We start from the raw sequence: 67,297 nt of genomic DNA, 5'->3' as shown, positions 1-67,297 counted from the left end.
CAAAATTAGAAAAGCCAAGCTGCGAAGTGTGGTACAAACCGAAAAGACCACAAGGAGGAAAAAGAAAACATCTGTATATACATTACTACTATGTGGAAAATCTGGTGGACAGCTGATTCAGTACTAAGTGGGAGGAAACTGTAGTCATAGATGTCACCAGAAGGGCAAGAATTGTCTTGTGTTGTTCCGTTTCATTGAAGCTCTAGCTGCAGAAAATTGCTAATGTGCAGCACTGGTTTAATGATACTTAGGGCTCATAACACTGAACTCAGATGAGCGTGGTAGGAACAGTGTAAAACAATCCCTTTGCTTGTCAGTCCCATCCTCTGTTCCAGGTCACTGTCCTTGCAGCAGGAACAGTAGAACAAGGAAAAAGCAGTTCCAGCTGCTTCAGTTAATGGTTTGACATCTTAATGCAAGTGTATCTTCACATGAAAATAACTGAGGCAGTTGGGGTGTGGAGGTAGAGTAAATATTGGAATAGCTCTGAGTTCTTACAACTCAGTGTTAATTCTTTTGAAGAGACTGAACATAATCTTATGAACCATCTTGGAAAATCGAGTTGTTTTTTGTTCTCTTTGGGAGTTCAGGGAGAATAAGAACTCAAAATACTAGAAAGGGTAAATATAACACCTAGTTTAATAAATAGAAAGGCAATGGCGGAGTATAGGGAAAGAAAGAGACAGAGAAAGAGAAAGAAAAAGAGACTTACAGACCAACCAGCTCAACTTAAGTTCCTGGAAAAACACTGGGACAAAACAAATTGTCTGTAAGCACCTTGAAGATAATAAGGGACATGAACAATAGCCACCAGGGATTTGTAAAGTACAAATTGTGTCCAATCAATCTAATTTTCTTCTATGAGAGGGTAACATTTTGTAGAGAGAAGGAAAGCAGGAGATGTAATACAGCTTGACTCTAATGTAGCTTTTGATTCTTATGTGACATTCTCATTAACAAGTTAGGTAAATCAGACCTGGAGGAAAAATTCTATAGATTGGTGACAAAAAAGACTAGAAACTCACAACTTTATTTTCCATTAATCTACAGTCTAACAGAAAAGATGTATTTACTGAACTGGGATCTTTGGAAGGGTCTCCTGTGTAAAGAAATGTTTGCTATCTTCAGCTACTTCAATTCTAATATAAGGTTTTGAATGTGGGCAGAATTATTAACTGCAAAATAACACACAGAGAACAGCTGGTGTAGTACTGATTCCTTAAGGAAAGATCCACATAGGTAGATCATAAGCTGAACACAAATTAGTAATGGTGTGCTATTGTGAAAAACTCAGATTTCATGCTGGGATCTACAAACAGGAGTGCAGACTGCAAACCACCCTGATCACCCCTGGCTACAAGTAGTTGAATTAATACATTTGATCTGAGGCACTTGAGATGGATTTGTAGTAAGTTCAGAGGTGAGGAACAAGTTCACTACAAGGTACAGCCTCCCAGCGAACACTGAAGGAAACAGTTTCTCAAAATATAGAAAAGGCTGAGGGGAGATATGATAATAATCTTCAAATATGAAATGATGTTGAAAAGAAAAAGAAAGCATTTTTTTCTCCTTGTGAAGTGAGTGAATCTTAGGTAATGGGTTTGCAACAGTACAGATCTAATACAGGCCTTGGGAACAGAATTGGTCTCTGGGACACTTAACTGCTGTAGTAGATTGTGAGGGAGGATGTTCTATTGCCCTTATTTCTACGAATGTCAGCAGTGACGTAGTTTACTAGATCCCACCTTGGACTAGATGACCTGTGAATGTCCTTTCCACATCTTTGTCCTCATGAGGAGAGTACATCTGTAGTGGGGCTGAGAGCCAAAACAAATCAGGGGGAAACTGAACAAGAGATGCAGACTGGCTTCTTTATGTTACAATAAAATGTTTTCTGTAAAAGAACAGAATGTGAAAAATCAGGCTGCGATAAATATGGGCAGTTTGCATTGACATTTACTGAGAATCACAGACCAAAAGTTTCAGTGACTATTTATCTATCTATCTATCTATCTGTCTATTTATCTCTCTCTCTCTCTATATATATATCTATTATATGTATCTCTATAGACATATAGAAAATAAACCTAAGAACATACATTTTAGTCCTGCATTTCTATATGTTGATAAATTAGAAATAAAAATATTCTTTATATAATACATTTATGTAAATTTATGTATATGTAATACATTTTATATTTTTTAAAATAATTTTATTTTTATAACAAGGGTGTATACCGGTGAAAAACATGAAGAGGCAGCTAGGAAAAATGTTTTTCTCAGATATACAAATGTAAGTTCTTCTGAGTTTAGTAGTACTTATTGTAAAATTTAGTTAGACCATTCTATAAAATAAAGTTTGTTCAATTGGCTTTTAGCACCATTCTTAATTTTGAATATTGTCTTTTTATTCTCAAAGAAATAAGAATGTTTTATTTTCAAAAATTAAGTTGTAAGTCTTTGCACTGATTATTAAAAGTGATTAAATGACTGTCCAGTCTAGATACTTTAGTAGAACCTATTCCTTACATTTTTAATGATCAGTGGCAAGGTGCTGCTATCTCCATGATATCTATACCTTAGACATTAAGACATTAACCTCAGATGTAAAACTCTGTTATAGAGGCTGTCCAAAGCGATCTTTTGATAAAATTTACTGCTGGTTTAGGAATCATCTCAGTCTTTAAGGTTAGAGTACTTTCCATCTGTAACAATTTGATATCTGGACAGAGTTAAAATAATTTTCTCTTGCTGACAATCCTCTCAACAGTAGCTTTTAACAACTAGTTAATTTAACAGAAATTTCACTAAACTTTTGCTGACAATGAATATACCTCATGATCTCCTGTATCCTTTCCTACCTAGAAAACTGATCAGTAACCAGCAAATATCACAATTTTCTACAATTTTAATTTTTTCTTACATGTCCTTTTTTTAATGTGAACAATTAAGAGAAATCCCAGGATAGACTTGCTAAAACTGCTCATCTATAGCAGATGAAAAGCTCTTTAACTTTGCTTCAGAGGGACTGTCAATGTCCTCTGTAGTACAATTTTAAGTACTTATTTAATGAAATACCATGTATCTGTTTGAAATTATTAGGTTTATTTTTTTGTAACTCATAAAAAAAGAACTACAGGAATCCATCATAACAAATATTGAATTCAGTATAGAGTTTGCCTGATTTTTGGTGATCCACACCACAGCTAGATTCAAAATTTCATGCTCCTGATCACCCTTAGCCATGGTTACTGTCCTCACCACATAGCTTGTTCATAATTTTATTAAGTTTTAACTATTTGAAGGGCTCAATTTTATAAATCTGAGCTCTGACAAATCCTGGATTATATATAAAAAGATGAAAAAAACTGATTGGGGGTCATGTGAATTCCTGTGCTATACTGGTAAATCTATAATTTGGCCAGTAAAAGTGTTATTCTCACTTTAGTGTTCATTCTTTAACCTTCTGTCTGGTGTGTTGTTTTCCAAACAGTGTAAGGAATAGAACTTCACCTTCCTAGAAAGAAAAGGACATTTGACTAAGTAGTTTTTAGCCTATGACAAATCATATAAGATAGACAAGAAGGAGCCATAGGTTTTTCTTCTGTTATTTTGATTGGGTTTCATGTTTTGGTTTGAGAGGGTTTTTTTTGGAGGGGGCTGAGGGAGATTGTTTTTTTGTTAATATGAACCCTGTAATTCCTCTTCAGTCTCTCTCTTCCATCTGTGTGGAGATAACCACGAGTGATTCCATCATGAAACAGACAGCATGTTTTTTGTTTTGCACCTGGAGTTTGAGCAAGGTGCCAGGACAGCTGTTCACTGAGAGAAAAAACTAAACTGACATCAGCAAACATAAGGAAAACAACAGCACAGCATTTTTTCTGCTATTAATAGGAAACAGGTGTTGCATTTAAACCTCCCAATCTCTCCAGCGAAAGTAAATTTATAAATGACACTGCTTTAGGATTTCCCCTTCCCAGAAGCAAACCTTAAACTTTCCTATTCAGCTAATATATTGAAATGCTGGGAAGATGCACATTGCTTTAACATCAGCTAGTGCCAGGTTGTACAGGTTCAGTACACTGAGTATTTGGTTTGTCAGCTGGGTGGAAAAAATTGACTTCTGTACTTTGCTACACAAGTCCGTTGAAGACACAAATGCAAGATATTTGCCATGTGTCTCAGGTACTGTGTGTTGGAAAGGAGAACAGACACCAAATGAGGCATTGTAATATGTTATACAATATTGACCCCAGTACTAATGTTTTGTACTGGACTATGTACCACCATGGAAACTTGAAAGGTCTCATTTTCCTGCTTGACAGTAATGCTGACTCACTGCGTTTGTCTAAACAAGTAATTTAAGATTGCTTGACTCTCAGTTTTGCAATCTACAAGACAAAGATTGTGGTGTCTTGTAACAGAAATTGAGAGCTCCAGACTAATGAAAACACTCTGTCAGCAGAAATTGTGTTAGTATTAATTATCTAACTGAAATTATATATGAACACTGAGTATGCATCATCACCTGTTTTCTAGGACAACTGTAACACTTCTTTTTGATTTCTCTTCTTTTTGGTTTCTCTTCTCTCAAGACTGTATCTTTATAGCCTAAGAAAGCAAACATTTAAAGAGACTGGTATCAAGCCAGGAACACTTGACAGAGCTCTAAAATATATTGCAGTGAAGGATGGCAGAGCTACAAACTGATGTTGAAAGACTTCAAACACATGAACTATAAAATATATTGTTGACTTTTCTTGTAATGCTTCCCACCATTAAATTTTTTTGCTCCCCTTACAAAATAAAATCCTTCATTCCTACATTCATTTCTCTCAAGGGAAGGCAATGAGACTTGGTGTGAACAATACATTAAATCCAATGTAAGATGTTCTAACGCTAGATTGCAACCACTATAGCCACACTGCAGCTCTGATTTAGTTTGTCTGTCTGGCAGCTCAGACTACATCAGCCAGGCTGACTTTCTTTTGCATCAGGTGTTCTCCATTCTTTGGTATAAATGACATATTACGTATTTTGCCTAATGTAACTGCAAGGTTGGCGTGTGCTAGCCTTATTTTAGACTATTGTTATACTAGGAAGGGATGTAGTAATACGTAAATCTGGTAATCAGATGGATCTGATAGGTGATTAGCCATGTCACACTAGAGAAAGGTAGTCAGGTGTTACTTGCCGCATGCATTTTGCCACTGTTTATAATTCACTCCAGGCAAAGGTTTATGCTATTTAATTACTTATTTAGGATCTAATTTTATCTCTTCTGAAATCAAGTGAAACCTTTTTATGAATGAATCAGTGGATCAAGCATTTTGCCTCAGTAGTCTTCTTTTGTGTCTGTTTAGCCACATGCACTTCAGCTGCTGTAATATGTTGAAAAATATGTCCAGAACAGAAGTCCTTGTAGCCCAGAGAGCCCTTGCTCAGTCACTTACCATAACAAGGGGCATCCCAGTTTGACCTGAACGTTCTCCAAACGCTTTTGTACTTGCCTGGGATGACCCTGTAGTAAGCAGCTGTGTTTCTATTTCTTGCCTCCATCTGATCAGGGTCAGAAATGGAGTGACATGCAGGTTCCTAGCTGGGGTCTTCTGAGTTCAAAGCAGCACTGGGACACTAACCAGAGGTAGGTGTGGCTGCACAGCCTAGCATACCAGGAACACATCAACAGGATTGTCTGTTGGCTGACACAAAACTCACAAAATATTAAAGTATCAACTATTAAAGCATTAACTATTAAAGTATCACTCCTTCCACGTAGCAAAGGAGTGCCTCAGGAGTAGTACGATGACAAGTGGTATTAATGACAAAGCTTACAGCGTCCACAGGTCACCCAGGTAATTTGTGTTTTGCTGTCACGGGGAAGGTCCCCTGATACCCCAGTCTGATGTCTGACTAATCCACCTGTGACATGCTAGGGTAAGTCTTCATATTTTGGTATCTCTACAGGGAAACCATACAATTCCAGGTGAAGTTGATAAGAATCAGAATTAGGCTAAGGAGCCCATACATCATGAGTAAGTGGAAACAGATAAAAAAATGAGCTCTTAAGTGTACACAATGAGCTTCCTTATTCTCATACATTCCAGTTATCTGACCTGGAAGAGAGGGCGACATATGCAAGATATGTATCTTATTGATTGAAAGTTTGTCTCCATATATCCTAAGAATTGAACCCTAGGATAAAAAGTTACTGTGTTCTGCATATAAAGTGAAAAAAGAAGCAAGAGAAAAACTAGAAGTTTTCTTTGTGAACATAGATGAAAATATAAGAGACCGAGGGAATATAGTCTTTACTATTGACTGTTTCGGATACAACGAAAATTAAACTGGGAATTATTTAATAGCTGTGAGACATGCAATAAAATATTTGTCAAACCAAACTGTATGTCATTTTTATGAAGATATCAGTTGTTCCATGACATATATCATACCTCACTAGCTTATTATTTTGCTTTTATGAACACATCTTTCCAAAAGAAGTAGATTTTTTCATGTTTTTTTATCTTCGTTTTATTACAGATCATCATGAAATACCTAGAAATGGAAACTTTGAAGATTAAATCATGTTTACTTTAAATCATGTTATATTGATTTTTATTTGTATAAAATTATTGAATAATTTTTCTGGTTTATGTATTTGCATCTTTTTGATATAGTGAAAGTCTGTTCAAAAGTGTTTTCCAGCAATAAAAGTCAAATAATTCAAAAGAGGAATATAATCTTTCTTTATTGATCTAACACACAACTGCAGTACATGCAGTACAGTGCATGGCTGTACTGCAGTATAATCTAGGCATTAACAAAGTAGATTAGCTGTCTGTGGTGATTCCTGGTAACAATATAGCCATTTTTCGGGGTAGCTCATCCCACTTCTCAGTCAGTGTCACTTCTTCGGAGGTGGTTTAAGAAATCTTCCTAATTCATACCTCCTTCTCATGCAGATGGTTGTGCAACCACAGGATGTGCTGCATCTGGCTGGCTGAAAGTGTCCTGGAAAAGATGGGGTGGGGGAAATATATTTTTTTTCCTACTGTAAAATATTCAATATCCTGTTCTTTGGTTGTGTCTTTGAATTGCAGGTGATAGCAATAGGACAGGAATGAGAAGTGGGGTTGACGTCTGCATGAGGCATCCCCACTGAGGAAGCAGACCTGAGTACCACTCTCTGTGATTGGACATGCAGAGTATTGTCTTTAATGACATAGCTGAGTTTGTGCTGAGAGCTGAAATGAGCTCTGAAAAAGACCTTCCAAGCACCCCTCTTTTGGTGGGGTTATTTTGAAATTGTTTTGTTTTGAATTATTTGGTTTACAACGAAGATATCACAAACAGAGCCTACCAACACAGACAGGAAAGGTAGAAATTAGCAGGTAGGGTCAGTTCTGAGCTGTGCTATTAGAGAAAAAGTTGTTTTGAGTTACATCCAGAAATGTAGACTAGCATTTGTTCCTTCCAAACTAGTCTAGTTCTGTACTTTAAACCCTAAATTCTGGAATCAGGACTGCTTATGGAGAACAGGTGAGACTAGTTCTTTAGTCGCACAGGTATTTCGCTGGTGATCACTGGTATATTCTAGCACCTGTGCAAAACAAGATTCATTCCTGATTCCACAGTAGGGTGAATTTGTCCCTAATTACGTATGTTTCTCTACAGAAACTAAAGGAAGGAGGTCTACCTCCTAAAGGGATTTGATGCTGAGCTTTATTAAATACTAAGATATTCTGACTCTTTTTTTCATCTCTCTTCATTTCATAGACATGTAAGAAACACAAATGCATGCATACATGCTGGCACAGGAAAATGAAGACCATGGAAAGAGAAGGAGACAGGAGAATGGGGTGAAAAAACCCAAAGAATTGTTTACTGTAGCTCTCCTAGGGAGATATTCAGATTGTTTTATCTGTGTTGAGACACTAGTCTTAACAAAGCTCTGACTGTTTCGGAGATTGCTATTGCCAGCTGCTCTCCTGTCCCTCTGCAAGACGAGCTTCTTGCCATACATAGTTGATGGAAAGGAGTATATGCCCAGACTTCAGCACTATAATTTGCACCCCATACCACTTTGAATTGATTCAAATTTAGCTTTGTGCTTGCACACCAGGCTGAGCTCTGCAGCAGCTAGTGCAGGGGAGCTGGTGAGTGCTGGCTGCTGCCTGGTACACTGCCAGGGCACTGAGGGAGGTGGATGGCAGGGTGTCACTAAGCACCCAAAGAGCCCTGGAAATACTCAGATGATCCCATCTGGAGGTACCCTTAATATAACTTAATTTTAGGCCTATTTGACCCTATTAAAGATATCTACACTACTTTAATGAAAACAGAAGATAAACTACATATTATTTTTTCCATTGGTTTAATTTGCAGCCTCACATTCCTTTACTTGCTCCCATCAGTGTTTTGATTCCTCTACTACTGCCTTTCTTCCTGCTCACTCCTCCTTTTTTTTTTCCTTATATTTTAATACCTATTCGAGAGATTTAGCAGACAATCCTCATGTTCACACGAGGCGGGTTTTTAAGTACAAGCTCTGTGGATGTAAGGGGGACAAATACCACCCAGTCTAGGTGGCAAGGAAAAAAAGCCAAAGGAAAATATCCGTGCTTGCCATGCAAAGGTTCATAGCTACTTTAAGATGACTGGTTCAGTCAGCATATTTCAGCAGACTTGGGCTATTTCAGTTCACTGTTTGCATATTTTATATCAAGTGACCTGCCAAATGTCACGAAGAGGTGAACAGGGAATAGAGAATTCAGTCAAGCTGATGGATGAGATGCAGACTTGATTGTTTATTCAAATTATTCCCACAACAATTGAGTCTTACTCATTGCAGACAGGATTTTGTCACAGTCATTAGGAGGGGGCAAAGGTGACAGGAATTTAATGGTCAAATTGGAGTTATTGAACGGTGCCGAGTATGACAATATTTTTAAACTCTGAAGTAGAAGCCTGTCTTTATCAGTGACCAGCAACATTCAGAATTCTTTTCTCTAAACTATTTGTTTCTCTGTTTTGTTTTACTTTTTTGGGGTTTTTTTGGCTTTTTTTTCCTTTTCCAAAGGTATTCCAGAGAATTTCTTCAGTATTTCCCAGTTTCCCTTTAGGCCCTTTCTCTTAAAAGAAACATGGATTCTCACTACTGTCTCCCATACCCCTTGAAATATGTGAACAAATACTCAAGTACGTCTTTACACTCTCCCCTTTTTCCTTGTTGTGTTAGTGACCATGCTGGTCTGAGAGAAGCAGCAAGGAGAAGGCAGTAGGGCAGGTTGGTACTGAAAGGTGATGTGCTGCAGCCCAAGTCTGCACTGCCCCTGGCTTCAAAGGGGCTGTTTTCCTATAAAGACTCCAAAATGTTTATACAAAATTATACACCTTTATTTTTAAGAAGACTGCACTTGTGTTTGAATTGAAAAGAGGGGAGGGGATGAAGAGTACAGAGACTTCACCCTTTTTTGTAAGTATGCTAAGTTTTGTCCTTTTTTTTACCTCCAGAAATACTGCCATTTAGGTCAGTAATATATTAAGTGTGCTGATACTTTCTCTGAAGGATGATAACAAGCTCACACTTGCATTCCTAATCCAAATGAAGTATATACTCCACCATACAGAAAAATACAAATCCTTCTTGTCTGGTAAGAATACACATGTTTATAATATATCTTTCCACCTTCTTTGAAAGAAAAATATCAGTCTGGTCCACAGACTCTTTCAACAGCATCAGCCTGCAAGCAGTTCAAAGGTATTGAAATATCATCATTTATTAGACATTAATTAATATAAAATGTTGCTGAGAATTTAAAAAAATATTTTTGTCACATTATACAGTAACGGAATAGGTGCAACCTTATTAATTTTCTGGGTGTTAGTAAGATTTAGTCAAGAAGTATAAAATGCTATACCATCAAAAAGACCTCAAAACATATTAGTAATTTTCTTACTTTCAGATCTTGTGGTGAAAAATTCAAAGGAAAAGAATATGCAGAATAAAAATACAGCAAGAAGAGAAATGGAACAATTTCTAGCCATAGATTTGTTCAGTTCCATTGATAAACAAATGTAGGAGTGCATCAGATTGAAATGTAGACTGAAATACAATTAAAAAGTTTCTCTTGTAATAAACAATTTATAGAGAATTTCCCCTTACCTCATCTTTCAAAATGGATCAAGTTAATATTTATTTTTGATTAAATAAGGATAGTTCTCTTGAGTTCATTTGATGGCAGGTGTTTACTGTGTGACAGATTGAATTTGAACTCTTGCCACTACTGCCTGGAATTTCTGCTATGATCCAAGAGTTCAAAATTTGGAAATGAATGTTTAAAAATATGTAGTTGTGTATATTCATTGACCAGGGAGTCACTGGGAGTTGCTGGTATTGTGCAACTGAAAAACAGATGACATCAGGGTCCATAAGCTGGAACGTTTGCATCACAGTTGAGAAGAACTGTTGACGTTATCAGGACTTGTCCGGCTTGAGGAGTACTGCATAAAAATCTCACCACTCAGAAAAGATAAATTCAAAGTGAAAGATGCATTGAGAAATGTCCTTTATGATAATAAGAGCAGAAAGCCTTTCTTATGAGAACAGCCAAAACACTTTGGGCTTTTCATCTTAAACACAGCTAAGCTGTATTTCTTTCTATACACTTATGAAATTTACTGCATTTAGGTCAAAATTACTAACCAAACTCTTTGTGTAAGAACAACTGGAAAAAATCCAATTCAATATTTAGGCTTCAAAATAAAGATTTTTAATTCTCAGAGAAATGAGATTCTATACCATTTTCCAAAGACCTCCTGAAGACAAAAAAACTTATTCTCTTAATAATACAATTTACAAAATACATTGCAAAATTTATTTGCTTAAGGTAATGAGGCACAAGATCTGGAAACCCACTCTTTAGTCTCCCGGTTTTCAAGATCCACCTTTGATGATGAATGCTGTGATGTTACAATTGACTAGATTAGATTTCAAAGACCAATTTGAAGTAGTGGAATTCCATACTGTCTCCAAAATTATCATAAGGACAAGTTTTCCATGGTGGGAAACTCATCTTTGAGATTTTCCTGAAGCTACTGAGCTTCAGGAGTAGGGAGATACATTGTCATCTTCCACTTGCATCTTTCTCTCCTCTCTCCCTAGATCTTTGCTTGGAACTGACTTGCAAAAAGAAACTATAATTCAAACTAGTCCCTGTACAGAATGTAAAATAGTAACCATGCTCCTTATTTATTTCTCCTCAGCGTAGTCTTGAAAGCCTCCAGCTCCTTGCTTGGCTGGTCTTTAAATAGCATATGGTCATGACTGATAAATTGCCCTTTATGAGGACAGGAGTGGGCTCTACCAAGCACTAGTTAACATACTTTAGCTCTGTGATATATAAATTAAACTCCACTTTCTACTCAAAAATAGCATTAACATTTTACAGAAAAATGCATGTTATTTTCAGGTTTGTTTCTAAAATTTTATTTCAATCCCAATATTAAAAGGCATTGGAGGGATTGAAAAGGCTCCTGCAGAGCTCTTAGTGTTTACTCTCTTTGCAAGGTGTGGAAGCAAAGAAGGTAAAATGAATACGTAGGGTGGGGAGACTTCAGCTTCCGGGCCCTTCATTATGACATGTTTTATGAGCTTTGCATTCTCACAGTCTTAGCAACACGACAAAGACAGCTCACAAAATATTGATTTGCATTGTGTTCGTAGGGCTGACTGGAAGTCAAGTCAATGCAGAATCAGGTTTGGTAAGCTAAATCTTAATGAGGTCTGAAGTAAAACACCAGCTCTTCATTCCTTGCCTTTTTTTTGGCTAATCAAAGGTGGAGAAATATTACTCTACTATGAAGTTTTATTTTGTAAGCCATAGGGGAACATCTAAACATGACAGCATGTAGCAATAATTGTCTAAATTATGCACCAACTTGTAAATACCACAGGTCCTTGCACTGCATTTATGGAATTCAGCATGCTTTCACCATTGGTTATTAACTACTATATTGAGTGAGAAACAAAGTAAAACTCACATATGTTGCTGAATTCTTACTATGTCAGATTCCACCGTGAGAGTCTAAATTCAACTTCATGCACAATTTCAGGAAAATTCACAGTCAGATAACTAGAATGACAAAAGTAAAATAAACAGAGGAGTAACAATTAAATTAAAATATCACCTTCACTAAAACTGACAACCGTTATTTTTTAAAGGCAAATATTTGAGTATCTGTATATCATATATCATAGAAATGAGAATGAGTTCCCGTGTTCCAGCACAGTATAGAAAACATTCACTGCAGCCAGTTGTTGGTTTGTATTGCAAACATCACTAAAATAGAAACACAAAACTAAACAAAGAAGATTCTCTTGAACTACCAGTAAGCTGGTTTTACCTTTTCATGCTCTTACCAGAAGACATAGAGAGCTTTCTTGCATTGTACCTGTTCAGCTGTATTTCAGCAACAGGGTTGTATTACAATTTAATAATTACCACCATAAAAGAAGATTAAAGCCGGCTAAGATATTTATGCTAATCATGCTTTTATTCTGAGTAATGAACTGTTTCCCTTTCCTGTTCCACCTTTCTTATCTCTTGCAAAATGTATTGTACTGTTGATAGGATTGTTTCTACAAGAAAATAAAGAAGTTGTTAATTTAGTCCATTTTAAACATTCTCTAAAGTATGAGTTTAAAACACATGGTTCACATTTTTATGTATTGTACTTAGTGATCAAAGAAAACTCATCCAAGATCCATGAAGAATCTTGGGACTTATTTTATTAAAAATATATGTCTCAGGTTTTCCCAGATGATTTACCGCAGCTGATAAGTTTGCCAACCACTTCATCTCCTAATTTTTATTTGTCCATTTCAGTCTAGTGGTCACATCATTTGGAGCTTTTTTCTCAGTTCTAAAAAATATTTCAGGAGAACAAGAACAAATGCTAATTTAGAAGTTTGGTAATAAAAAGATAATGCCTGCCACATTTTAGAAAGCCATTATCAATTGCACTGGAAAGAACAGGAAAAGAATTTGCAATGATGAGTGTTTAATCTTGTTGGGGGATTTTGTTTGGCTTTTTTCTAATGCATATATTCAAAAATCAGTTCTGAATCCCTTCTGAATTGGCAGCAATTAATACATATAACTTATCTCTCACACATTTGATTAACAGTGAATTGTTTATTTTGAACATCTCTCATTTGTGGTACATGACTGGTACTTGTAAATTCATAATCTGCAAATATTTACAGGTCATGAGCATCTTGGGAAAAAAAACAAATAGCAAATATTCTACACATATATGTTATCGCATTTATGTTAAAATTCATTTTAATTTCTGGATGCATAAGCAAATATCTGAGGAATCCATTACTTCTCCTAGTATTCAAAACTTTTAACACTTGCTGTTAACCAACATATTTATATCAAAGATTGTATTTTTAATTTACTATATTTCTCAACCTGTTCTACTTACTATGTAGTAACACAGAACTGTATATCAGAAAAAGTGTGAATTTACACTGCAGTGTCCAAAGAGCTGGTGAAGGGTCTGGAGCACAAGTCTTATGAGGAGTGGCTGAGGGAGATTAGATTGTTCGGCCTGGAGAAGAGGAGGCTCAGGGTGGATGTTGTCAGTCTCTGCACCTGCCTGAAAGGAGGTTGTAGCCAGGTGGGGATCAACCTCTTCTCCCAAGTAACAAGTGACAGGATGAGAAAAAAAAGCCTCAAGTTACACCAGGAGAGATTTAGATTGGATACCAAAAAAAATTTCTTCACAGAAAGGGTTCACAAACATTAGAACAGGCTGCCCAGGGAAGTAGTGGAATCACCAGCCCTGGAGGTATTTCAAAGACGTGCGGATGTGGCACCAAGGGACATGGTTTAGTGATGGACTTGGCAGAGTTAAGTTAACGGTTGGACTTGATCGTAAAGGTATTTTCCACCCCAAATGATTCTATGACTCCATAATTATATGGGCAGATGATAGAGAGAAGACAGAACTAGACTCTTCTTGGAGGTGCACAGTAATGGGAGAAGAGGCAAAGGACACTGGTTAGAGAACTGGGAATTTCAGTTGTTATATTAAGATTTTTTTTTTTTTTTTTTGATCATTGGGATAGTCAAATACAGGGACAGAACATGCAGAGACATTATAGTATCTCCATCTTTGGAATTGTTCAAGGTTCAACTAGACAAGTTGATTTGGTTAGATCTGCTCTGAGCAGGGGATTAGACCAGTTAACTTCATGAGCTCTGATCCAGTCTGGACTATTCTGTGATCTTATGTTCACTTCAAACACTTTCAGGACCCGTTTCCTTTACGCAAGTGGCTATTTGAACAAAACTTATAAAAAGGTGGTTATCTTTAAATGTTTTTCCCCTATCAAACTGTGTTGAAATTAGCCAAGAGGCTGAGCGCAGACTTTCAGAGAGTGACTGCATAAATCATGTTCCATAAAAAAAACAAGCAAAAAATGTAGTTAATCAAATGTTGGCAGGTAGTTCTTTAGAATAACCCCATCCAGGTTATATTTAACTTTCTTACATCTGAAAAAGTAAAAGATTCAGAGAACAAAGCATCATTGTTGAGAACATTAATTTTGGACTCTCTTAACCGGGCCCCAATCAAAGCTTTCTTTGTTAGGTAGTACAACCTTCTCATTCTCTTACAAAGCCAAAGCACTGTAGAAACAAAGGCTGCACATAAGGGGATAAGGAGACCAAAACCCAGTTGACTTTCTTAGTGCAGCTTCAGAACAAACTACATATCAGATTCACAGCTGATGTCAACCAGACCAAATCACGTAACCATCAGGTGAGCATCTGGTCCCATACACAAAGTTAAACAGCAACACCTATTTACAGAAGAAAAGAATTAAAATTACAGGTTGGAAACAGTGCTACACACATTTTGCAAAACTTCTCTGTGGGTCACATATATATGTATATAATTGTAACCTGGAAGTCCTTGTACATTAGAGCCTAGAATTTTGGCTGTGGTGGGTCACATAATCCTTTCATATAGGTATTCCGGGGCTTTACACCTCAGCTTCTGCCTCACCATGCTTTGAAGTCATCATACATCATCAACATGGGTGTCAGCACAAATCCGTTTTAGTCTGACTCCTACAGCAGAGAAGACATGAGGAATTTAAGCTGTGCAGCAAAAGGTCTGTTATCAGAGCAGAGAGACACACACTCCATCACCATGACAGAGCAGCTCTAGGTCACACAACAGGTACCCTCCCAGTGGTTTGGTGGTGTTTTGTAGATGCATTTCATTACCCTGGCATCCCAGATCTGCTGAATGCCTGGGATTGGTCACCTTAGCTTCGTATACAGAAGAGTGTTACTGTCAGTGTCAGGCTCCTGGTAAGACAAGAAGTATTCAAGAGGAGGCAAAGGCCAAATCTATCTTTTTTTGGTTGGTTGGTTGGTTGGTTTTTTTGGTATTGTTTTTGGTTTTGTTACCAGTCAGACTGCACTGTTTAGTAGTAATTTTATATTACTAACACTGCCAAACTCCTTACCTGATAAGATAAACCACAGAGGGCAATTACGTTTGCACTTCAAAACCAAATTTCATTCAGTATTAGAAGAGCCTGAATAAAACAAAGCCCCGTAAAAGTTATCTTTAATTCACTCATGAAAATCTAATATCCATTTTGGATGAAAGACAAGCAGATCTGGAGTAGAAACTGTCCAAGTTTAAGAGTCTGCTCTACAAAATATATAGAAGGTCTCATAACCTAATGTAAATTAAGCAAAGTAGAACACGAACACACATATCCCCACTAGCTGTCAAGTACAGAGCTCACAGGCATGGAGACTGTAGAACTAAAAGGTGAAGTTGGCAAACCTTATGATTCTCTCCTAATTTCTTACTTCCTGACCCTTGTACCCTCAATGCTCTGCCCCAGAAACTTCACTCAACTTAAAACCTTTCATTAAAAATATTTGAGAAAATCTTTGCCAAAACTAGGAAGGCTAGAAATTAAATTTGAAAATACAAAGAAAGGACTGATTTTAGTGCAATAAAATGTCTCCAGAAGGTATATCTTTAGGTAATCAAAGGTGAGATCCATGATGAAAGTGAGAGACTTAGAAAAAGTGCAGATATATCCCTCTTACCAAAACCAGCCTTCGTTCATCATGGTGTAAGGAAAAATCTTTCAACAGGAAATTTCACATAAGAAATCTGTTCATGCTTTATGTTTTAAAGGCTGATCATGAACCTGATGATAAAGTGATCAATAAACTTAGATATCATAAACATAAACCCAAAATGGGGAATTCAAGTCAAAGAACTATTTCTGTGTATTTTGAGTCACATAATTGTCAAGTGAAACTCTCGTATAAAGCACTTAAAGGCTGCTTTTGCTAACCCCAAGCTGCACTAAGGTTCTTTACTAAGTGTCTGTTTACAAAACAATATACTTGCTGCTGCTGTCAGGACAGTTTTACTGTGCACTTTGTCACCGTTATATGCATGAAGGTTTTAATTTTAGGTTTTCTGAAAAAGTCAGAATTCTTTCACTTCAAAATAGAACACCTGAGGGAAAAAATCGCTCAATATGTTTATTAACATGGAAGTTACAGTAGCTATTGTTGTTTTACTGACACCAACAGCACTGTTACATATTTTACCCCTTATTCTGTGTGTGGCTATATACATGGAAAACCTCTTGAGTAAAGTCTATCAACAAGATTTCTGTTAGCAAGCAGGAAACAGAATTGACTTCAAATGCATGAAGATTGTTTTTTACTTAAACAAGAGCAGAGACTGATTATTCAAGTCAGTGTTATAGGAAAGCTGATATTCACTGCCAACTAGGTGCTATGAGTTGCACCAGAGGATTGAAGGGAACAGGAGCATTTACTGAGTTTCATTGTTTCCAGAAGGAAATTTAGAAAAGGCACTGACTGAGGCCAGTTGCATACAAATACTAGTTACTGACTCAGGAGCTTATGTGGAACACGAGAAATCAACCTTCAAGTTCCAACTGAGATATAAATTGCTGAGTTTGGGAGTCTTTTAAACAATTTGGTTTCACTTGCCATCTTGCTACTGCAGTTAGCATAGCATTTAAGTGTGCAGATATATGCGTCTACCCGTGATGAGAAGAAGAGAGTAACTTTATTTTCAGAATTTAAAAGGGTACATTTTTAACTGCATGGTTATCAGTTTTGTTCACTATGGAATAAGAAAGGTGTGAGGAAAGAAATATTAGCTTTGCCATGACCTAAAGTAGGCAATGTGTGCGGTTCATCATCACCACAGCTCTCACTCTAACGCAGAAGAGCAGAACTTGTTGAATGCGCTTGGGCACACAGTCCCACTGCTGAAATAGTGGCTGCCTCCTCCAGGAGGCACTTGGAGGCCTCCAGGGCTTAAAGTCTGCAGTGATCATCAAGAGGCTGCCATGGTAGCCTAGACAGCTTAAGGGTGGGGAAGAACCATGCCAAGTCTGTTGCTATTTTAGACTGGCTGTTTCCTATTCACTCTAACCTCAGTAAAGAATCACTAGTAGATTGTACGGTAAGAACTCCATTTATGCATTAGATTTTGTGTGGTTGTCAAAATAACATTCAAGGTTTGAAAAAACTACATGAGAATTACTTGATGTTCTTAGAAAAAGAAGTGAAGGCAGCACTGAAGATCTTTGAACCCTCTGGATTATATGGGAGGGGATAGTGGGATGTTAGCTTTTGCACTGAGACATTTTGATTTCTAAATTGTTGGTAATTGTAACTAAAGAGAAGACAAGAAAAAGATTTATATTTTTCTCCTGAAAAAGAGGACCGATAACTTTTCATAGGAGAGGAAAATATAGTATTTGAGTCAAATCTGCAGGTGAATCTGCAGAAGATGGAAAATACACACTAACATTCATGCTCCTAAAATGGAGTCTGGTAATCGTAGCATCCACAGTCTATCTGCTGGACACATAGAAGGAAAGAGTTCAGTAAAGATCATTTTATTTCTGTCACATGTCAGGTTTTCTAAACCTTTGCAAGTGCTATTTCAGATTTCACAGATAAGTATTGCTTATTCTTGCTGTAATGTGGGTTGAATGAAAGGGGATTTCAGGGTAAAGGACAATTTCAGGGTAAACAACTAACATCGAGACACCATTTCTATGCAGTAGAAATTCTTGTAACTACAGATCTGCATTGCTCCTGTGACACCTGTCACTTCAGCTCTCGGAGAACGGATTGGCACGAGGAGACAACTTGCAGGTTGACATATTAAAAATCCTACATGGAGAGCCAAATCAGCTCATCTAAAACAAATATCTATAACTGGTCAGCTGAATATTTCCTTGTACTGCCCAGACCATATTTCCATTGACTAAACGAGAGCTGGGGTGCTTTGCAGGCAGAGAAACAAAATTGCATCCTAATGTGCATTGCATAGACACTCTGAGGAGCTGACATAACAAGCAAGGTTCAAGAGGAAGAGTTTTCTTTCCAAGCCAGCATTTGCTAAAAAATCTTTCAGGCACTGGTAAAGTGCTTTGTGATGAATATCAGTGAAGTCCGAGTGCCCTAAGTGACTGTAAAAGTGCAAACAAGCACAAGCCTACGTAAATTAAATATGGCACAAAAAACCTGGAGCTAGTGGTGACCAAGTCTCTTAAAGAAACCAAAGAAGTTTACTGGCTTCAGCATTGCTAGGTCTGAGCCAGCCAGCCTTTCATTCTAGAAGGGTGCACTAGTGTGACTACAGTGCCACCGTAACACTACACTGCTTCTCTGAGCTTCAGTTTTGTATTTCTGCCTGGCACTGCACTGCACTACACAGGCACGTCAGTTTGGAGACCTTTAGCTCCACTGTGATTTATGAGCATGTTCTGTGTCTCTGTCAGAAAGTGGGCACCAAAAAGTTGAAAGTTTGAAAGTTCTGAGCAGCCAATTCAGCCATAGCCAAGCTAGGAGATGCTTTTCCTGTGTCAGGAGGAGCATGTCTAATGTGCTGAAGAATGCAGGCCAGGAGAAGCCAATATTAATCTAATCAGCCTACTATAGCCAACAGCCATAGTTAGAAACCAAGACAGAATCTACTGATCTATCTGAATAAGAAAACTCCCTCTTAAGAGAATAGACTTAATTTACTGCTACTTGCATTTTACTGCATTGTTGAAGAACTTATATATCCATTTAAATAAAGATGGAACTTCATCTCCCCTCTGTAAACCATCTGACTGTTGAATAAAAGAGGAACATTTCCTTCTCTTTCCTCTGGGAGTGATATCTAGGCCAAGTATCTCTTGGCACTGTAGAGGTTCCTCAGCATGAGCATCAATTCCCCTCAGTCTCCACTGTGCAACCTTTTTGACTGGATGAGTCACTGCACACATACATGCATCCAGACTGCAAATGACTCTCTTTGCAAATCTTGGGAGAGGGCTGTACACAGCAGCCTCTCTGTTTCTGACCCTGTGCAATATGTCACACAGTCTGTAGGTATTCCACATCTACTGATCAGATACAGAAAGATTCTTATTGTAAAAGAATCAGGAGTTACCAGATAAACACAGAAGATTAGTTTTGTATATGTACATATCTGGTAGTTGTAAAAAATTCTGCATTTAAAGTACATATGCTACAGCTTCCCAGAAAGTGCAAGCACCACAGCATATATAGCTACTTGACATACAGTACATTCCTTCCATTCTTGTGCCAGATGATGGAGTATGGGTAGAGCAGAGAAACCCCAAGGGAAATGATTTCTGTAAATAAGCTAGTCTTGTCACTAGGACAGATTTTCTGCAGTACTTTCCCTCTAAAGAATGAACATCTCATATTCCAAGTGGGAGGTTACTTAGAATTTAGGTTATCTATACCTGTCTCCTGACCTTATGGTTCTAGCCTGAAGTGTCCGGTTTATATTGCACAGACGTTACTGTAGGATATGTTGCATAAATTTCCAGGTACAAATCTTTCTAGCCTAAATTCCTAGGCTAACAGTAGTCACTCCATCACCACTTGTGTCTCCCAAGCATGTATCCCAATATGCTCTTGAACATACCGTCAAATTTCAGCTTAACTTGGTTTTGAGGAGCAGTGGCCACAGAGCTAAAGTTCCCATAAATTTTGAAAAATGTTGTAGATGATAAGATTTAGGAAAAAGTTTAATCATAAGCAAATTTTTTAGGGGAAAAACAGTGTCTTTAAACACAGTAAACTCAGAGTATGCAGCCAAGTGGAAGACAAATCCAAAGGAAATGAAACTCTTTTTACTCTAGTGATCTGCTAGGATAACCAGCTAATGACATGACACTGTTGAGGACAGAGATGGTAGGAGTCTGCAAACATCATCTAGCAAGTAACAAGATTCTGTGATGGAGGAGTCGGTTGTTTGATGAGTTTGAACGTTGCAGTTCATTTCAATTCACCACAGTAAGTAGCAATTTTTTTAATATAAAAAGCACAGTTAAATGCTGCATTCCAGTTCCAGTCAAACTCCTATTTACTTTGACAACTGAAACAGAGAAGACTTAGTTCTTGTGTGGTCTAGTGCTATTTAAGTAGGATGTTGTGCCACTTTCTCACAAGCCAGAATGATCATTTGAGCACAAAAGTAAAAATAATGGTCAGCTTATCTGCAGAGGCCAGGGAAAGAATTTGGGGAAAAAAAAAAAGAGGAAAATGAGGAAGTCATTGCAAACATTAATTCAGGGAAGAATTTTCTGAAAAACCAAATGCTGGTACATTTTTATTTTAAGTACAATGAAAACACCTCACCTCTATGCTTGATCCCTCTCATATTAACTCCAGTTTTTGCCAAACTAGGACGTGAATGCAGTATATGGGAAAATCTGCAGTCATGATGCATTTTTGTTTTACACTGTCACATAATGGTGCTGACCCAGAATAGGTCATTACTTTGAGATTTAGGCAACATGTTTTCTGTTTAGCTTGGGATCCCAAAGCAGCAGGGCTACTGAGGGACAGCAGATCCCAGTGCTGCCTGCTAATTAGGAGCCCTACAAATGTAGGTCACAAAAACAAAAGCAAAGCTTTTCCGGGAGAAGACAAACGTGTGATTTGTGAATGAAAAGCCAGGAAGTTTTAAAAGTGAAATAGAAGTAAATTCAATCAGGCTCTTCTTACAAATGAAAGCAATGAAAACTCTTGGCTTTTAGCACTTGAAGAGGGGAGAATATTTTGTTAACCCTTTGTTCTTTCAGATAAACTGAAACTGCAGTCAGTTAACATTATAGGTATCTTTTCCAGCACTTACGAGAGTGAGGAATGTGTTTTAGAAATATCAAACCATCACATGGCCAACTATTATATAGAAGTAACAGGAAAAAAGTGTTATAATAGCCTCCTGTTCTCACAGTTGACATTAAACTAGACTTTGCTAAGTACAGCTGTAGTCCTTCTCCCTTACTCAGTACCAGACACACTTCCAACCTGTCGCTTCTTCGTTATGTAGGTTCTTCAAATTTGCTTTAATTTTGGAATATGTTTTTTGGTTAGTTAAGCATTTTCACATTTGAAGATCCTTCATTGGGGGAAACATGGGGGTTTGTTTTTAATCAAAATATAATGTCTCCACTATGCGACTTCTGAAGATGCAATTATTCTTCCCTTTAGAGAGACTGATTATACAGCCTCACAGAAAATAAAAAGGATTATAGAAAAGAGTTTACAGCAGTACGGATCAAAAACACACATGCTGAATAACTGTTTGTTATTAAAAATCTGACATTCTATCTTTCCTCTTACTGAAGTCAATGTAAGGGTTTTTTCTCTCACTTTAATTTATATGTAGACTGGTTTACCAAGCCTTCCCAGTAAATAACATTTCTGACTATGATGAACGTCATGACTAAAAACCAAGGCACAGTAGGATTTGCATTTGTTCTGTAATAACAATGCACTTGAATGAGAATTTAGGGTATCTAAGTCAGAGACACCTCCTGCTCTAGTTCTTTCTTTTTGCTGATCAGAATTTTTCTGTAAATATCCATTAAGTACAATTCTTTTCCACCTTCCTAAATTTAATGAATTCTTGCTTTTTGTCATCTTAGCAAAGTGGCATAGAATAGAATTCTAAAAATACTTTTACTGTCATCACTCTTTACCACAACCCTAGATTTAAGAAATTGTTTTTCTGAATTCCTTTCCCTCATCTGTTTAGTTGCAAAATATAATTTTAAATTATAACCATGAAAAACCACTGATAGGTCTATCACAGAGACTGCAGTAAGCCTCCCTCTCACATTAGCTTCCCCAATAGCTTAAAATATTCAGTCAGAATATCATCGATTTTATCAGTATATAAAAAGAAAAACTTGGCAACTAGACACTTAAATACCTAAAAATCCCACCCCTTAACCTTTATTTCCTATTAAGACAGTAATTTAACATCCAAATTACTTCATAGTCCTTTCTAGAGCCCAGTATTTATGGTTTGCAACATAAGACAACTGGATTTCATTCTATGCTACACCACAGCTTCTGATCTTGGGAAAACTTCCAAATTCCACAAATTAGTACTTAAATTCTGCCTAAGCCCAGAATTGTGACTTTCAAACCCCACTGCTCAACTGCTGCCAACTCTGGGGGCATATGCTCAGCCTCAGCAACCAAGACCTAAACTATAACCATGGAATTGGGCTCTGTACAAAATGCAATAAAAGACATATTGCTGTTTGTTTTGTTTTGTTTTGATTTTTTAACTGATTCAAAGGAGATAATTTACTTTATTCAATGTCCCCTTAGATTAAAGCTTTCATACTGCAGAAAAGTACCTTATTCCTTAAAAATGCCCAAGTTCAATACTCTTACAAAAATGGTATCTTGTCCATTACCCCTCTCAAATGACCTGAGAAATTCCTCTGGACCACAGGGAGGAACATGCTTAGTTCTTATTAATTATGCATCTGTAGCATATTCCCCGCTCCACCCACAGAATTTGCCTTTATAAAGAGCTTTTATCATGCTAATGAGATATACACAATACTTTCCTTCGTGTTTAGAGAATCAGACATATAATATTGCCTTGAAGTCTGATTCTGATCTGTAATATATCGATAAATTATTTGAGACACTGTGAGATCACAAACAGCTGTACTGACAGACACAGCAGAGGTGGCAATTATTTTTCTGAAGAAAGTAGCAAACAATTACCATGTGTAGGTCAGGAGCATCATCAACAGAAGAAACTGGGGATGTAAATAAAAGTCCACTAGATAAAAGAGAAGGATGGAATTAGGCTAAGACTCTAATGTTTCAGAGGGTGTTTACTGCAGTACAAAAATATATATATTCTCTAATCCCAAAACCAAAGTTGTTTTTGCCAAGATTTGGGATACACAGAACAAGAAATTTATTTGAATTATGAAATTTGCTTAGCACAAATTTTTAGTAGTAAATAATGTTATAGGCCTGTAGATAAATTTATATGGTAAACTACAAGGAATATTTTTGCCTTCTGACTTTAAAATGGAAGCAAAATTATTTTCAAATGTTAACAAAAAAGGTAACTATATATCCTTATGTTATAGGAATGCTATGCAAACAGACACCTAATGTTAAAAGGCTAATACAGAAGATGCTTTCATTTGCAGAGGAAAAATTGCTGGGGGCGGAAGGAACAAAAAAAATCTCTTTTTAATATAGTGCAATATGCAACACGCAACACAGCAGAGCACTAAGGGGAAAAAATAATTCAGGCTTGGAGTTTTGGGGCATTTTAATTGTGTAATGTATTTTGAAACAAAGTAACAGATTTCAAATGAGCAACTAGTAACAGAAAGCATTTTGAAGAATTAAAGTATAGGGGTAACATCTTTCAAGTTTTTCTCTGGAAATTTTTACTGTTCATTCTGTGTAAAAATATTTCTCCTGAGAAGTCTGACCTTATTTTTCCTCCCCTTTCTCTCCCCCACATTCTCATTTTTTTTCAGACCAGACCAAGGAAAATGTTATCCATTTTCCCTCCCAGATGCTCACCCATCTCTCTCTTGTCCTTTGCTTTGATCTGTTACTAACCTCTTCAATCATTGCTTAACCACAGAGCTGCTACTTCTTTTGAACTCTTAAGTTGAAAATAAACTGGTGTACAGATTGGACTTTGGTGAACCACTTGCTTTGTTGGAGATTAATTTTGGATCTTCTGGTAGTCTAATTGGGTTTTTGTTTTCCCTTCTTAGATTTCAATCAGGATGTGATCTCTTATGAGAGAACCCCTTAAAAATGTAAACTTGTAATTGATCTAAACTGAGGTAAATGATGAAAAGACATTTTTACTGTATTGCTGTATTTCACCATGATTCAAAGCTTCATTTCTATGTGAAGAAATATTTTAAATTCTGTAATATAATTGCACAAGTTAGCATCCTCTGTATGAGGTAAAAGATGCCTATCAATATCTCCTGAATATCCTCATAGCCTCTAAACCATGAGTATCCATCCCAAAACCTTCCTCATTCCTCTGTTCAGAAATCCTCTAGAGGCTGAGTATAGTTTTCAGAAGTGAGGTATTCAAGTCTTTTCACCTTCAACAGAAGACAAACTAGAATTACATCTGTCATTGGCTTTGAATTGTCATCAGAATACATAGGAGAAAAAAATTGCCACAAAATGATAATTTCTTTTCCATCTTGCTTTATTCTTCTTCCTCATTGACTAATGCTGTATTTTGGCAGTTTATTTCTGTCATAGGCATATGAGTTTTTTTCTCAATATCTTTTTATTTGTTTCTTGTCTCATTCAGTTGTCCCTTGGCCCCCAGTTCAGGAAGTATCTCTTTCAAGGAACTTATCTAACCACTGAAATTACACATGAACTAATTAAAGTCCATTAGAAGTATGTACTAAATAACTCCCCCAAACACTCTGGTATTCTATCATGGAGTGTCGTGCTAAACCTGAACATTTCTTCCTATATCACAGGGATATACCATTTTCATTTTTTAATTTGGTGTCCATATTTAAATATGTCATCCAGACAGAGACAGAGACCATAAGATTTCTAGAAAACAAAAAATTACAAGTATTACAAATTTGCTTAAACAAACAAGTATAAAAATAAAAATTGAATAAAAAAATTACTAAAACTCAACAGAAAGTTTTCAAATATCAAATAGTATAATTGTTTGTGATTTCGTGTTGATGATAATTGTCTCAACTAGACATGCAAAATGACTGCAACCTCACCTTCTAGTCTGCTCAGATATTTCCTCTTACAATTGAGATTTTGTAAATATGCTGTCCTAATAACTCAAACTTTTAGTCAGCTCTTAAACTTGTAAAGAGATGATTCCGTTAAATTCAGTTAGAATGTCTTTCCTAGTGTCAGTTGAAGATGATATTGCTAAAATTTCTTGACTGTGATGTCCATATTGACAACTTCTCAAGAAGAGATTAGGAAGCTTAAAGGATCATTCCTTAGGAGTTCCTACCATTGACCTAACCTTGCTCACACTATTGATTATATTTTTTTTATATATTTTTTCACCCAATTAAATATATTTCACTTAAGTGCATTTGTATAGAAATGATTATTGCGAGGGTACCTTTTGATGCAAGCTCTTTAAAGACATCCTTTTTAGTTTTACTACAGAAGGCCAAAGGAAAGCTCTTTGGTACATCAAATTCATTTACTTCATCACTGTTTTTGCTTACCACTGGTTAAGAAAGCATTTTTAATAAAGTTTTTCCACACTCTAGCATCATGTAGAACAGTTCTTTTAGCTGTAAACATTTACAGGTACCTCCTCACAGAAGTATTAAGTCCCTTCTAACTGAATGTTAATTGATGGCCTGGCCTCACAGGATGATGAGCTGTTATGCCAGATATTTAGTAATTCTGCTCTTAACAAATAAATAAATAGCTCTGAATTCCCATGAACTCTTAAGCATGACTAGGTGCCTGCATCTCTAAGAATTATACTACTTTCTCTACATAAAAAATTCTCATGAGCAGCATTTTGCCTCTGCAAAGGGTCCCTCGGGTCCTGTATTGGTAAACAATTAAGAAATAAGGACTGTGATAATTTAGTTTTGTTTGCTGGATATGTTCCTTTGTTTGCTGGATATGTTCCTTTGATATCACAATAGAATTAGACTGTCATTTCATTGGTCATATATATATTAGCCTTCAACCTTCTGTGAAAGAAAAAAAGGCAGACATGAATGGTTATGTTTGTCAAAGTATGAAAAATTACTAGATCCTCCTGGGAAAAGTGTGTCAGTTCCTATACAGTTATATGTCACCATATATATGGTAGACTTTTAGGTGAGAAAAGAAAGGAGGATTCCTCTGCTGACAGTTATTAACCATTAAATCTCCAAGCAGAGGAGCTTAAGTGCTAAAATATCTTACAAACAGGCAACCAATTATCTCAGGTCAGAAAATGAGTCAATCTCAATTCTAGCTAGCGAGGCAGTGTAGAAATTGTCTCTATCACCTCATGTTCCTTCCCTATGGCCCATTTGGATGTTTCCTCTCACAAAGATTTCAAACGAAATGAAAATATAGAGGGAATTTACATCCATCCATTCAGGCCAAAAATTTCCTTTGCTCTTACTCCAGAGATCCTGAATTAGGTAGCTACAGAATCCTACTGCGTCTTTGGTCTGTTCTTTACTTAGAGCCCCCGTTTTAGCTATAAAGTTTTCATTTTCCTATGAAGCTTTTCCCACTCCACTACTAAGCCTGCTTTTTCAGAAGTGGTCTGTCTTTTCTTCAGTCTTTTACCCTGGTATTTGATACTTGACTCCTTAATTACATCTACCAGAGTAGCCGATGGGTTTTTTAACCACTTCTGTGTTGCTATAGTATTGGATCTCATCAAGTCAAGGTTCAATGCCAGTAAAAGTTCTCCTTGATTTGATATAAAGTAGAAATTGAGTACATAAATTTACAATAACATACAATAAGTTTGTTATGCCTCCACACAGCTCTGTAAACTTGGTGTATGAAATCTCTGTTGCTAAACCAATATACTAAAGGGGATGAAGACTGCTGGTACATGAGCTACTATTCTGCAAGTCATCTCTGTAGAGTCAAGGCACCTCCCATTAGGCGAAGGTGTTGTGACCCTGATTCCAGAATGACTGAAATAATAAAAAATTACTGATTCTTAGAATCTCTGTGCTTTGGGATGGATTTTCCATTGCGTTGGGCCAGCATTATATTGATATGAAGACAGAGGAGTCTTTGTTGACATGGCACTAATATAATGGAGTAAAAAAATAAGAAACACAAAAGAAGAGACTATGCAAATCTTAGTACTCTCACAGACACAGGAGAAGTGAGAGTACGTTGCAAACCAGAACCCTCATAGGCAGACACTGAAAAAAATCCCCAACAAGTACTGAAACCAGCCAACCTAACTACCAAAATTGTACCTTAATATTAGTAAAGAATATAGACAACTCAGCTGTTCAAAATAAGTCATGCAGTAAATCTGTCTAGACTGTATCACTATTTGAACCCCATGCCATTTTTCCTACATAGTATGAAAGGTACAGCACTACAGTGGGGCATGAGATAGCTGTCACAAGAATGGATCAGGAGTACATTCAGACAGCTAATAGAAAGAAAATAACAAGTTACTCTCCCTAATTTTGCTGCAGTCCACAGGACTGCAGGTAGATTACCTCCCCTTAATCATTTCAGAGGTGATAACTTTGTACTGGTATAATCCCAAAGGAATACATATCAATACCATTTCTGCTAAATTTCCTGACCATAATTTGCTAAACTAGCTAATCAGAAAATATCTTCTAACTTGTGGCTATTTATAACTAACAAAACTCTTAATTAAAATAAAGAAATACAGAAAAGAATGGAAAGGTTTTCAAGCATCTCATGAATGAAAACAATTATTACTGAAACATTTAGCAAAATTATTTTCATTTTTTAGAGGTTTCATAAAAAAGGAGCGATAATTTTAACCAAAAATAAAAAGCTGTGCATCCAGCTGAAGTAAACTGAAAATCAGGACTCATTGCATGCTTAAGTGTCAAATGTAAATCTGAGAAATCAAATAGCCACTTCTGGATACCTTGATAAATCTCTTGATAGAGAGTGATTGGTGCATTTAAGTAGTCTAAATAAATAGTAGGATTCTATGTGAAACTGGAAATGCCATGGTTAACATGATAGTTTTTCACAGATTGGTAAGATCCATCTTGTAAAATGATTCTTATCTCCTGCTACACCAAATACTTTAAACTACCACTGAGGTTAGTGAATTAAAGTCAGTCAATATACTGTGAGGTGTCCAGCATGTTAAGGATATAAAAGTCTGTAACATATATCTATTACTATCAGCCTTTCTGTTTGAAGCTCACATGATTTCAGTGCAGTATCAGTTCTCTCCCATCTCTTTTCCCAGATTTGTTTTCAGAGAATAAAAATAAATCTTTAAGATAACTACAGAGCTCATATTTACTTGTAAAGAAATAGCTTAGATGAGGCCATATTTTAAATTTGGCATTAGCTCTAGACTTGACTCAGAGTTACTGCAAGAACCTTGCTTACAGGGATGACAGCAAATGATTCACACAGTGCTGTTTTGTTGATCCAGCTGTAGGGCTGAATTAGACAACAGACTTCTAGAAAGACAGAAAAATATAATTTTACAGACAGAGACTGACATGCCTTGGATCCACCAAGATGACTCACATTCTTGCAGTGAGAAGCAACCCTTGTCTTAGTCAGTTCACAAATTAGCAATGATTAATCAAGCATAAAAAAGGCTGGAATGACTATGGCAAAGTACAATCCCAAATTAAACATAAATTCTCCCAAAATACTTGTGAGTTTTTTAATATATTCATATCTGTTATGGCTCATTCAACCTGCATCCTACCACTATTGTACTTACTTGTCACAGAATGTTACTACAATAAATGAGAGCAGAAATTTAATTTAAAAGTAATATTTGTAAGGCCTTGAACACATTTGACTCCAAATTTCCACGTCAGCTTTAGGTTTAGACATTACTCAGAAAAATGCTTATTCTTTTAACCACTCTTTTTCAATTTTATTTTATGTTACATCCGGTTTTGTATCTTCCCCTGCTCTTACATTGAACAGATTAGAAATGTGTAAATTTGTTCGTTATAAATCTTGAGACCATCCATCAAAACTGAAACCAATTTATTAAACAATAACCAACAGCAACATATATGAGTTTTCTGTACCTCTGGCTGAAAAACACCACCCTGATGATTTCTGTGACCAGAAAACATAGTTCAGAGATCACGTCAGGATCAACCCATAGAGATAATAAGACTGGGAGGGAGGGGGAATTGAAAATCATTGTATTTCTGCAGGCAGATAAACACAAGAAAACTACAATCTTAGCTACAGGGAGATGGTTTCATAGATTCATGTTCAACAGGAGAAAAATTAGCTGTTTGTCAGGGAAGATATATACTGTGAATTATTCAATCAACTCAAGTAAAAAGTGGGGTCATGGTATAACAAAATAATACATTGATTTTTCCTTACAAAAAGGCAAGAATGTGAACTGCTAGTGCAGGTATTCATTTGAACTGCTACACCAAGCCCAGGGACCAGCTGCCTGCCTCTCCGATTAGGTTTCATTCTCACTCCCCAAATGCCTGATACCAGGTCCACAGTTCTGAGTCTGCTGACACTCAAGCCCTGTCTAAGCCTTAGAGGTGCTTAAAATCAATTTGTTCCTCCGTTTCAGTGCAGAAAGTTCCTGAGGACTGGTATATCACTTACTCAGAGATGCGTTGGCTGAGTAGATAAAGCTTCTACACTCCAGTGCAAGCTGATGAAAGGCACGAGGCAACTAAACCTACCCTTACTCCTCAGAGAAGCCTGATGCATTAGACACGCTCAGGTCATAAACTGATTTCCACACAATAGCCTAACAGAATAGACTAATATTTGTGGGAAAGCCACATTTTTTACTTTTTTTTGCCCTGTGGTAGTTTTGAATCTGCAGATCCCATTTTTAAGAAGGTATTCTTACTGCAGGGCTATGGAATAGATCAAGATGAAGACTAGTCCCTACCCCTGGAGTTACTGAAGGTGTGATACTGAGTAAGAAGAGAAAGTGAGACTCAGAGCACTGAGCAAGACTGGTCCAGATGGGGATTTACCCAGGACAGGTACAATGGTCTTCATTTTTAGTAGCATAGATTAGGTTCACAGAGTGGGTTATATTAAAAGACTCTAGATCCTGATAATGGAAATTAGCACTTTCTGAACACTTTTCTCATTCACATTCCTGCAAATTCGTAAATACCTTGGCCACTGTTGCTGCTATTCTCTCAGGCCTTGATTTTCAATCTATGAAGCCTTATTGGTTTTTGACACTTTGTATACCTGTTATCTATGGTAGGCAGGTGCCATTATCATAATTCATTATCTGGTTCCGATTAAATCATTTACTCTTACAAGCATAAGATAAAAGCAGTTTTGCCCCAGAGAAGCTCAGAAGAAATAAAAAGCATGAAGAGAAATGGTGGAGCCTGGCTCAGTGGCTCGCTGTGGGCTCAGCAGAAAGCCCGCGTGAGAATCCCAAGACTGTGCCTTGCAATCTGGGTATTTCGTGTCTAGTATACATTTCTTCCTTTTGCTTCCTTGTTATGAACACTGTACAAAGATTGGCATTTACAGACTTCACAAGCAATAATTTCTAAGTTTTTCGTTCATCTTGTGTCCTGGCGACCTGTTTAAAATTTCAAAAATGGGAAGTAGTGAACTGTTTTAGTTTGGGTGGTGCTTTGTTGGGGGGTTTTTTACATTATTTTTGCTAAAGAGAGTTGCTGATGTATTATATATTGGGCACAAGCGGGACAAAATACTTGCAACGCTGCATGAATGAGGAGGGGGGGCTGTATAAAGACTTTATGCTACTTTTGCATTATATTCCCACATAGACTTAAACTCTGGACTTCAAAGTATCTTTTCTGAGATGGTGATTAGAATTAGTACAGTGACAGCTGGCAGGAATCAAACTACATAACTTGAATTTTGGACATTGAATTACATTTCTGACCACGTCCCAAAGGCCTGAAGACAGAAATGGTGGACTTGGGACATAGTTAATTTCCAGTATATTTCAAAAGAAAAATCTATTCATGGCTAATATACATTTATCCTTTTATGATCTTTAAGGTACATCAAAATACCATCTATTCTCATTTAAAATATACGAGACTCTAGTGAACCAGCCATTGGAACCCATACAAGCAGGCTATGTTTGACCTAGTTTCATAACAGTCCTGAAACTGCCATTACCCACTTAATGATGAGTAAGATGAAAAATTGAATTCAATCTACCTCGCAGGACTTGAAAAACCATCTAGACAAATCTTGTCCAAGAAAAACAACTCAAATTAATATACCAGACTGTGAACTCCAGTGGCTGAGGGAGGAGTTGGCACATTCATTTCTTCTGCCTCTTCCACAGGTGTCACTTCTCACTGTGTCCCAGATGTGGGGTAGATACTGGTAAGTTTGTACCTGAGCTCACCTCTGCTAAACTCATCAACACCTTTCTACCAGAGTAGCTTTTCAGTCACATTTCAAAGAGCAGCAGCAGCAGCAGTGGGGCTGTCATGCCCGGGTTAACAAGCTTTGCTTTCTCAGCAGTGTCTATTGACTTGGGCTTAATATTTCACTCACCATGATTGCTGTTTTCAAGGATAGCTCAGACTTTTATTAGTTAGTATAGCCTATGATATACATAGCTATACACTTAGGTATGAAATAGTACATTTAACTATGCTAAATCAAACTCTCTTCCTTTCACCAACATAAAGAAATAAAAACCCAGCATTTCAGATCCTCCTAACTATCACTGTGTGATGGAAATGTGCTTTAAGTCTTCGTTTAAAAACACCAGAAAAATCAAGACTTAACACTGATGAGAAAAGATAGCTGATCCTAGATTTAGACTAGTATGATTGAGAGTAAAATTTGTTCCAGAGTGTCAAAAGAAAAATGCTCATTAGTGTGCATACAAAAATCATCACAGCAGAAAAATGCCAGCACTTACTGCAATACATCAGCTATTCCCATTAACATAGTAACTAACCATTTCTGGATAGTATGATGCATGGCTGAACAGAATACTGCAAAATGTTAGCTTCCATCCACATGACTAAATTACAGTTCTTCCCTCTCTTTATCCGCCTATCTCTCCTGATGTTTTATTGAATAATTTTAACATGGACAGTGAAAAAATAAAGAAATAAAGGCAAAGTTGTTTTGCATACAATACATGCATACATGAGTTGCACCGATCCTATATATAAATAAATGAAATAAAAATCAGTAACCAAACTGTTGGTTTCAGAGATATTCTCCAAAAGAAGTAACCTCTAACACTGCCCGTTTTTGAGCAGAGTGATTCCAGACCGACTGAAAATCCCAGTCAAAGCACATAGTTTTGCAGTAGACTCATCTGGATAGTTTCTTAGCCAAAACAATTTCAACAAAAAGGCTGGTTCCAGACATACCGTATTAAATAACCTCTGAATTGGCAAAGAGTGATGCATACATTCCATCTGAGAGTCTGCTATGGGTCCGGTCAGTTGAGGTAATGTAAGTTCAGTTTCACAGCTAGAAACTATAACAATATTTTCAGCAAATAATTGTCAAAACAGTCATTTTGTTCATTCAGTGTTGAAGTATATATAAAAATCTGACAAGATAAAGAAAGAGTAATGCACTATTTCAGACTCTTTAAACTTATAGAAACAAAACAGCAGAAAAGTGGGATGAGTGGTTACTGTGAAAGCACAAATAAATGTGAGTGCATAATTTTATTGGCAGACAGAAGTATATGGTCATCATCAAACAAGATCCTGGTTTTTTCCTCAATTATGTCATAGTTCACTGTAATTCCACTTTCTCTGTGGGAGTTACCGACAAGAATTAAAGCAGTCTGCAAACTATAAAATGGGAGAAGTCCTCATCTCCTCAGCCTAAATTAGTTTTTACCTTCTCCTGCCTTTTCCCTCACAAACATGGCACATTTCTTCTTACCTCTAGTTTGAGAGCCATTTCTGCAGACAAAGCAGAGATGGATGGAGAAGTGCAAAGAGGGTTTCTTCCCTGCTGCAGGGTGTGAAGCTGTGGGCAAAACAGGAGCAGAGGGATGGCCATGTCTCCTGGTAGCCCCCTGCACAGGCAGCAGGAGGGAGGGCAGAGGCTGAAAGGCAGGGTTCTGGCCCAACATCCTCTTCCTCTCCCTTCAGCATCCCTCTCTACATATTACTCTTGGCAAATACTCCACAACTCTGTCTTTCCCACCTCCATATTGTAATATTTTAAAATCTTAACCCATCCTGTGATCTGCTACATTCAGTGTGGTCACGAAGTTGGGCTTAATGGTAATGGTACATAAAACTTCTAAAACAAAGGAACTGCTGAAACTTGCAACGCTTACAGTGACTTCCAGTGAATATGTACCAAAGCTTGTGTTAACATCTCCTACCACATATCCCTTTTCCCAGAATGATTCAAGATGAAGATAGTTTAATTAATGGTCTCTTGTATATAAGTTTTCCTGGGTATTTGAAGGAATTAGAAGGCTTGACTACAAATATAATGCAATATCCCATAAGCAAACATGCAAAATTTACCCTGGCAGCCAAGAAAGCAAATCCCATCCTTGGGTGCATTAAACACAGCACAACCAGCTGGTCAAAAGGAGTGATTATCCCATCATATTCAGTGTTGGTGCAGCCTCACTCAGAACCCTGTGTACAGTTTTGGACCCTGCAAGTTAAAAAGGATGTGAAGTCCTTGAATGCATTCAGAGGAGAGTAACAAAGCTTGTGAAAGGGCTGAAAGGAATGCCCTCTGAGGAGCAGCTGGGGAATCTGGACATGGGTAGTCTGGAGAAAGAGACACTGAGGTATGACCTCATTGCTCTCTACAGCTTCCTGAGAAGGGTAAGTGGAGGAGATGCTGATCTCTTCTGCCTGGTATCCATTGATAGGCCGCATGGGAATGGTTCAAAGCTACGTCAGGGAAGGTTTAGGCTGGATATAAGGAAGCGTTTCTTTTCCAGAGGGTGATCAAACACTGGAGCAGGCTTCCTGGAGAAGTGGTCAATGCCCCAAGCCTGTCAGTGTTTGTCATTTGGACAACGCCCTTAACAACACACTTTAATTGTTAGTCAGCCCTGAATTTGTCAGGCAGTTGGACTTATTCTTGGTCCCTTTCAAATGAAATAATCAATTCTGTTCTATTACAGTAGTTCCCATCTACTTTGAATATTTTAACTATAAAATCAGCAGTATAACATTACCCAGAGGGCAATATTGCAACACTACACAATCACACTCATGAATTAAATTATGCTGTAAATATATATGTGTGTGTATATATATATTTAATTTTTAAAGATTAAATCTATAGCCTGCCACTTCCTACATCCACCAGAGAACACATAACACTTTTCCTGCAGTTCACCCAGAAAGAGCTTCAGTTGAACTAGTGACTTTCTTTAATCATCTCTTAAAAAAAAATCTTTATAGAGATTTTTTTAGACAACGTACTAATAGAAAGAATCTCTGCATCGCTGAAGCAAAATTTCACCCGCTTCTTAAAATTCTTGAAGGTGGGTCCAGAGAGGTGCAACCAAAGGGACAGATTGTCTACTTGTCATAAGAATTTTCCCCAGGGTTTGAAGTATGCCCAAAGAATGAAGGAAGAGAATGAGGAAGAGCTCTGGTGCGCAGACTGGCATAGACTTTTTATTCCAAGTGAATCTCAAGGGTAGCAAGTGCAACACACTGATTTGGGTTAATGTAGTTGAGTGAATTCAAACTAGCATAGTTTGCATGGCATAGGTAGCATGTCTACTCATGTGAAAACATGTCCCTGTGCCTCTAGAAGCAGAATCGAGGTCTTCACGCCTTGCCTACTGTGACCCTCACTTCCAAGGTTAATAGGTCATTGCTTCAGCACTGATTTTATTTCTACAAACTATCAAAATCAACTCTTCTTGTTACAAAGTCTTACACAAAAACAAACAAACAAACAAACAAAAAGTCTAGGCCTAACCCAGACAAATCTAGAAGGATTATTGAAAAGATAGAGCAGAAAAAGACACGGTTGTAAATTGCAAGTGATGAATGCTGGTTCTTCAGTGGCTCATGCTTTGTTTATGGTCAAAATCTGAAAAACAAATGTCTACAGCAATTGATATCTGTAATCAAAGTTAAGCTTCCAGAAATGTTAGTGTTTTCAGTTTGGAGGTATATATTTTACTGCTTTTTGCAGATTTAGGATGGCTTCTATGTCTAGAAACCTGTAAATCTTTCAAATGCAAAATGTAACATGGTTCAGTTTATGCACCTCATCTGGTCTGATTTTATTGATATAAAGGATAGTTTCAGCATGTCATAAGTGCCATCCTAATGCCCTTCAGAAATAATACCTGCATCATGATGGTAGATATTAGAAACATTTTGGATGCTTTGGTGTGTACAGAGCCCTTCAGTTCACCATGAAAATGGGGGCGACAAAACCACAGAAATTTAAGTGAAATTTGCACAGGGGAAAAAGAGTCCATAATGGCCTAAACTCATACATGTCATAAAACTTCCATCCTTTCCCGACTGCTGTGTTTTCTTTGTTAAATCGCAAACCAATAGGGACCATCCCTCAACAGATGAATACCTTGACTAGAACATTAGAGATTGATCTCATTATGGACCGTAGATATTAACGTAATACAATTTATGTAAATAAGTATTACTTTTTTTTGCAGCCCTTTATTTAGGAATGTTGCATTAAAAAGTTAATCACTGAATAAATCTACAAGCAATTGTGGAAGCAAAGCAGAGTCTAAGACTTAACTTCCTTTATGGATAATCACCCTTTGTGTTGGTAGATAGAGGTGCAACTTTCTCATTTGCTTTTCCCCTTCACTCTTCTCAGTGAAGTAGCCCAGCTGCTGTGAGAAGCAGCTGCACGGCTGGTGTCCATCATAGTGATTACAGCAGTTTCCTTGTCAGTAGGAGCTACAGACTCACCCCCTTCAGGTTGCAGGGTTTCTAGGACAGTAATCAAACTGGTTGGCTCCCACAAGGATGGTAAATAAATGTTTCTGAATGAAAATAATAATAACTTTTAGGTTTTGCTAGTCCAGCATGTCAGACACACTCTGAACACGCCTGATGGTGTCTCTGAACTTCTTAATCAGAAGGTAGGTGCCAAAATGTACCAACTGTGAAATGCCCAGGTGGGCAGAGGGCAGACTTGGAGCTCCACAGTGGACTGATTTCAGGTGCTTCTAGAGAAGCCACCCAGGTTACTCTCACAGTCTTAGCTCCATCATGCTGTCCTGTTACCAGCCTTGACGCAGTCAGTAACCTGAACCTCAGTGTGGACCCCCACTTTGCTTTTCTTACTGTCAATACACTGTAGGAAAACTAGATCTCAGTTGAGCTGGAATAATTTAAAAGATCCACATGCTAACACAAGCTAATAGTAAGGGCTGTCTGAGTAATGGAAACATTGAGTAAATGCTTGTACAGTGCTTTACCACTTCTCAGTCCATATAAGCCATAAACACCATGTGTCTAGCATACAGTTTTCAGAATAGAGCAATATATTCCCATTGTCCTTGAAAATAGTTGCATTTAAGAGAGTTTTCTTCAACTATCCTTGTGCTGAACTAGATGTCAAGGCTTCTGGCACTCCATCAAACCAGATAATCTATTTCCAAAGTAACAGTTCATTTAGCATTAAAATTGGCACTTAAGGATTGATATAAAATGTAAATTAAATGTAGGATATGAGTAAATGAAGCTACTCTTATACTTCAATTTTTGTATTGGTCCCAAGGTTGATATTTTTATCCAAATCATAAGTACTCTTTCTCCTTTTAAATGTATGGTTTTCAATTTAATTTGTGGCATTACTTTCAAAACAGAGAAACATCACCTTCACTACCAATTCACATGAGAGTAATACGACTATCAATCACAGCGGCTTGGAAAGAGCTAGTAAGATTTCAAAGCTAAGGATAAAGATAAAAGAAATTAAATTAAGTAATGCTAGAATGAAGCAATCAAGATTAAATGTGTTCTCAGCTGTTGGGTTAACCAGTTCTAAGTTTTTATCGAACAAAAGGTTAAAGAAATGAACTCTTAACAGCAATTTACTTCAGTTTAATGTTTTTTTAAGCTCAAGCTCACAGCAGCTGAATTTCTTCTGTCATTAAAAAAAAAAAAAGTGAAACACCTGACAGTATCATGTCTACTTAATGGTTCTCAAGAAGTTAGTTTAACACTCATGATGATCATGTCCAAACAGGGTTTGTGGTTTAATTAGAACCCTAAGAGTTTTGAAAATCCCATACAGTAAGCAAACTTATGGGCTAATGATTTAAAAACTGCTCAAAAATCTTGAGCCTGAATTGAATTAATTATTTCAATGAATTAAATTAGACATAATTAAATTAAACTGAAAATAACAAAAATAATTCTTAAAACATGAAAAAAGTACAAAAAATCTTATCTGCTAAATGCTATCCTGGGAAAAAAAAAAATTCGGTGGATGATGAGTGAATATTCTCAATGAAACTAGTGTAAATTCAAACCACGGTTTTCGTATCTAACAAGAATTTCCAATAGAAATGTGAGAGTACATGGCTCAATTCTTGTAAAAAATGAGCAACATATTTTCCTGGGTAACTGTTAATTGCTTGGATTCCTTCACCCATGAGCACCACCACAGCACTAAAGTTCTTGCTGGTGTGTTTTTGCCCTGCATTGTGAAACCAGAGATGGAGGGTCAGAGAGGGGGACACTTGGGTGATGGGCCTCATGATGAATGTGCCTTGGTGACATCCAGAACAGGCTGTCACCTCCATGCTTTAGGGCTGCAGCAGGGCATCATGGTCAACTCCCCAGCAGGCAACACACAGCCCAGTGATGCCTGATGACCATGGTCTCTCTCCTGCTTCTCAACACATTTGTGTGGGCAGCTAATTCACAGACAGTGGAGCAGGGTTGCCAGTGGTCTGCCAAAAGGGAGAAGAGCAGTGCATAAGTTAAGACTGCCAGTATAAGCCTGGTATTGAAGCCACGTGGTGTGCGCAAGGCTCAAGCACACAGTTTTTCCTGGGATTTTCTTTAATGGTCTCTCTCAAGAAAAGTGAAATAATTAACTGAAACCCATGAGATTTTAGTAGGGCAGCTAAACTGCAGTAAGCTTCAGTGTAGACATTCATCCTAGAATTATGTGCCTTAACCTGATTTCAGGCTTTTGCATATAGAGTGGACAGCTCAAAATTCAAGAGAGGTTCAAAATAATAAGTTGATGTTTCTTTCTTTGCCATCTATGCCAGGCTGGGCCATCCCCATCCATGACTTCTCTTTTCCATCCTCACTGCCAGTCCCCACACTGTCCCATAGGTGGAAGATCTCTAGGTGTTTCTTCACCTGTAGCAGTACTGCTTATCCTGCTCATGCATTGGGCTCTAACATAGAAGATACTGCCTCATCCCCCAAACGTAGTCCCACACGCTGTCCCATCTCAGACTCCAGCTGCAACACCATGAAACAGACAAGAATAGATCAAATTAAAGACATAGCTCTTTGGAAGGGTAAAAAGGAAAAGGTACATGTTTGGCACACATGGGGAGAGGGGAGGAAGAGCAGGCAGCAATTTCACAGTGCCAACTGCACTGACAGGCACCTGAGGTGTTTCTTCTACCACCTCACATCCATATCACACTAGGACTCATGTGATCATCTGGATCAGGAGTTGACCTGGCTAAAGAATAACCCTGTAAATGAGTAAATGTGAAAGATTTATGTTTAACCCATGTCACTTATCTAATCAAATTCTCTGCAATGCCCTGCAAATGGTTGTACTGAAAAAATGAGGGAGTGATGGAAGAGTGGAAATGAGTAACCTGAGGTATGAAGTAGTACAGGTTGCTTGTGCTGTATAACAGCTGAAATAAATGTAGGTCAAACAAAGGAACATCTCACACTTTAAAAATATTAGGGAATTCAAAGAAATTGGAAAGTTTGTCTTGTTCACAAGAATTCACAAATAGACTGCAAAGAGAATCAAAAATTTTGTATCCTCAGTTTCCCTTTTTTACTCTCAAACTTGCCAGCACCACATTCTCGAATGCCTAAATCACATAATTTTCCTCTGAGCACCAAAAAAAGGTCTCCATTTGGTGCCTAAGTGTACGAGGCATGCTTGAGGAACGAGACCCCAGAGGATAGTGAGTGTCTGGCTGCTAATGTGCTTCTTCAGTTTTCAGCATATGCCAAGACAAGAAGGGAAGGAATGAGACAACAATCTCAAATGCTATTTCTCCATGCTGTAGAGAATAATGCTGAGCTTGCCTTCAGAATTCAAAGACCTTTCAATTTTCTTTCTATGACTGATTTCATTGCTTTCTGGGCTTATTTTCAATACAAATCAGTGACAGACCCAATTTGCTTACTAGTTGCAAAAATGGATTTCAGAGTCAATTGTTGTAATAAGTGCCTTTCACAGAAAAATTCTTGGTGGCAAGGAAAAGGGGGAGGAAAGGTGAATCCACATAAATGCTGTTGCATTAAAGAAAGGAATAAAATTCAAACAAAATTTTATGACTGATCAGCCAAAATATAATCTAGAACCATTAAACATTTGTCTAATAAAGACAAGATTTGGAGCTTCTAAAAACAGTAGCACGAGAGTGTAAAATTCCTTAAATCAACAAATTGAAGATTGTAAGTGCAGGAATGAGAATCAACCCTAAGAACCCAAAATTACGTCCCAGAAAACTAAAGAATGAATGGATATGGAAAATGTTACCCAACAAGTGAAGGCAAACCATGCCTGGGTGTGGAGGTTCTGGAGAGCAGTCCACCACATCCACATCTTGGAGGCAATGTGTAAGGTTGCAACCAAGTGGTGGCAGTGATGGTGGTTGTAGAGATAGTTGAGATTTCAGAAGAATTTGTAACTTTTTTTTTGCTTAGGAAGACTGCAAAATGCCTTCTTACAAGGGTTGTTATTTTTCCCTTCTGCAGTCAGAGGGAGTTGCAGAGAGAGAGCTGTGTTATCTCTCTCTGCTATGTCGGAGAGACATAACCCTTACAAACATGTACAAGGCCTCAGCAGCTTGAGAGAAGGCAGGAAGGACAGGGAAGAGAAGACAAAAAGCCCTGGAGAGGGAGAAGCCTTGCCTTTTTCTCCCTGGGGCCTGATGCTTCTACAGTACTGTGAGGTTTTTGTAAGTCTTTCATGTTCTGACCTTCTAAATAAACTTTTTGAATTCTTTCCACTTCCACAGCATTTCTGGAGATGTCTGTGTATCTTACTTTACAGTGGTAGTTTCCTCTTCGTCTTCAGCCCCAGCCCTAACATCTCAGTCTTCCCTCACCACTAACCCTTTTCCCATGGCATATCACCTACCTCGTCATGCCACTATGGTTCCTTGAGGCCTATACTGTAAATGAGATCCTTGAAATATTCCTTTTAGAAAATAGCCTATTTTGGTGTTGCCTATTGGTCAGGTAACCCTACCCTTGACTGTGTAGGGTAAGTTAGCTCAGTGGAACTTAGGGATGTGGTTTACTGGTGAACTTAGCAGACCTGGATTAATGATTGGACTTTTCCAACCTAAATGATTCTGTGTTTCCATGACTTTTTGTGCTAATATTGTCCTTCAATATTCTAATCTGCTTCCTTCACAGTCATAGGCTCTAATTTTGGAAAGGATACTATTGAATATGTTTACGTCCTACTTAACCCAGACATATGGTTAAGTACTTCCCTGATCAGGCATGTGCATGTGTGCTTTCTCAGACTGATGTCTGAGATCATAACTTATTTGCAAAATATATGATTAATGTTTTGGCATGTTTTGTGAGGACATGAATAAATAAAGCCAAATATTTTTTCTGGTTTTGGGTAAAGAGAATTTTTGGGGCTAATTTTCAATTGCTAGGTTCTGAATAGCCGGGTAATGTAAATTTTTTGGGCTAAATTTTTGTTGCTGAATACAGTTCTGAATACAGTTTAAGTGTGTCTTTTAACCCACTTTTTGGGATTTAAAAAATAAATAGAATAGAAAAAAGTTAAAATTATCTTGCATATTTTTAAAGATTATTAACTGCTGTTTGGTAACTAATGGCAAAATATTGTCTCTGGCAATATGTTTGTAGGAAGCACATGGCTGTTTTAGTATAACTGAAGGCCCTAGAGTTATGAAGTCTAAATAAATTCAATAGACTTGACATATTCCTCTTTTTTAGATTATTCAAATAATACAGATCGCATTTACATTCTGTCAGAGACCTTAACAGAAGGCTGTCAATTGTGACAAATTTTACAAAGCAATTCTTGATCTGCATTTATGTCTTTTTTGTGCTTATAGCTGTCATGGAGTGACAGATTCACAATAAAAGTTTTATTTGACAAATTTAGTATCTTTACTGTTTGTGGAATGTCTATGCAGTGAATTCAGTTTCAAGAAAACAATCAATTATCCACCTTTTCCAGTAATCACTTTTATGAACCATTTAACTCTATAATCACTCGTGGACACTTGAAAATCAGGTGTGTTCTGTAGACATGGTTACTCATATAAGTCAAGTGGGATCATTTCTCTCTGATATTTTTTGGGACATGGGAACATGTCTGGTGACAACTCTCCCACATGCACACGTAAAATACATTCCAGTGTCCTATGGGCATGCGGTTTTGAAATTTGCTTTTCATAAGCACTTATTTCAACTAAAAAAGTCTACTGAAACTTCCATAGGAAATTAATTTTGGGGGGGGGGGAAGTATTTATAATCCACCAAAATCTTGATAAAATTCGTTATCAAATATTTGTTAAAATGTTTAACATTACTTATCTTTCAACTATCTAGCCTGGACTTATCCAAATTCAGGCACCTGAACAAGATGTCTCCACAATTGGAACATCTGACCTGACTAGTTAATACAGACAGCTTTGCCCCTTAGAAGTGACTCATGTCACCTAAGGTCTGAGCTGCAATCATGGGTTGCCTTTCCCTTCAAACCGAATGTATCGAGAGCCTGGGGCAATTAGACCTCAAGATGAAATGATTCAGACAGGTGCCTGAACTGTCCAGGCTTTAAAGCAGCATCAAAACAGCTGTGAGGGCTTAGTTTTCTACTCCTTTTTTCCTTGGCTAACTAGTTTTTTGATACCTGCCAAAAAGGAAGCAACAGAAAAGGTTAGCATTTGGAGGTTCTTGTATAAGGAGGAGCTAGCCTATAAGCTAGCTGACTGTCTAGAATAAGTGTTTTTGAAGAGGAATCTAGATCAAAATATCTTAGAAAGGTCACCAGGCCAAAGGTGACTTTGGTTTATACTTCTTTTTCATGTGATCGGGCAATCTGCCATGTATTCATAATATAACAAAAATGTGTACACTCATTCTGAAGTACAGAAAGAGGGAAAAGGTACAAATTATTGAATTTTTGGGGGGAAAAAAATAAGCCAACAGAGCTATATTCAAAGTAAGAAATCTAAGAGGAAGCAAATTTTTGAATGACTAAGAGAAGCATGGTGCCTCAAGTGCCTCATCAATATCCACTGGAAAAAGCCAAATCACAGAACACAAGCATAAGAACTTCTTCAAACAGGCAGGTTGAGAGAATATTATACATATCTACCCTCTCTTATGCTTAATTAAGTATCCTTTTTCAGTCATGGTCAGAGAGAAGACATTGGTTAGACCGCCTTTTCATCTGACCTGACATTTGTTTCTTATTAAGAAATTACTTTTAAAAAATCTGATAGAGTTTAGGTCGAAAAAATATTACAAGATTGCACCAAGGCCAACTCTCTTCTCACTAGAAGGATTTTCCTCATTTATCTAATGCAATTTTAGATATATTGTGCTGATCAGTGTAGTTGTTCATTGGCTAAATGATCTACTTCATTGAACCGTAAAGTTCATACAGGAAGATTACTAATTCATATGTGTATTGTTTATACTGCCTTTACTAAAGAAAGTATTCCAGTTATCATTTAAATAATGATATTTGATTTTAAAATGTACCAAATATGCAAATAGTGCTGTTCTGAGCTGAGCTATTATACTCCAAAGATCAAAAAATGGTAGGCCAATTGTGCTCCAATTTATAGCTGTGTGATGACAGCTGATTCACTTGTGTAAGGAAAATTACTTTGTATTTACCCCAGTGCAACAGATAATCAGATGTGACCCACTGTAATGAATATCTCTGGGAAACTTTGACATGTTATCTTTGAAAATATGATACTCACTTATTGCTAGGAATGAATTATTTAAATCACAAATTTGGGATATTATTTTCCTTGGGCTGTTGCACCTTCAGGACATAAACCTAGCTTTGAGAGAATTGCCAGCTATCTCAATTTTCAATAATGAGAGGAACTTCAATCTAGAAATCCATACAAAACATTGCAAATAAGCCATTAAGTAGAGAAAATGTGCTTTCATGTAACACCCATTAAAAGAAAACTCTACTCCTCATGAGAAAATTTACAACACCCCAAATCAAAGCAACCCCCACCCTGTAGGAAAACTGTGAGGTCAGCAATTTAATACTTTGTTTTTCTTGATCTGTATGGCCACATATTAATAATGTCTGGGGGTAGGGGCATGTTAACTATGAAGGAATTTGGGATGTTTTCATTATTGCTGGGCAAATAACTCTTGAAAAGTAAGCATCTCTTTTATGCATAGATCAAGTGAACTTGGCAGCAGCAATGTCATTGATGCTAACAGTGTGTGACAGGAAACAAACCCATGTGACTGCTGTGTTTTGTAAGTCGAGCTCTTGTGTAAGATTCCGGTACATTCTTTTCCAGCTATTCTTTCAGAAATTTGAACTTTTAATTAAAAGGCAACATTGAAGCATGTCCAGCACTGACAGTCTTAATGCTGTTTCTTCTCCACATTAACATGCAAACCAGCTTCAGGCAGCATGCAAGGAGATACTGTATAATTAGCTTCATTGTCCATTATGAAGAAATATGTGTTTTGGTGAGGGAGAGAATGTACTAGTGTTTTCTAATCAAACGATCAGGATTTTCAGCTCTTAGTAGTCATGTCATTTTCTCACAGACACTCTAATGACGATTTTATTTTATCAGTTGGAACAAAATAGATGTATCAAATTCAGGTTGCTTGTAAGGATATACAAGCTAGTAGAAAACCAAATCAATTAATTTTAAAACAAAATTTGAAATACAACATTTATTAAAGTAAATATTTACTCAAATTATAGCCAAAAGCAAAATCCAAATAAATAGCCACATGCTGATCTCTGGAAAAATGAGCTATAATATGTGTCATATAATATGCATCACCCTAGAATCCATGTCAGTAATGAGCACAGAGCTTGATAATGTATGTGTATCAAAGGTCTTCGATAGTATGTAATGTTGATTTTTAATAGTAAAAACCTAAGGACTGATATGACATGACATGATATGTTTAACATACAACTGGTTACTTCAGTGTTGGGTTTGAATTCTGAAATTAATTTTGACTGATAAATTAAAAACACATCATCTGTCATGAAGCAGAAATGGAAAACTAAAAGACATATTTTTTAAGGAAGCTTAATTTTTATTTCCCCTGAGATTTAGAGATATATTTTATATGTTACATAAATAGTAAAACTCCTACTGAAAAAAAAACAAGACCACTATCAGTTTAATTTCTGAATTAAACATCCTGTAACGGCAACATAAGACTATAGGATTAGATCTTGAGTTCCAGGCTCACAATATCCAGATTCTTCATTTCTATGGAACTAATAATAAAGGATAAAAATAGAATCTGTTCCTTCTCAGGTTATTGAGTAATATTACAGAACTGAATTTTCATAGTGCATTTCATAAGAAGCAACATGTGAAAACATATCTAATATTTGTCCAGTTAAATCCTTAAGAAATAACCAATCACTTAAATATTATGTTTTGACCTCCAAAGACTACAACTAATCTTGTGGAAATCAGTCTGGACATACACAAATTAACGTATCAAAGAAGTAGTAACTCAAAGCTATCACCATAGCCATGGAAGTTTTCAATTTTGCAGATAGTTTAATAAAAAACAATAGAAACAACGTAAAGAGAATATTTGACAGGAAGACCATGGCCAGTGCAAAATTATCTGTCTGTTTTATATGTCTGCATCACTAAGTCACCAGCCAAACACTTTTTGTTAGATGTTCCCTCATGGACACAAAATTCGTACTCATTAGATATTTCTTCACCATCCAAACTTGCTCAAATGGTTGTTTCCCGTAGAAAGGAAACCTGTTACCTGGTTTAGTTCAATCTCTTCCTGAGCAAGATGGTGGATCAATTCCCTATTTTTCTTTTTGGGTTTCACCATTTAGCATTGCTCCTCCCTCCAACCATCTGAAGGTTTTCTGAAAATTCAGCTCTAGGCACTGCAGATGACAGCAAAGATTTAATCAGAAGTGAAATTCTACAACATAAAAATGGTGTATCCAAAGCTTTTTCAGGTAAATGACAGTCTTTGCAATGCTTTTGGCTGACGTGTAATAAAGGCTTACTGATTAACTACATGAAATGGAAGTTTGCTTCAGATGTACCTACAGATGCATTTCTTTCCTATATTACAAAATAAAGAGCATCTTTGAGCATCCGTTTTGTTATTACACCACCACTTCAGTAGATTCTGAGCTTATTAATAAAATATGAAATCTGCATTATAATGCAATTAATTAATCAGTCAGTTACTGTCAGATGTCTGACAGTATGTTTAACAGGAAGACTTTCCCTTGATTCCTATTGGTGTGGCTTCAGTTAGCTTGATTTTACAGAAGATGAATATCTGATATTTCTATGAATCTGACTCACTATAGACTGAAATCAGGGAGGAAACCACATCTTGATAGACCATGAATTTAGAGCTACATAAAAAGTAGTCCTGATTTCTTTCATCTCATAATATTTTTCAATACTTTTCGTAGTGCTGAGAAACAGAGGCTTTCCTCAGTTGATCTTGTCATTCACTCAAGAAATTATGTATTTTTAGAAAACACGTCTTTTTTCCCCAACACAAGGGAGACCCAACGACAATGCAGTTCTGAGAGTAATGTTTCATCATGAACTGAAATATTTCAAGTTCTTTATAATTTTCCCATCAGAACCGATATCATGGCTACTGCTTTCTCCAAAACTGCAAATAACCTTCACTGCTGTTAAGAACAAAGCCAATTTCATATTCTTGATCTTCAGGTAAAATAGATCACTAAAATTTGCATTATATGGGTATACGCATTTTAGAAAGTTTTAATTGTCTACTGACTGACTCTAATTATGAAAGACTGTCATGAAGCAGTTTTTAAGAATAATTCTATTATCTCTGAAAAGCTGAGCAGCTTGGTAACTGCTGTTAAATGCTCTTTCAAATGCCTGATGCGTGAGGCAAACCATATTCTACCCTCTGGGATCTTGACCAGCAGGGTGGAACAGCTGGCTTCATTACTGACGGGATAGCCTCAGAGAATTTAGGGATCCACTGAGTCCTTTGGTTTTAAACCTGTGCTCTCCCTGTGCCTAGTGAAAAATAGTATATTTTCTCATAATCACACATTTAATTTATGAGTAACTCAATATTAGCCTGATAAATGCTTAACTGAAATGCATATTTACAGCACCTCTTGAGAACCATTCCAAAATCAATTAAGATATTAAAAAGCAGCATTTTTTACCATATCAGTTTTGGAGGACCTGTTTTACAAAACGTAGCTACAGAAGCCTCTTATTGATATATATAAGCAGTGACTGTCCAATTGCCCAAAGGGTATTTTACATTAGACTTCACAAAGATTCAGGTGTTTCTGAAAAGTGAACATTCTACAAGACACATTTTTCTTCTCATAAAATCAATATTAGTTTGTTTCAGCATAATTTTGAATTATTTTCATAAGTAACCATCACAATCAGCGTTTTTGCCAGTGGAGTTATACAAACTGGTTCAATGAATGCATAAAATCATGAATTCTCCTATTCAGGTCCAAGGGCTTTGCACACACTGAGAATCCCGAGGTGTTTGTGCATGACACAGGATCAGGCACAGGGTACCAGAGCAATTCTCCAATGTTAAAGTTCCGATTGTATTTCTGAAGATGTATTTCTGTTTTACTGTTGGAGTTACCATTTTCATTTACCTATGGAACACATATGTTATAACAGCTGTTAAAATGGAAGATCACAGAATCTGTAAAATTTCGTTTTCACAGAATCCATGAGATATGAGAAAGAGTTGGTTTCCCGATATTGTGGAAGAGAAACTGGCATGTGCACGTCTACACTGCAGCTCCCAGAGCACCAGGCAGACATAAGCAAGGACCTCTGTCAGAAGAAGACATCTCACAGGGGCGTTATTCCCCACCTGTCACTGCCACATTTAGTGCTATGAGGCCACACAGTCAGCTCTGTCAACGATTTAATTCAGGTTTAAATTAACCCCTTTTCTGGCAAGTTAGTTTTACACTAATGATTTTCCTGCTCCAATTCACTATACAGTTGTAGAAACTCTTACCTTAAAAAAAAGGCAAGAGAGGGCTTTTGGGCAGGAGGAGAAGGAGCAGATCAGTGAGTGGAGTGCACTCAGGTGCTGGAGTACATCATGCACCAAAGGAGCTTTATGTCAGTTCATGGTGTTGGTGGTAGTACAGCAGAGGCTTATACTTAAAGTAATTCTGCATCTGACCTCCCCTGAAATCAACGCTCTGAACCTATTTGACTTTCCAAAGGTCATGTAAAACATTTCTAAAAGTGCACATAATTAACATAATTATGCTGGCTAGAATAGGTGAAAGAAACCATTTCAATCCTGAGGGTCAAGGAAGCTTTTCATATACCTTTGGTGACCCACATCAATATTGAATAATATCTTGAAAAAAAAAAAAAAAGGAAGTATGGCTACAGATTACCTAGAATCAAGGAATAACCCCATTTCAGAATGTTTCTGGGACTCCTTGTTGATACAATAGAATTTTAGCTGAGAAAATTTAGGTGTTAAGCAGAAGAAACAGGCCCATATAATTTTTCTTGCTATTGCTGAATTAGCCATTGAATTACACTCCCAAGGCAGACCCACCTTTTGAATCTTTGCAGACATAACTAAGTCTATTAAGAGTAGAGAAATCTCAGGGCTTTAACCAACATAAATATGCAAAAAAAACCCAAACAGATTCCATTTAAAAAGTAAACAGTTTCTTTGTGCAGCTTATCCTGAGAATGGTCCTGGCAAAGTAGCTCCTGCTCTTGTATGAGTTGTTTCCTCACTCGAGGGAGGAGGGATGGCATTAGCTCTAGCAGTACAGCTATCCCTTTTGCACACAGACAAGCCCTAAGAATACAAGATGCTGGCAGAAGGGCCAAAACAAAAGATACTGTTGGGCTACTGTCTGTGAAAAGAATTCCCAACTGCTCCCTGGTACATTTTGAAAACAGCAAAATCTAAAACCGCCCCAAGCTTTCTGATGTCATACCTTCCTAATGCCTATTCACACCGTAATTCTAATAAAGGGTGTAGGAGTCAGTTCAGCTTCTTCAGCTGAATCCTTTTTTCTGGATAACTTCAGCTGTCCTGCTTTCTCTGTAGTACAGCACAACCTGTGGATGCTGAGGGTCCTGCATGGCAGAAGCAGGACGGCAGAACATTTTACTGAGAAATACAGACCAGTTATCTTCAAGCACCACACGTCAAGCCAGTTATGAGACAGGTACTTTAAATACATTTATTTCTGATTCATTGCAATTAGACCCTTCATTTCACTAGCTTTGTAGTAACATTTTCCATTTTTCTAAGAAAAGAAGGAGAAGGAAAATGAAGAACATCTTGAACTTATGTGTCACATGCAGATGAGAAACTGGTTTCATCCACGCAGAGACAGCGTTCTATCCCATGTCTGAAGAAGTGAGTCTATTATGACTGAAGCAAATCTGAGATATTTCTCAAAATACTGATGGAAACTTCCCTGATTCTCACAAGTTCATCATGACAGGTCCAGTGAAGTTAATTAGCAACCAATGTTTTTGTTCTGTGATCATGTATGTTTTATATCATTCCTCAGTTCCACTTGCTGTTGGAAAAATATTAGCAATCTTAACATTGAGAATGAATTGTATTTCTGTATGGAAGTTTTTTAAGCTTAAAATACAATGTGACAAATCTTTTTTAAGGCCTTGTCAGTCACATTCCTTATCCATCCAGCATCCCTAACATCACATGCACTAAGCCAGGGGTGTATTTAGCTTTGTATGCAGACACAGATGAAGATCAAGTACAGAATTTTTTTTCCTATTATGTGTTATTCTACATGGAAGACACCCATGATAGAAAGTCTGCTTTTAGTATTAAAAACTACAGAGCCGCAGCTTGGAGTCAACAGTAGTTTCAGGAAAGGCAAGGTTAGACTCAAAGACTCTGATAATAAGTGATATCTCTTTATGATGGCATTGTTTCTGTGAATGAAACTACTGCCTGTAATGAAAGCTTTCCTGAAGTATATTCCCTCCCATATGGCCAAAATCCCTCCCTTGTACTGATTTTGTATGACTTAAAAGATGTGAAGGCTTTTGGTGGCTTTTGCTTCTGGACAAAGGTACTAGGTCATAAGGAATAAATTTGTGTTTGCTACTACTCAAAACAATTCAAGGATATTTTATGTTCCTCTCTAGGCAATTATATTTGTCAGATCATTTATTTCATTAGGTAAAGTAATTTTTTCCAAAATTCTCTTGTTTTATTATATCTCATTCAAATTCCTACCTCTGTAGTGATTAAATGGGGCACTAACATCTGCAATAAAAAAAAAACAAAACCAAAACTGAACTAAAACTCAGAAGAGCAGGCCTTTTTTTTGTACTCTCTAATTAGAGATATATACCACATTATCAACTATAGCCTTTAAAATAAAAAGTATTTACTGAGGCTGGACACAGAGTTTGTTGGTTTTTTTTAGGTACAGCTTCTAAAAAATCTGTAAGAGCAGTTTACCTTGTATGATAGTAATTCCACAAAGGCACACTGTATTCTTCATTACCAGTAAAGGCCAGCCACCTTGTTGTATATCCTCTGCCATTCTTGACACTGCTCCCTGCACCAGTGTAAGACAGTCTGCAGCTGACATCTCTGTACAGAAACAAAAAGGGACTTGGGTAGAAGTGGGGTTTAGTGAGACTGCCCACAGTGTTGCTCAGTAAATGTTGAAGTGAGAGTAGAAGTTAGAGGAGATGCAGAGTGGCAGAGTTTGGCAGCAATCAGTGGAATCAACAGATCCAGCCCTTCCATCTGCACTGGGGGCAGAGGAGCAGCTCCAGCCCTCCCATCCATACTGAGGGCAAAGGAGCAAAGATTAATGGGGAATATATTTCAGGGTATTTTTATCTTGATTCCATTTTCATTTTGACATAAAGCTCTGACTTCTTTGCATGAACGTTACTTCCACTGATGTTGGGTAGGGTTTGAGATATATGCTGACCATGTTGTTTTTGATAACTGAGTACACCTTCAGCATGTATTTATGGAATTCCCTGTGGAGGGGGCTGGATAGGCCACAAGGGCCAGTCCTCAAGACAGAAGCATCTGAACTGTCTCATTCATAAGAAATGTCTTTTGAACCTGTTTTAAAAGAACTTCAGTCCCAGAGTCTTCATTTTCTTGCCCAGCAATCAATTCCTGCATCTCTTGATCCTTTTTCATTAAAGCTCCTTCCCTGTGATTTCCGTACTTTGAAATGCAAGCCACCATTTCTTGTCCTCTAATGGACACTACAGGGAGCACACTTTGCAGTAAATGAACTGGAAAACTGTTTTCACATTCCATTTTCTTTACTCTGTTCAATAAACAGTGCTAACTCTTCCATCATTTATTGTAGCTTTCAGATCTTTAGTAACTTTTCCTCAATTAGTTTCCATTGTTTTGGAGCTGTTGCACCCAAACCCATATACTGTATTACAATTGAGATCTTATAAATATTCAATGGAGTAGAAAGATTATTTTACATGACTGGATGATTACCCAACATAGAACAATTTTCACTTTTTTGCAAAAGTAGGGCAACATTGACTTAAGATCACATTTAATGACCAAAAATCTTTCCGAAGATCCAATATCTTTTTCTATGAACTGATACCTTTTACAATACTCATTCAGATATTTTTTTTATCCTTATATGTGGCACTTTACCTCTTTCCATAGAAAGTAATCTTATAATTTTTTCTAGGGACTCCCTGGATTTACAGCTACTCAGCAGTTCAGGCTTCTAGACTTTCAAAAATATGGAAAAATGTTCTTAGTACTGCAAAGTAAGGATGATTTGTACACCAGTCTGGTGCCTCTACATTGTCTTATCCTTACTGTGCTTACCTAGCTCCACTGGAGACATTTAGCCCTCTCAACAGGTGTTATAGAGCAAGTTTTTCAAGGCTGGGACTACCAGTGTTACATCTACCTGGCTGGATCTACAGGAATAAGGAACTTTTGTCTTTTTTAGCTGACTGCTGAAAAATAGCTTCAGACTATAATGGAAATTAATCCTATTACATATAAAACATAGGTATTTAAACCTGACTTAATACCTTTTCTTTGTAGATAAGCATGTCCATCACTAGGACTGGTATATTTATAAAGTACTGAAAATACTGTATGAAATTAAACAAATGAAAAAATTACATCCAATTCACTACATTAAAAAAGTAGAAGTACAGAAGGTTGGATTCAGGAAAAGAATAAAATTCAACCAATGTCAATCAGTTTTAACTCAATAATCTCAGATCGTGTTTTCTACTGCCTATGGAGTTACAAATAAATTCAATTTTTAGATGGGATTTGAGTGGGATCATGAAGTGCCTGGGATGAGGCTGTGCTTCATTCACTGGGAAACTGAAAAAATAAACAGAAGTTAGGCCATTAAAATGAAAGAACCATTCAATGAAATGGTTAATAGATGGACAGTAATAATATTTCCTGTAATTTTCAGGTGCATATATATTAATATGTCTGTACCAATGAAAATGTATTACACGTCTGTGGATTGCATAAACATCCTATTTATAATTTGTGATGTTTCCTTTTTATTCTTAAAATACTTGACTCTGCACTACAACCACAGCCCTCCTGTGTTATATAAGATGCAGCCACAAATTGTGAGAACATTCTCACTCAGTATCAGCTATTTATAGTCTTAATGTGCAAGCTTATCTAGCTTCTGTGTGTAAACTGTAGAAATAGATATGGAAGAGCTAAGTACCTTTGGGTGGAATGAAGCTCTTCACATCAGCCTTGGAGGGAATGTGATCAGTTAGCTTAGAGATGCTTAACTGTTAGAAGGCTAAAGATAAGTGAGATAAAACCCCTGATATATTTTTTTGTAAGAGACAGGGAAGCAGAGCTAAGAAGGTGGTGAAAATTAAAGGTACAATTTTGGATTCCCACACAAGAATTAAAACCTACTCTATACACAATTTCAAGAAAGTAAATGAGGTGGTGATCCAACAGCACAAACACATGTGGATTTATGTACATAGCTGCTCAGCAGAACAACTTCTCCATGCCTCTTTCTTGATAGATTCCTCAGCCCTGAATTATTATTCTTGTATAACTACTCTGTCAGCACAAGATCTTCTCTGTCAGCACAAGAGCTTTTCTCTACGTGTCGGTGACAAATATTTTGGCCCCATCTACACTGCAGAAGAATGACACTTCAGTGCACAGGTGTGAAATAGATCTATTGCCATGCTGCTTTATTGTGTGACAATTCATTTTATAGGTTTGTTGATGTTATATGCCTCCTAGAAAATGCAAAGACCACAACCAAAAAAGGGTAATGTTTTCTGGAGATATTTCAGCTGTGGTAAATCAGTGCATTGCCTTTAAGTCAACAGAACTGTACCAGTTAATGCAAGTTGAGGGTTTGATTAACAGGACTCTTGGGAAGGAAGGAAAACACGTTGTCACTCTGTGGTAACTATCTCTGGTTCAATATCAGCTAAATATCTGCGTAAGTAGAAGCATTTTCAAGAAAAGATACTCCCTCTTTTTTTTTTCTTTTAATTTATATGTATGGATTAAATCTACATTTTTTTCATCTGTTTTGAAGCTGAAGTGAGAATGAGTAGAAAGAAACAAGAAAGAAAAACACAGAAGATAAAAATGAAAAGCAGAAAGCCTTGGTTGACCCTGCTGAAGACTGTATTCAAATAGATCTTCTGCAAACTTAAAAAGAAAGAAATCCTTTTAAAAAGGTGATTTTTAAAAAATGTTATTACTATTTGTAACCTTTCAGCATATCTATATTGAGAAAGAAGCAAAACAAAACAAAATTCCAAAACAAAGAAGCAAAACAAACAACCCCCAAACAAACAAACAAATTAAAAACCCAGCCCACAGTCAGGGAAACATGAAAAAGCAGGTTTAAGATAAAGTATAGAACCAGTGGAAAAGAAACTGTCCTTTGAAAGAAGGGGGCTTGAGAGAAAAAGTAGAAATGTAAGCAAAAACTGAACACAAATGCTACAGCAGTGCAAAGATGAAGAAGCTTGGTGAGCAGCTTGGAAAGAACAGAGCCAGGAACTGTGCCAGTGAGTGATAAAGATTAGTTTACTGTCTCTGATGCTGAGGAAAGGACAAAATCAAAAAGATGACTTAAACTGTGTAAGAAGGCAGATCCAGGATTTTTTGGGCCCTAGATATTCTGCTGGATATTACTTAATCAAATATATTTGAATAAAGAAAATATTCCTTCAAGGCTAACCATTTCAGACTCTTCTTTTTAAGTAATTTTTTCTCATAAAATTACTCATTTATGGAACCAACCCTCAAAATTCATGGGTCCAGCTTTCAGAAAGAGTTGTCTTGTGGAGAAGAGGAAAGCTGGGTGAGGAACCACACCATCTCCCTCTGCCCAGGCTATTCTTGGTTCATTCACTTCCCTGAGCACTGAATTCATTCACAAACTGGGAACATCTCCTGCTGCTACTTTCTAGCACATTTGGTAAAGTGCTGAATCCCAAATTAGTAGTGTGGTGTTGCTAGGTTTTGATAAATGTGCCCATAAATTTACTGCAGTGTTTCCTGATTTATTCAGAAAGGCTGCTACTGTCAAAGACAGAAGTAGAGCTTGAATTTAAATATTTTTAAGAAAATATTTTTTTAAGATATAATTTTCTTCATACACAGCTACAAGAAGACCCAGCTATATTTACAGAACTGTGGCATTAGCCCTTAGACACAGTTAATATGTAGGGATTTAGTTAACCTAACAATATTTTGCTGTGCGGCTGACGCATGGCATTAACATGTCTGTTAGTGAGCACTTGTCCACAAGGAATTTGTTAGACTGTCAGCAGAGACTAAGACAGGCAGACCAGGCTCTAGGTAAAAACACCTGGGGATCACAGCAATCACTCTGACAGGAATTAAAGCAATAGATTAATTGGCCATAAGAGTAATTTTTTTTGTTCATGAATCTGGACTTCCCTTGGCTGCCAGAGTTCTGGATTAAAGTCGAAAAACATCCTTGACCTTGTCTGTCAAATAAAATGCTTCTCCCTTTCTCTGATGTTGGGTTTGTTTGTTTTTTTTTGTTTTGTTTTATTTCATTTTGGTTTTTATTTTGTTCTTTTTTTGGGGGGGGGGGGCAGTGGGTGGCATGAGCGATTTACAAGGTCTGAGAATTGCAAAGAAAAGGCATCAATAAAATAGTATGCAGGTTTAGAGAATGTTTCAGAAGTTGTCAGCTTGTATCCTTATAGTCTAGCACACTTCCTGACTTCAAAGTCTGTGGTACAACAGTTAGCCTGTGAATGCAGTATAAATGCTTGACATAGGACTGCATGGATTTTTAGGAAAACAGTATTGTCTGGAGAGAGGCAATAGGTGCTCAAATCTTTGCTCTGCCTGTAACTCTCTGTGCAGTTTTGGCAAGAAAACTTATCTGGCTTTCATTTTTCCATCTGAAAAATACCCCTTCACAGGAAAGTCAGGAGGTTTCAGTAATTAACCTCTAATTAGGAAGGCACTTAATTGTTCAACTAAGCCTTTTTCTAAAGAACAGTTTAAAAGTACTTAAATGACATCCTGGATTAAAACTTACTGCTTACAAAATGCTTCATATCTAAAGACAAAAGATGGTACATGAGTTATATAGAGAAGTTAGCGCTTATTTATATACTGTTCAGTAAAGGAATAAAGTGATCATTTGACAGAGCAGAAATATTGCTTGCCTTTTTACTGGTAGTGTTTTCTGGCTCTTTCTATGTGCATTATTTTGGATGAATTATATTAATGGACAAAGCTTGAATAAGACACAGGTACAACAGCACTAAGCTAAGAGTGAACTGTCTAACCGGTGAAATATTTTGACATGACAAAAATGTTCCATTTTCATATCACTACGAAACCAAAACTTTTCAAAGTATTTCAGCAGGGGAAGTACATCTATGGTAAGAGCATTTCTCTGGATTGCAAGAGATAAACAGTCAAGCCTGTGTTTTCTCACTCTCCCACTGATCAGACAGATATGCCCAAGCACAGCTCTGGAGCGGGTCTTCCCAGTTTGACCAGAAACTCTGTCTTCATCTTCCCTCTCCTCTTTTTGTCCAAAACTGTATTTTCCCATGATGTGATTGGATTTTGGAAAATCTGCATATTCTGACCAAATCTAGTGTCTGTGACAGATCTGTTCTCTCAGCTAACCAGACCTCCACACCACTTTGAAAAGTGGTTAAGTTCAAAGTAGGGTTCAGACACTCAAGCAGCATTTGAGGATCAGAATAGTTAGGGAGGTTTTCCCTCTCAAAGGCTCTTAGTTATAGGTCTTCATCTAATTAAATATTGCTTTATTGATAAAGCCTGAACCATGAGCACCAACCATTTAATAATAAATGGCTCTGAATACAGAAATAACATTTGCTATTTCAGTTACAGGGCTTTAACTTAGGAAGCAGTGGACCAGCTCACAGTTTCAATAAGGTTATTCTTTTTATGACCATTGTAATAGTATTTACTTCCCTGTTAAGTTCCATTATTCCTTAACAAATACATACTGAACTGTATAGCCCTTTTATTTTGGAGTAATGTTTTATATGCAAGGTATAGCTTTGTGAATTTGGGGTCAAAGTTAGCCTCAGTGAACACAAAAGTATGCCACATTTTAAGGAAGATACACCTGTCTCTGATGAGGTTGGTGAATAAGACATTATAAGATTTGTTCTTCTGGGAGTTCACTAAGAATTATGTCTTTTTCTTCTCTTTTTTTCCCTCCTTGTTTCTCACATGCATACATGAATACTTCCTAATCTACGGGAGTATTGTGAGCATTAATTTGTTAAGGTTCATGAAATGATAAATGCCACAGAAGTTATTCTGAGTGGCTCTCCTCTGCACATATGCTCACACCCTCTTACATGTTTTTCTCTGATTTTGGTTACCACTCCCATCTTAATCTGTCCTATGTTTGAAGTTGCTTTTGTGACTATAAGATCAAATATTTCTGTCCGAAGGAAGACAATCACAAATCCAAATGCTAAGGACTTTTTATTTGTTTCTGGGACCCCATTCCTGTGTCATTGTGGAGTGCAGGAAGAGAGGGGAAAAGATAGCCTTGGTGTTTATAGTGGCAGGTACTCTAGAGGGATTAGTATCATTAGCAAGGCCAGGTGAGATCTGTCACTGCCACATAATAAAAGCTTGGTGGGCAGGTATTCCACTAGGATGGATTAGCCCAGCACAGAATGACTTTCAAGTGTTTACTGAACATTTACATGTGTTCTTTTCTTTCAGTTACAACAAATGGACAAATGAAATACTGGAAGTGTTTTGAAGTATTGAAATGAAGACTACACACAGCTCCAACCAGTGCAGAACACAACAGCCCATCTGCTCAGCAACAGATGTGAAAGTATCACCCTTTATCTCTGCCTTCTACACCAAAGCCTACTGGATAGTCATTCCAGAGTCTTCTCACCCATGAAACAGATACAAGTTCAATGCAAGGTCACCAACACAAGGAATTCCAGAGCTCCAGGGAATACGAGAAGTCCCTGCGGTATAGGCAGTAGAACTTTTGGGAGATCTTGCTTATGAGTACCCCAGATGGCACATGTGTGCACGGTAGTAAGCACTTTTCTTCACTACAGGCACAACATGACTGGGAATATCAGCTTTGATAGGCACTGGAAAACCATCCTGGAAGTTGCTTCACCTGACCCTCCACAGTGAAAAGGACTAATGGGAAATCACTGCCGTCTTCTGCCTCATCAATAGATCAGGTACAACTTTCTGCTAGGGCAAATCTTCAGTATATGGCGTGTTGGGCGCAGAAGTTTGCCCACTTCCTTGGGCAAGATAGGAACATCCACAGAAAAAACAAAAATTAATTTCTACTAGCCAGTTTAACTTCAGTGAGATCTTCATACTTTAAAAAGTCATTTTAAGTGTTCTACAAATGATAAAAACATTTTTGTTAAAAATTTGAAAAAAAAAACCCATATAAATAAATATGTTTGTGTATGTGTGAATGTGCCTGTTTGAAAGAAAAATGGAATGGGACACCATTGTTGTGATTTTTAGTTATCAAAATCCCACTATATATATTGCAATACAAACCATCTTATTGAAATCATACACTGCCTGGATCCTAGTCATCCCAGTGGTGAAGAGATTTTTTTCTCTAGTAAATTCCTTGTAGGAGCATAAAGACAAAACTATAAATCCACAAAAGATTTGAAAATGTCTTATGGTGAAGTAATCAAAATGTTTTCTGTTCACTAAAATATTTCTTTGGTTGCTAGAAATACTTTAGAATATATAAAGTTAAATCATAACACTATTGAAGTAAATCACTCTAACAACAAATATTCCTGTTCAATTCAGTGTGGAATAGGACTTCATATATAGCTTTCTCATCATATTCTTTAGGTATTTTGAGGGATCATTATCTCTGATTCCACAGAAAGTGTTCCCAAGGTTACTAAAATTAGTGCATTCTTGTCATCTGTGATTTCTTGTCACCCCAGTGCTTCTGAGATCAGGCCCAGAATGAGTAAGGAATGGCTCTCTGGAGAAAAGATAAAGTGTATGGAATTGGGGCAAAGGAGAAGTCTCAGGACAAACACAGGGAAAAGCCATTGCACAAGGCAGGCTTAATCTTTCCTGGAGCAGCTGGGTCAGCAGGGCCTGGGGAAGCCACTCCCAACACGACAGACCCCCTCTTCCCATCAGTGAGAGACAACATGAGAAACTGGAGAAGGCTTAAATCCCCAGGCTCCCTGACCCCTCCTCACAGAGCTTCCCAGGAAAAGGCATGAGGTGCCTGTAGGATTTCACATCATCAGCTGCTCACTTTCATGCACCATTGGAGGGCACTTAATCATGTATATCAGCAGAGGCAACACCCAAAGTTTTCCAGAATCTTTCTGTTCCTCAGTCAGGTATTTTAAGTAACAAGATCATTTCCATTTCTTTATTATCTGTATTTTCTTTAATTACTCTATTTTATGCTTTTAACATAGTCCAAGTAATTTAGTGGAGGAAAGGCAATATACATGTGGGTATTCAGAGATTTTTGGAATGTGTAACACACAAATGTCAGGCTTATTTTATTAATATCAGTAAAAGTTTTTTGAGAAAAAAATCCCTATATAAGAGAATATAAGAGGATATAAAAGACACTTGTGGTCAGAAATTCCAGAAAATATGTTAGTGATGTCAATAACTGTTTTTCCTTTAAGGAAAATAACCTCACTATGTCTCAGTTGTATGTATTACTGGAAAACTGTTTGTGTTTGTTCAGCAGAAACAGTTTAAAAGAGCTCATTTCAACACTAATTTGAACTGTATCAGTGTCCATGTAAATAAACTGTACAACTGTCTTTCATTTAAATGCGGGCCTTTTTGTCTTAATGGACAATGCACTAGTTGCTAGTTGATGATAGAAACATATCTCACCAATATTTAGTTATAGCCCTGGAAAGGTTGTTTCTTTTGCAAATCAGAAATGTTTTGGCATAATGTGCTCTCTCGGGTGCTGTTAGTTTGTAACATGGCTAAGGGTTTCAGCTAACTGGTCATAATTAGAAGACATGCAAGTACATGATTAATTAAAGTTACTAGTACTCAAAGCTTTTTCATGTAACTGGCAGCTACCTGGATACTCGGTACATGTGTAGTCTGCACCTGTAACTGTGATGCAGATGTCACGTGATGTAGAAGACCATCTGGTGAGGGGAAAAACTGACCTTCCCCAACACAAACAGAATAGAGAGCACTGAGGGGAAAACAATGGCCAGGACTGGAAAGGAGACTCTCCTTCACTCTTTTTCCAAGTGCTAAGACTTGCCCTGAAAGCAAGTACTAAGGAAGGTTTGCTAGCACACTAAACAACAAATAAAAACACAGATGAATGAGAAACACAAAAAAACCCCATGAAATGCAGCATCTATAGAATTGTAAATTAGAGGAAAAAGCAAACTTAAGAAGACCAGAAAGAATTCATTAAATGAAAAATTTTAATCCTAAGTAGAACTGGTAATTTCAATAATATTCAGTGGTTTACTGTATAATTTGAGAGTTAATTAGCAAGGATAAATCTTTCATTCATTATAACCCAGATTTGACTGTAGTGGGAATTCAGGCTGTATAAGACAAATGAAACTAAAGAAACATGAAAAGATTAAAAATCCTTCTTTTGTTTAAGGTGGACATTATAGTGTACTTTCATACATAATAAAACTGCTCATGGAAAATGTATGCAAGGAGCTGGGTATTGAAAAACTAGTAAGTGGGAAAACATCAAAGAGAAAGAACAACCAATACCAGTTCCTAACAATTATGTAAAGGTTGACTCTGTGTTTAAAGCTAAGTAGTAAGTAGCAGTGACTAGAAGATGGTCCATCATTTCATGTAGCTCAGTGAAGGTAGAACAAAAAATCTGCCTACTAAGTCTGAATGGTCCTACAATACTATCTTCCATAAAGAAATAAAGTTGAGCTTTAGAACTGATCCACTGAGAGTGGTAATTAGGTCAGTAATTCTGAGAAAAAAGATAAAGGCAAACACAGAGAGTTACTAGATGAAGGAACCCCTGTCTTTCTTCCTTCTGATTCTGATGCAAGAGAGAGAATATCCAACACTCACCCATTTCTTACTGCAGTAGGGTGTTTATTCAGAGAATCCTAAACCTCTGCCCCATATATGAATTTTCTGTTAGTGCCTCTGGCAGACATTAATGTTGCACTGCTTTCATCTAGATGTACACTTTGAAAATGTCTGAGCCAAACAAATGCTTCTCTTTGTGAATGCATTAGAGTCTGCTTCTGGGAAAGCAGACAGTCACTACCATGATTTGCTCTGTAAAAGCAAAGCCTGTATTTTGTTACCTTCTGAAGAGGTCTACTTAATGTATATGTTATACCATCTCAGGAAACAATAAAAAGTTCATTTGCCCATTGAATTCTCCTTTAATTGAATGATTAAGTGATATTTTTTTCTTATTGCCTGGATTTCAATTTACCTTCCCTTTCACTAGATTTATGCATTGCTTATCCCTTTTATTGTTTCTCCTAATGGCTTATTTCCTTCTGGTAGCTATTTCATCATTCTCTCAGTACAGCTGTGTTAGTATATATATGGAGATATATGGACAGCCATACTGGATTCCTGAAAGATTCTGATTGGATTCTTTGGAGATAGTGTCTTTTTCACAGTGAGGTATCTACCGACAGGAATGAATGAGATGCTATGAAAACACTAACATATAACACAATTTCAACAGAAATTAAGTGCTTGACAACTTCACTCATCTCAGAAATAATATATTGGATAGGTGGTAGAGTGCTGATGTTAACGCTCTTGAGATGACCAAGTCACCATCTCACCAGAAAAAACATTTCATTCCAGTGAGGGTAGCAGAGATTATTCACTGTGGTTCTCCTTTGAGCTAATTACTGGGAGGAGGCAACCAGAGCCATGCTTCTCTCTGGTCAGCACTGGCACTGGAGAACAGGAGAGCTCTCACACTGTTGCACTGCTGTTGTCTTGCTCCGTTCTGACACCGGGAAACCTCCTGGGCACCTCGACCCTGCAGTTCTGACCGCTGCCTGAATCTTATTTGGTAAATGAATATCAATTGGTAAAAGAATACCAATAAGCAAATAGCAGTACAGACTAGCAGTTAAGATTTCAATAGAAGCTAAATCCCTCAATAAATTCCAAAGACAATAAAAAACTATGTTTTTCTACAATATAGTATCTGAGAAGCAATAACAAGAAAGTAGAAAACAGCTAACTGTGTATGATTGACTGAGGTAAATCAAGATTGCTTTTTTGAGGCAGAGTTACAATAATTTATAATAGGAATTTCCCCCCACATTGAATAAGCTTACTGAGACATTTTAATTTCCTGTTACTTCCTGATTACAGAAAAGGATGACCAAAACAATTGTGCAAAAGACCTGAAAACTCCATCCCCCCATAAGTAATACACCTTATGATAAAATCCCCCATGGCCCTTTGCTGCAGAGAAGAAAAATGTTCAGCATCTTCAGGCAGCCTCCTAATTGTACATGCTTGAGGAAATCCTTTCTGACCAGCAAAATATTGATTCTGAAAAATGCTATATTTGATCATAAATCTTGAGTAAGCTCAACACAGGTCAGTGGAGACAAAATATTAAGCACTCTTAAGTGCTTTTAAAGATTCTCAGAGTGGAATAAAGAAAGATGTGACACATACACTTACCTGTAATATAGATTTTTCTTTTTTGCATTTGCATAACTCCCATTTTTTTCTTTCAGAGAATTACATCCCATGGTAGCACATAAAAACCTTCTATCTGCACTCACATGTGTAGGCTGAACATAAAAGTGACTTGAGGTTAGGAACTTGTCTGTCAGAAAAAGTAGATTTATTATTTTTTTAATTACTTCTGTGTTGTCAGTTGAATTCTCCAGTTCAAACACTGTGCTTCTTCCATGAATACCTCTTATCACTTATAAGTAGGTAATAATTCTAACTAAAATAGATTGATAATTTAGCAGAAACCAAAGTTTGGGGGATTTCTACTTTGTCAGGCCCAAAACATTTAAATACTTTATATATGGGATTTTCCATCAATTCTAAATTGACACTGCTTGGATTATTGATCACTCTTTCTTGTGCTCAGGTGTCATGCGTTTGAAGTGCCATCAATGCCATGACAGTCCCACAGCTGGTGTGTTTTGTATTCGAAAGATCCTTTCCCCTGGGATTTGCTTGTGAGGGCAGACTTTAAGTGAATTTCAAATATCTGTCAGCCATGCTTTCCTCATGTCCTGCACTGCTCCTCAGAAGATACTAACACATAAGACACCACTCTAGTCCGCTTTTCACAGAGGGCTGAAGAGACAATGAGCAAAAAAAGTCATCTGATGGATTTTGATTTGTACCTTTAATACCTATAAGGTCTGACAATAGCATGTGTCATGGTTTGAGATACCCCAAAAATCTAATTCCCTAGCTCCATCCCCCCTCCCACATCTCAACCTAATGTGGGATGATTCTTTCCAGACAAAACACACCAGACTCAAAGTGGGGGGAAAGGGAATATATTACAATGACTGTACAAATAAATACTATAATACATTATACACACGATCACAACTATCTCTACCATGACATATGTATTTACAATGGATCAGATCTCTTCTCCCCTCCAAATAAAAGTCCAGGAGGGAAGAAGGACAGATCCCTTCCAGTCTCTAAGCAGGAGTATCTTCTACAGCAGCAATCTGTCCTCTTCACATGCATGCAGCAGCTGTGCCTGGATTTCTGCCAGCACTCACGAGGGAGGCCTCCAAGCCTCTCTCGGCCCCCTTGACGCAGGCAAAGGGGTCTTCCGTGGGTTACGTCACCCCAGACAAAGGTCGTTCCACCACGGTCATACCACGAAACACTGGGGGTCTTCGTGGTGGTCTGGTATCTTCAGGGGACTCAAACCCCTTCCAGAGCTTCTGTGCCCTGCCTCAGGCTGCCACCTTGGCAGCAGTGCGAGGGGGGAACCAAGGTCACCCCCTCTGCATTCCTCTCTGTCCCGGTCCAGCTTCAGGACGCTTTTGAGCTTCTCAACTCCTCTCTCTTTCTAGCGCTGCATGTCCAAGGCTCCTCTCCATAATAGGAGTCCATGTCCCTCCTTTCCTGGAGGTCTCAAAGGAGTTTGGGGGGTCTGGTTCAGTTCTTACCCCCAAAACTCTGTAGCTCTGCTGCTGACTCTCCTTCTCGGCTCTCCGAGACAACTCGGTGTCTTCCTTACTCAGTTGCATGCTGTTTACTGTTCCTTCAGTTATCTCTTGGCTCTTAGCCATAGCCTCTGGACGTTGCCGCCGCTGCTGTCTCTGCTCACTCAGAGTTGAGAAAACTTTCTCAGCTCTCACTTGCAGGTACTTAGCCCAGCTTTATGCTGTTCCAGGTCCCCGCAGGCCCCCGCTAGGGGCTGGGGGCCAAAGCCCCCCTGTGGAGCTCTGAGCCCCTTCCTCATGGCTCTACAACATGGTTACCTCTTCTTCTACAACCCAAAACTACAACTCTTCTCTTCCGTTTGGTTGTGATATGTTTACATTTTGCAGAAGCACTCATTGGACAAAACTTCAAAACTTCAAGAGTTACCACCCCCTGGGGGTTACCACTTTCAACTGCAGGGGGAAAACCTGGTTGAAACTACTACAGCATGGCAAAAAGCGCTTTAGGTTTCCTCAATTCAAACATACACTAGCTGAGAAGATGGTTTCCTCTACTCTTACTAGTCTTAATCTGGAATTATTTTCATATGGAACTATTTAATCCACCAAAATGAATCTCTTAAAATCAACCTTTTTTCCCAATCTCTCACATGTACTTACTGTGCTTACTTACTCACTTTCTAACTTACAGAAAATTGCAATCTTACTTAATTGTAGCTAAGAAACATGCAACATTAAGGGAAAGTTCACAGAGTGGACAATTTAACTCCAATCTTATATGATCTTCTCACCCACCTATGATATTACAGGGAATTCATTAGTACTGTAGGTTCATATTCTGATTGCTTATATTTAACAAAGTCATCCATAGTTTTTTTCATCTAGACCAACTTAGACCATGAGAGAATGGATTAGTATGAAAAATTTACAATGTGGTTAGAAGTTTTTACGTTTTTTTTTTCCAATGACCTAATGAACAAACACTATGCATAAACTAGAGTTGTCTGGTTAGTACTGTCAGAGGCAGAAATGTGTATCTCTATTCATTCTGCAATCATTTTTTTGAGGACAGGGGTCTCACAAAAGAATCTAAATCAACTCAGAAATTTTTTAAATTTTTTACTCCTTGTAAATTTACCCCAGAGACAAGCTCCATTTCTCTGCAAGGCCAGTTTGAAATCCGGGTATGTCAAGTCATCTCTGTTATTAACACTCCAACTGTGAGCAAGATGGTCTTCAGATATGTAGAAATACAAGGATATTGTTCAGAGGAAAATTTTTCTGAAAGAGTTAACACAACAATCTAAATATTATAGATGATGGTAGGCAGAGAAGAACGGGAACTCTACAAATAAACAGCAGAGACACAAACCGGTAGCAGACAGCTGCTTACAGGCAGATCTATACACTATTCTGTTTGTGTTTGTTAAGGTTATTATTTTTTTCTGAAGAAGGTCAGGTAGCTGAAAAAAAAAACCAACAAAGGACAAATAGCTTTGTAGCAGAGATCAGTAACAGAAAGGTTGCTGAGTTCTGAGCAAGGATTGAAGGGTTTGTTCTGAAAAGTCACATGCAGCTTTTGTCCTTGAAAAGTAATTACAACTTGTCAGAAATACCTGCTGTTGCTAGATGAACATAGAAGTTCAGCATTATTTATGGATCTACACTTCTCAAGTAAATAGACTTCCCCTAATTTGCAATTCTAAAAATACCTTTAAACCTATTTTTAAATGGCCTCTCTAAACACAGGGTAGAGTTGGTCAGGTAGTTTTTGACAAAATGTATTTTTCTTGAAAGGTGTTGTTTTACTTAAGCTGAATCATTTATGGAGCTGAACAGTTTGAAGATGCTTTCAGTGAGATTTTTGAACAATAAAATTTTGACCAAAGTTTTGGTACAACTGCATTTTGAGAATGTGTTCCAAATATCTTGTTTCAATCAAATCTCAAAGTTTGCTGTGAAGCAGAACTTTCATCTTCTCTCCAACACAGAATTGATGAGATACACCACAGAGCATCCCACTCTGTACTCTATTCCTCAGCTGCCTGCAGTTTTCTAGACAGTTTCCCTATAGACTTAAATGAGCTGCATTTTATTTACTTTCTAGGTTAATACATCCAAAAACAAACTTTGTGGTATCCTGGTTAAGGTTTACAGAAATTCTTGTTGAGAATTGTGCTTAGCAGAATAGAAATAGGACAAAAAGAATCAGAAAAATTTCCTTCTAGATAATGCAATATTTTCACCTGGATTTCTATTGATCCTGATGGTTTATAGGTAGTTTTGGCATGATAGTCATAATTTTCTATTGTTGCAGTTTAATTTTCTTTTTTTGTCTTCCTTTCTGTTTGTTTTCCCAGTGTAGAGTTCAGACAGGTTAGGACAATTCAGCTCAGAAAAACACTAAAATTACTGTGTCATTAAAAAATCCTACAGTAACACATGCGATACAGAGATGTGGTGAGTTATATAGTTCAAACATATAATACATACAATATGTTTCATATATAGTAAATTAACATAATTGCTAAAAAACAAACATGGTAAAACTGAAGACTGCTATTTACATTTCTGACCATGCATTTTGGGCTTTTATATTAAGGTAGCAGTAACAACAGAGGGAAAAATATGCTTGATGAATTTACTTGTGCTGTACTGTTTTGTTTTGCTTTGATTTGTAAAATAAGGATGGACGTCAGGCAGACTGGTAAGTGCTGTTAGTGGGAAAGGAGAATAGAAAAAAAGAAAAGAAAAAAGAAAGGAAAAGTCCTGACAGTGATGGCTAAATAGTTTTAAGAAATTTCTTCTAGGATAATCTGTGGAAGCAATTTGATACTACTGTGGATCAGGGTAAATCACATAACTTCTAATCTGCCATGCTGTGGAACCGATTCCAAAGACAGGTTGAGAAAATTTTACTGCTGAGGCAGAGTAAATACAGAAGAATATGTAATTAAATAAATATTAGAAGGAAAATAGATAAAGTATAAGATTTAGTCCATGATAACTTACACATCTAAAATGTAAACATCTAACCCTAAGCTATTCACCTCAAGCTTTTTATAGTCAATGAGGAAAAATAGGCAGAGATGGATTTGTCTCATATTTAGATAGTGATGGAAATACAGCTCGCATGAATCATCCTGTTGCTAGCTTCTGACCATACAGAAAAGCTAAAATTACTATCTCAGACTCCAAAGTCCATCTTTTAGACATTTATAGTTAGATTAGATGACTCTTCACCTAGCTAACAACAGGCCTTTTTTAATGAAACAGACTTTGCTTTAATGTAACAGCTTGAAGTTTGTCAAAGCAACAGTGGTTTATAAGGGAATAGCACAGTTCCTTCTGCCAAGCTTTTTTCTTTTGAGACTGCTCTTTTCTTTAGATACTTTAATTTTACCGTCATTTTAGGTAGTGTTCTGGAATGAATTAGTATGCCTGTCATTACTAAATTAAAGTTTTCATGTATGATACCCACTCACAGAGCTGAAGAGTTAGCTTGACTTAGTACACTTGTGTTACATCATTAGTTTGCATGACTGTAGCTGTACAGTGAGGCTTTCAAGCTATCTGGAGCTATTTGGTTACCAAAGAGGTCAAAGTAGCAGGATGACTCCATATAGTTAATGAACTCTCTTGCTTAAGTTGCTGTGCCACCCTTTCATTACTATTTGACTAAAGCATTTCTGTAACCTCCACTGAAGCCCTAAAGCTATATACCATCATGCAAAAATACAAGTTGCACTGGGACAAAGCTAATATTTGAAGCTCAAAAAAACTGTCACATGTACATTGCCCCATCTCTACCATAGTCAAACTGCCACTGGACAGTTCACCGAGTCAATGGCATCTCCTATATAATTCTCATCAGTCTGCAACAGTTTTCAGAGAAATTTCTCTGTATTCTATCATCTGCTGTGTCAGAGTTCAGCAAATACATCCCAGTATAAAAAACTCCAGAAAGTTCCTCTGTCTGGAAAGGTGTTTTGAAGTCTAAAAGTTTGTCTATACTTTCTAAATATTTCAGCTTTCTGTACACCTTGCCCTTATG

General features: G+C 37.2%; 1 long non-coding RNA gene across 1 annotated transcript; it reads right to left on the bottom strand.

The window, feature by feature from the left end:
• Nucleotides 1-6,822: 6,822 nt before the first annotated feature.
• On the bottom strand, nt 6,823-31,518 carry LOC116787214. Its single transcript, XR_004357217.1, has 5 exons — nt 31,379-31,518; nt 15,551-15,622; nt 14,995-15,146; nt 12,046-12,137; nt 6,823-7,014 (listed from the first exon to the last, which is right to left on the bottom strand). It is a non-coding gene; the product is annotated as an uncharacterized LOC116787214 (long non-coding RNA).
• Nucleotides 31,519-67,297: the final 35,779 nt, after the last annotated feature.

This window comes from Chiroxiphia lanceolata, chromosome 5 (assembly GCF_009829145.1).
Source record: "Chiroxiphia lanceolata isolate bChiLan1 chromosome 5, bChiLan1.pri, whole genome shotgun sequence".
Classification (NCBI taxonomy): domain Eukaryota; kingdom Metazoa; phylum Chordata; class Aves; order Passeriformes; family Pipridae; genus Chiroxiphia; species Chiroxiphia lanceolata.
This window is presented reverse-complemented; position numbering and strand designations above follow the sequence as displayed.